At 35.9% G+C, this 72,089-nt stretch overlaps 3 protein-coding genes and 1 pseudogene across 20 annotated transcripts; all 4 read right to left on the bottom strand.

Annotated features, from left to right (window-relative positions):
* Nucleotides 1-8,491: 8,491 nt before the first annotated feature.
* LOC147493327 (P-loop containing nucleoside triphosphate hydrolases superfamily protein) lies at nucleotides 8,492-19,144 on the bottom strand. 2 transcript variants are annotated; one of them, XR_015199401.1, is made up of 13 exons: nucleotides 18,766-19,144; nucleotides 18,551-18,686; nucleotides 15,908-16,375; nucleotides 14,677-14,915; nucleotides 14,298-14,425; nucleotides 14,097-14,215; nucleotides 13,928-14,020; nucleotides 12,860-12,961; nucleotides 11,337-11,439; nucleotides 10,197-10,287; nucleotides 10,027-10,122; nucleotides 9,786-9,913; nucleotides 8,492-9,130 (listed from the first exon to the last, which is right to left on the bottom strand). XR_015199401.1 is itself a non-coding variant. In XM_086567100.1 (13 exons), exons 1-13 carry the CDS (start codon nucleotides 19,020-19,022, stop codon nucleotides 9,008-9,010), a joined length of 2,076 nt encoding a protein of 691 aa, XP_086423226.1. In that variant the 5' UTR covers nucleotides 19,023-19,137; the 3' UTR covers nucleotides 8,492-9,007. The 2 variants fall into 2 exon arrangements, 1 of the variants encoding a protein (XP_086423226.1); XM_086567100.1 differs by having other exon boundaries at nucleotides 10,197-10,280; nucleotides 18,766-19,137.
* A 940-nt stretch (nucleotides 19,145-20,084) lies between these two features.
* Nucleotides 20,085-21,635, bottom strand: LOC147493326 (uncharacterized). Its single transcript, XM_086567826.1, has one exon. It carries the CDS (start codon nucleotides 21,633-21,635, stop codon nucleotides 20,085-20,087), a length of 1,551 nt encoding a protein of 516 aa, XP_086423952.1.
* A 12,935-nt stretch (nucleotides 21,636-34,570) lies between these two features.
* On the bottom strand, nucleotides 34,571-53,876 carry LOC147493325 (uncharacterized; annotated as a pseudogene).
* A 426-nt stretch (nucleotides 53,877-54,302) lies between these two features.
* Nucleotides 54,303-64,435, bottom strand: LOC147493324 (pleiotropic drug resistance protein 1-like). 17 transcript variants are annotated; one of them, XM_086565232.1, is made up of 16 exons: nucleotides 62,915-64,434; nucleotides 61,234-61,330; nucleotides 60,160-60,293; nucleotides 59,998-60,035; nucleotides 59,815-59,882; nucleotides 59,172-59,454; nucleotides 58,947-59,067; nucleotides 58,763-58,831; nucleotides 58,584-58,668; nucleotides 58,196-58,474; nucleotides 57,776-57,827; nucleotides 57,337-57,496; nucleotides 56,847-56,934; nucleotides 55,983-56,009; nucleotides 55,798-55,912; nucleotides 54,303-54,732 (listed from the first exon to the last, which is right to left on the bottom strand). In XM_086565232.1, the coding sequence occupies exon 1, from the start codon at nucleotides 64,402-64,404 to the stop codon at nucleotides 62,998-63,000; it is 1,407 nt and encodes a 468-aa protein (XP_086421358.1). In that variant the 5' UTR covers nucleotides 64,405-64,434; the 3' UTR covers nucleotides 54,303-54,732; nucleotides 55,798-55,912; nucleotides 55,983-56,009; nucleotides 56,847-56,934; nucleotides 57,337-57,496; nucleotides 57,776-57,827; nucleotides 58,196-58,474; nucleotides 58,584-58,668; nucleotides 58,763-58,831; nucleotides 58,947-59,067; nucleotides 59,172-59,454; nucleotides 59,815-59,882; nucleotides 59,998-60,035; nucleotides 60,160-60,293; nucleotides 61,234-61,330; nucleotides 62,915-62,997. The 17 variants fall into 17 exon arrangements, 15 of the variants coding, with proteins under 15 accessions (XP_086421358.1, XP_086421356.1, XP_086421354.1 ...); XM_086565230.1 differs by lacking the exon at nucleotides 55,983-56,009; XR_015198210.1 differs by lacking the exons at nucleotides 55,798-55,912; nucleotides 55,983-56,009; nucleotides 62,915-64,434 and adding an exon at nucleotides 61,421-61,560.
* Nucleotides 64,436-72,089: the final 7,654 nt, after the last annotated feature.

Raw genomic sequence — 72,089 nt, 5'->3', positions numbered from 1 at the left:
CCTTTAATTAAAATTTTTGTTATCTTTGTATCTTCTTTTGTAAGAAATGCCTACTAGAATTGTCATATTTCAAGTTGTGATAATAACAATTTTAACGTGTTCTTTTAAACTTGATTGTAGGAGGTTTTATCTTCTTGCATACTCATTCCTCCATCCAATCAAATTTTCTTGGACATATTTGTTCTCATATCTTTCCCCATCACTCCACTCCATCAAACATGGCATATTCATCGAACATAGCATCTTCATCAAACAGGACACCTCCGAAACTCATCCCTGAGCAATCATTTCAGGCCATGATGGATTCCAATACTTATAGACTTCATTTCCGTGATTGCATTACTAACAACGGGTGGTCTTCCCTTGTTATTCGCCTTGACCAAACTTATTCTCCAAGTTTGGCGGCCTACTTTTATGCTAATATGGAAGATACATCAGCATTCAACGCTTCTCATGGCTTTTTCTTAAACGGAATCACAATCAAAGTTGGTGGCACAAACCATGTCTTTTCAGAGGCAACACTTGCCCTGACTTTAGATCTTCCATATCACGAGCCGGCAACAACATGGCCATACATTTATCACAACTCTACTTGTTCCTTTTCATGGCCTGCTTTTCGCGCAGCATACGGTGACGGTCTTGAAATTAAAGATGAAGGAACTAAACTTGGCAGATGGCCAAACATCACCATTCCCTTAGCCAGCATGACCATGAACATGGGAAATGCAATGTTGTTTGTCCTTCTTAACATCATGGGAGATTGGCATTTTTCTACCGCTAATGATGCTGCATGTGTAGTCTTCAATGCGCTTGCTCAAGGTCATACATTCTTTGATATCTTAAACTGTGTTATCTCCAATTTGAAACGAGCTCGTACTTTTTGAGATCAAGATATACTTTTACCCAGAATCGCTTGCGAATTATGAAGACACATTTCCCATAGTTTTCAGCTACTTTTCATGACTGGGTCAAAGTAGATTCTATGTGCCCAGCAAACAAGATAATTCGTTCATTAAGGTTTAGGCAATGGAAACGTCCTGCACGATACTTGAGACATGTTTGTTGTTATCCAAACGATGATAAGATGATGAAGCATTTGAACGAATCTAGTGAACAAGAATGGGCCACCATTTGGGAATACGTTATCTTTTGGCGCGATACTAAGGAAATGCATTTCACTGAAGAATATGTCAGACTTTCACCACATCCTGATTGGTAAACTTGAGTAGGGAATTGTACATATATCTAACTGTATATAGTTGTATATATAGTGTGCTACTGTTTTTCTTTGTTTTTTTTTTCTGTATAATATATTATGTTACCACAACTTTATGTTCCAGCAATCCAGCTCTAATTTTGTTCACGGTTATTAGGTAATTCCTTTCTTTATCTATTTCTATTTCGAAGACTAATCATCACTCTGTTTGGGAGTGATTTAAAAAAAAATGATTAGGCAACTTGTAGTCTGTATATAGTTTCTATTTTCTTGTTAGTAAATGTAATTAGTGACAAGGTCTTGTTTCTTTTTCAATGATGAAAATTATCTAGAAGTCTCACATTAGCATTCAAATTATGATTCGTTTTTAAGAAACTTAAGCTAATACGTACGCAATAGTTTTTACATTTTTCATGAGTATTCATGCACTGAGTATCATTGATTGTACATGACAGTAAGTTTCTGGAACCCACGGTTAGTCTACTTAAAGTATCAATCCTGTGAGAATCTAACCAAAAGCCTCGATATGAGTGATTTGTGAGTAATGACACAGAGGAGTAGTTTTTTCGAATAGAGAAAATCACGCATCGACTTACTTGATCACCATCCGAACCCTAGGCGAGAATTTAGGCATTCTTTGGATCGACATAGCTATAAATTATTACCTGTTACAAATTTTATTGCTAGTCACTCCACTGAACCTTTCATCAAACCTTTCACTTTCACCAAAAATTCCTTACCCATATATTAACCCCAAATAAAAGAACCTACCTAAGTGATGAGTATGAGAAATAGGACGAAATGTAGAAAAATAAAAGAAGACTTGTTCCAAATAAAAGTTAGTTACCTCTTTCAAAAAAATAAATAAATAAAAATATATATATATAAATAAATAAATAAATAGAATCATGTTTCTTAAGCCTTTAAAAAAAATGAAATAAGTACAAAGGCTTAAGAGCAAGGTAGGAAAACTCAGGTAGGAGCAGGAAAAGAAAACAATGATTTCTCGAGTGTAAATATCTTGAAGACCCTATTCTCTCATACTTATCATTTTGTATCTTCCACTTCCATTTCTTTCTACACTATCACCTAAGCCCCATAATACCTAATAAAGATCTCTAGCTCAATTAGGAGTAGGATGATGTGATAATAAGTAGTAGATGCGATGGATCGACCTCAGCTCCTCTGACTGTCATCGAGTATGTGAGGATCGAGTATGTGAGGAAAAGTGTGCACATTGCACACTGGAGTTAACGAAACCTGAGTGAGAAAATTATGAGTGAATTTCTATTTCGACACATACATATGAGAACCCATTTAAGTACGCTCTCCAAAGGATCCAGAAACAGCCATGCTTGTGCAATTCAATGTAAATTCACTGTATGCATGCTCATATGTAGATGTTTTAATTATTGTATGCATATTAACTTGAGTTTCGAAAGAATTAATCCTCGTTCCCCGCTAAGGAGATGTATAGATATCTGAGATTAATTTAGGAAACAAGCTTTTGTTACTGAGTCGTTGTAGTATAAATGAAGTTTGTGAGTATCTTTTCTGGAAAACTCTCACGAGGCTATAACTCGTCCACTAGGGAATTCCTAGTGGTTTAAGGCCTTGTTACATATGGTCAATGCAACCGCACTCTGCGAAACGAGACTTAGCTTATAATGCACAGTTTTGGCCACTTATCTGTTTTAATGTCTCTTCTTTGCTTGAGGACAAGCAAAATGCTGTTTGGGAGTGGTGTGATAAGCACCCAAAACTGTATTATAAAAACCTATAGAGACATAACATTTCGGTCAATTTTGTGCTTAATAATCATGAAATAATCGCATCTTCGTGCTTTTTTCAGGTTGGAGCAACTAATGTAAAAATTATGATAAAGCCAGCATTTAGTCACGGAATAGGGAGTATACACATGCTTTCCGATCAAGCCCATGTGAAGCCCAACAAATCCGGACTAAAGCCCAAAGACTCAAATAGTACAGAATCTAGTCAGAAACGGGATTACGTGCACAGAAGCGTCAAACTTCCGAAGCTCATATCTCTTGAACCAGGACTCCGAATGTGACAAGTGAGCTGCTCCGACGATCAATGCGATGAACTCTACGCATAGGCGGGAAGTTGTAAAAATGCCAAAAGACCAGACTGCCACTGGACACTGCACGTGGACCCACTAGGCGGGCCCATAAAATTTGATAAGTCATCATGCAAGTCAAGACAAAGGTGCAAATAATTGGTGCAAATTTGACACCTTGCATGAAGTTAATGAGTTGGTTGGATTTAGGTGATGATTATCTAAAAAAATGAAAGGTGTCAAATGGGGATTAGTTGTGGATAAGTGAAAAATAAATGAGAGGAGAGTGTTTCACGTGAGAGAAGAGAAAAATACTCTCTTATGTAAAGGGGGGCTGATTTTGGGAGTTGGCTAGCTTTTACTTCCTTGACTTTTACTTTTCAATTACTTCCATGTCTTTACTTTTAGTTTTTAGCTTTTAGTTTTAAGAAAAAAAACTTGTAACTTGTTAATGGAGGACTACACCTTCTAGTTCTTGAATAAAAACTTCTGTTTTCCTTAGGTAATTAGTTGGCTTTGTATTAATTTTTCTTTCTATCTCTTTTTACTTATCTTACTTGTAGTTTTAATCAAATCCTAGGATCATGAGCTAAAACTCTCCCAAGGGGAGGGTTAATGATGCTCATGTGAGGATCTACAAATTTAGGATTCCAAAATCACTACTTAAAAGACTTAGGTTCTATTTTTCATCCTGTCCCAAAATGACAAAGATTGACAAATATCTGATCAACTATTGTAAAGTAGAACTAGGAGTTGGAATGATATTTCAGAGATGAAATATCATTTTAATTCTACATACTAGCATGATATGTTTAGAGATAGGTATATTATGTTAGGGATTTGAGATGGTAGTGACCTGTTTCTAAAAGACTTGTAGCTAGGCCTTGCATGAGTAGGATTAATCCTTCCCTATCTTTCTCTCTCTTTCATTTAACTATAAACAAACTTACAAATTTTAGATAACTTATGTAAAAAAAAAAAAAATCTATCTATCAAATCCTTCTCACTTAGTTCTCCAAGGTGTAGATTTCAGTTGTGATCATTTAGATTCTTGTCTTAGAAGTTGGAACGAAATCCCTACTCGAACTAGATTGGCATTCTAAAAGAAAAACAGTGAGTAAGGAATTATTGAGTTTTAGTTTTAGCACGTAGTAAGTAAATTTCTAAAAACACTGAAAAGTGCTAAGATCAGTGTTTTTGATAAAAACATTGATTGTGGGGAGTATTTATCAGAAATTTCATTAACAGATTTGAAGTATATAAACCATAAAGTACAAATACAATTCCATCCCTGTGTACAACATAAAGCTTCCTTGAAAGAAAGTCACATCTGAGAATGGTCCATCACTGGCTGAGGGGGCCGTTGTAGCATCCCCCTTCAAAGAACACCATGTGATGTCCCTCCCTAGTGTATAATATGCCAAATAATCCGTTCCTGAATGGATAGCCATTGTAATTCCACTTTTTGGCTTGCTTGAAGACAAAACAACCTTAATAATACCCATATCGAGCGTGTCACTGGACTCAATAGAAAATGTGCCAGACCCATCTCTCGCGAAAACTTCATAGCAAAGGTTATGATCCGAATCAAAATAAGATCCAGAAACACCAGGGAGTTGGTAAGACCAGGGAGTGGAATTACTTTCTTTGAGAAGGGATGTTATATTTCAATTTCCCCATTTTGGTGGACGGTAGTCAACCACCCTCCAGTACACTAACCATAAATTCGACAGTTTAGAATTTCTGGCGTGTGAACTTTGTGAGTTTCGTGTTCTTGGAAGTTCAAGAACCCAAGGTTCTTCTCACAAACAGTGATATCTTTGTTTTTAATGTGGCTTTCACAAGGAACAACAAGTCACAATACAGTTCTTGGTACTAATGGGATCACAACAGATTGCCAATCATGAGAAACATAGCTAAAACGTATCACATCTGCAACGTCATTAATCTACCCACAATTTCCTTAAGGATGTCGTGTGGAAGATCCAACCAGAAGTCCGCCATTAAAGATTTTTTGACGTTGTCTTAAAACACGGAGGAAGAAAACAAACAGAACAACACAAAGAAAGAAGTACTTCAATGTGCGTAGATGAACAAGAAACAAGAAAATGCTAGAAAAGAGTGAACGTGGTTCGGGTAGCATTCTTAAAACAAGAAAAAGTGAAACAATGTGGGCAAAATAGAGCCACGATTCTAAGCCAGGGGGTGCAAGATTATGTGCCCACCCCACCCCACCCCGAAAAAAAAAAAGTATGCAATTTTTTTCATTTTTGTTTTGTTAGAAGGTCTAAACAATAAAAATCAACAAAATTATGCATTTATTTCAATTCACAAAACTCAAGTGCGTTGACTTCTAAAAATTTAATATGGACTGATGAAGTTAACTACTTAAGCACCTAAGCCATTAATTGATACTACTATATATATATATATAATCTAGTCCAAGTCTACAACAATTCAACAAATTGCTAACTTCCTATAATGTTATAAGTCTATATATCCATACTATCATGTGAAGAAAACTATAGAAAGATTAACATTGAAAATAAAAAATTACCTTGTTTTGTTTTTTGTTTTTTTTTTAAGTAGAAATTTTAGTGATAATGATAACGAGTTTTACAAATAATTAGGACAAACGTCCAACAAGCTACGCCACAAGTCCTTTCCGAATTTGTTTTTTGTTTTTTGGTTTTTTCTTGGGTTGAGGCCTGATGCTTGTTTAAGAATTGAGAGTAAAAGAGAGGAATTGAAAGAGAGCTTACGGGTTTGTTAGGGGTGATTAGAATTATACAAATTGACCGGTTGGGCTTTGGGTCTTTGGCTATTTGTTTTAGTCTCATCAACCCATCAAACATTCAAAGACATATTTGTCCCTCTTTAATGATTTTGGACTCAAAATAAATGATAAATGATAATTTTGTAAAGGCAAAAAGAGAAGTAAAAAAATAGTTGGTTTATTGGAATGTTTTTTATTAGTTTTTTTTTTTCATACTATTTTTTTTGTTGATTTTATTCTCACTATAGTTGTAAAACATTTGGGGTGCGGTAGTGGAAGTTGGCTAAAAAAATTGGGGGGTGCGAGTCTTTATAGTTCTAAGATTTTTCAACACAATTAGTTATGTGGTACTGGAGCTTTTCTTATCTCGGGGGTGTGACCGCCCCCACATGCACCCCCCTATATCCATCTATGAATGTGGGTTGAGTAACGTTCTCTGAAGGCAAAGCGGGAGAAACCATGGTTTATATAAGGATACTACACAATGGGGTGGGCAAGTGCATTTTCGGATTGAATGGGCTGTATTTCGAGTCTGATTAAAAATCTATTGAAATTGAGTTGTGTCTTAAGTTCATAACGAACTGGGTTAGTACTTAATTGGCATATACTTTAGGCATTGTTGGATGAAGACTTAAAAGTTCTACCATCATATAATACAATTTCCAATTTTTAAACACTTAATAGGCAAAATGTACAACGTACTATACACTTTTTTGCAGTTTAGGTATTATATTTTTTTTTTTGCACTGCAGTACATTTTACATTCTGTCATTTTGCACTTTGAGACTATGACTGAATTCTATTCGGTCAATGCTGATGTACAGTGGCGGAGCCAAGGGTGGACAGCTACACACCCTGAACTTTCCCAAATAAAAAAAATACAAGTTATATACTTAATTACTTATGTGCATTGGTTTGTTTTTTCCAAAGGTGTAAAACTTTGATATGGTGGTGACCCAAATGTGTTGTTTTGATGTTATTTGATTTAATTAAGAATTACTAATCAAGAAATCGGACACAAGCCCCAGTTCCGTGTGAAAATAACTCTATTGAACATTGATTTTTAGAAATCACTCACAAAACCAAAATCCAATTTTTAATAGCCCAACAGAAGCCCGGCTAAAAAAGCCCAATTGCCCACCAAAAATCCAATAGTAGCCTTTGTTGACTTCAGTAATGATCCACTACTCTGTTACCTCTTATTATCTTGTCCACACCACATAAGCCTTTAGATCCGCTACATCATAAGTAGATCCAAAGATTAGGGATTGTTTTTGGGGGGCCACCTTTCCCTAATTTGTTATATAAATTTTCGCAACTGTTTTGTCCTTGACAGACACTCTAAAAAACAAAACATAGGTGAGAATGTGGGATATGAAATGAGTACCTTAAATACGTCAGCTCATGGGTTTAAACTTGGGTCGTGGTATTGACACCCCACTTTATGGAATTAGCACCCCTTTGACCAATTTAAAGGTACTGGCACCCCTCCATTAATCACATAATAAAACACTTACGACAAGAAATTACTGCGAGATCGCACAATTTACGGCATCGGGTTGCCACGAGATCCCATATCCCACAGAAGGTGGTTGCCGTGGGTCCTTTTTTTTTTTTTTTTTTTAATAGCCACCGTAAAAAAAAGTTAGTTGACGCAAGATGGTTATGTTCACTAAAATGGAGGCTTTGCTTGTGTTAATTATCAAAACTCTTCTTCATTAATTTGATCACAAGTTTTTCTTATAGCATATGAAAATATTTGCTGCGAGATAGCAAAATTATGCCTCGATTGTATATTTTTTTTTTGTCATAATTTTGGTGTTGTTCTTGGAGTGTATAAATAAGCTTTAAAAAAGAAAATGAGGTATCCATGTGTCGTGTGTGTTCAGTACGCAAAATTTGAAGTGAAAAAAAATAGAAAACACAAAAAATATTCCACGACAACTCTTTGCCGTGGGATATGGGATCTCGTGGACAACCCGATGCCATAGATTGTGCGATCTCACGACAACTGCCTGCCGGCAACCCAATGCCGTAGAACTATCTAAGATATAGGATATAAAAAGTCATATAAGAAATAACCATTGTTGTTTTACTTTTTGCCCAAAAAGTGTCAATCCCATAAAATGGAGTGCCAATACCACACCCCTTAAACTTTTTAATCCCACCCTGTCACTTAAATTTCGAAGCCAGCTCATCAAAATAACGTAACGGAAGATTTTGGAGCTTTCTTAATAAAGAGAGAGAAAGGAGGAAGGAGACGATTCGTGGCCTTATTTGTTGGTGTACCAGAAAATATTGGGCTGGAGCTGGAGAACAGCAACCAATATGTGGATCAGAGGTGGCACTTACAGATATCCAATACTCAATCACTAGTTCAGAATTCATAATAACAGAAATACAGAATACCAAGTCGAAACACTTTGCAACAGGCAGTACTGTAATCTATCTCATTCAAGTTCTGGAAGGACTTAGTAATTGCTACAGCCTACAAAACCTATTTAGTTACAAGACGTTGATACTTTCACTGGAAGGATTTCCTGATGTTAACCTACTCAGACAGACATATTCAACTCGTTCCCATGCCATTTCAACTATACCATCAATATGTTTACTCACATTGAAAATAATAATACTGGATCATATACAGATTAAAGTGACCATTTCAACTGTAGAAGAATTATGTGCAATTCCTTGGAAGATATCAACCAAGTACTGACAAGGGAATTAAAATGGTGACGCATGAGATCCTTATCTTCCTCTTGACAAGTTCTGCGGTAACCATTTTAGTTGGTTGACAAATATTGGTACTGACAAACCGAAATGATTTCCGTTGGAAGGAGCTGTAATTGTGAAAATTATCAGATTCTAATCCCAACGGCATTTGGTCTTCCACATGCTGTCCATTGGCTTCATACAAGCTCTATAATCCATCCCTCTACACATGTATCTGATTGGAGGCTACAGCAATACTTCCAAATTGCTTGTTCCATTCCTCGTATGTACCAAGTTCGTTCAAAGAAACAGAGGGCCTCACCTCTTGTAATGCAGACTCAAAATCCTGAGTAACAAGTTAAAGTAAGAAGCTTAGCTAGCTCAATAAAAACTGTGCTGCACTACTATGTGGTGTGTTTGTGTCTGCTTTTGTTTGTATGATAATCGTGTCTAAGAAACATGGACCATGAATTTCGAATGTTTGAAAATATGGACCTATCAGTGTAAACAAAAGTTTCTGAAAAAAAATATTTACAGTTATTGATAGTTAACTCAACTGTTTACATGTCCCTGCGAAATCAAAGGATTCTTAGAACAACTTCACTACTATGTTCTACCAGATTTTGTTATACCAACATACCAAATAGCTCGGTATCCTAAGAGGTAATGTTGATAGTACAACAAACTAAGAATGTATTCTGGTATTTGTGATACTAGAAAACTCGGCAGCTGGTCTAAGGACCAGAAGATACAAACTTTAGTTCAAGGCAGAACAGACGGGGCTTCGGTATTATCACAACAGAATACCCAAAAGGACACACATAACAGCTGTGTAACCAATATGACAATCACCTAATGATCTTTCTGAACGTTCTAACCGATCGTTCTACATGCTTAAACCAAGTCCCTTACGGAATTTTCCCTCCGTTTTTGCTTCACTGCTTATCAGGTATACAAATATATGTGCATGTGTATCAAAGAGCTTTAGCCAAAAATATTACCTGAACAGTAACAGTTCTCATATCCTCCTTTTTCAAACTTGTGATCTCTATACCTTGTCCCAAAGCTTCTCTCAGTGGTCCCATTGATGCATCCTTCACTAGGTTCTTCATGTCTGAGCCCGAATATCCTGAAAGAATAATTAACCAATAATTGTAATAGAAACTCCATCAAGGATTCTTCAGCAAAGAACCAACACACTAAAGATTAAAAAGAGGCTCTCAAGTCTTTAGGAGTGATTACCGTCAGTTAACTTGCAGATGGCATCAATCTCTTCCTTCGAAAGCTTAAATAACGCATCCTTCTCCAAGAGATTCCGAATAATCCACGCTCTAGCTTCTTTATCAGCAAAGACATAACAATGTAAGGCATCTAGAAATTTAACATGGCATACAAATAAAGATAGAATCTACCTGAAGAAGGGAGAGGAATATAGAGTCGTTTTGTAAGTCGCCTTCGTGCTGCTTCATCGAGCTCCTGGGGCCTATTGGTGGCACCTGCGTTCTTTACAAAGTAAAACATTGCTATATAGTTTTCTTTGATATCCCTTCATAACAATGAAATGTAGTAACAGACCCATACAGGTCAGCTTATTGATCAAGAAAAAGTTTACCTGGTGACCTTTAGTTAGCTTTCTTTCTAGTATAAATCTAGTTTTCATAGAGATTGCTCAATGTCAAGGCAATGGGACAGCTTAGGTGGCAACGAGCCAATGACAGGTCGTGTTTCATTCTTTAAGACCTAGTTGCTTAGGTTGTAAGCAATAACCCAATATATAAAGAGAATTTTGCTTTAAAAGAAAAGTTAATAATAATAATAATATAGACTGAAAGGTGAAAAAGGATGACTTCCAAGAAAGGCAAGGTAATAAGACTAAAAATTCAAAAGTTCTTTTTGCCCAATTTTTCAGAATGTAATTTTTGAAGCAAGGTATTTGAGAACAGGGCTTCTGTCTCCGAAAAAATCTGCAAATTCTCTATTCTTTTCTTTCTTCCTGTTTATATTGGATTTCTCAGTTCTCACTTCAACTCAGAGTGATACAAAAGGGAGAACTATAATCATTAGCAAAACAGATTACTGGTGCTTTTTTTTTTGGCCAAGTGAGCTGAAATTAAATTAAAAAGAAATGTTGGGATTTCAGAGGAGAATATATAAAGGAAAAATGAAAAAAATGATTGGCAGTCTCTTGCCAAAAGAAGAGTGGACATGCCAAACTTCTACAATACAAATCTAATTTCAAAAACATATTATACACCTGAAAATTGTCTATGCTATTGAATATTTTTTCTAAAGAAGAAAGATTTTTTAGGGTGAACTTTACTTAATGGGAAAAGAGGATTCACACACATTCTAAGTTCATATGATAAATTTTACTATAATGTAAAGTAAGCATTCTTACGCAACAGGTACAGTTTAGCACCACACAAGAAACAAGGAATACATGTGAGTACTCCAGCTCAAAAAACTCAGGGATCTTTTTTCTATCATCTAGAGCTCACATTCTGCAGTTAAATTTTTGGCATTTCATTGATGTAACTGGGTTCAACAAATACCTATAAGCAGAATTTGCTCACTCCCACTGTCAAATCCTTCCATTTCAATCAGAAACTGAGTTTTCAGTCTTCTGCTTGATTCATGTTCCCCTTCTGATTTGCGCTGCAATGACATATGGTAATCTTATCACATTAAATTTAGAGAATATATTGGAGAATAATTGGAAAGGATATGGGGTGCCCATTAAAATCAACACATAAAACATTCAACTGTAGGTAAATTCAATGGATGACATGTATGAAAGTGAGACCCACTTTTCTACAATCCCACATCTATGACCTTCTAAATTTTGCCAAAGAATATCAAAGATGACAATTTTGTGTCCCTAATTCTGTCAACTTAATTAGCATTGAAAAGCTTCATATGCCTGGCACCAACACCAAATTGAGTTTATGATAAGCATCTAGAACTTTTACGAGACCTTCTAGCATAAATTTTCGTCAAAGAGAACAATGGGTATCAGCTTTACTTCATCCCTATCGCGGTCAGAACTTCAACAAGAATATCCAAGTATGGAAACATTAAATGGCGCTTCCACTACGTGATTGTGTTTAAACAAGTCAAATTGGATACAGAAGTATACCAGAAAAGAAAAGGGATCCTATTCTGTTATGAATCCATGGTAGCATAAGCAGCTCTATGAAAGATCCTTCAAGTAACAGCAGCCTTGACGACATTAGGTCAAACATGTTGTTAGAGTTCTAAGAGGACATATCCCGAGGAGACCTTCTAGAGTTCTAAGAGGGCATCTCCTGAATTTTTAGGAAGTTTCTATTATTGTAAACTCTTATTTTCATATATATACCGAAGTGATATAAGACCGAAACTAATAAGGCGTATCCACTTTTTCTCTTTTCTCTCCAAACTTCCTCTCCATGAATACAATTTTTACTCATGTTTTCAGATAACTAAAACAAGCTGCAGCCTACCTAATAAAACTGTGCAATAATGTTAACTTAAAGATCTCCTTGATTCCCTTGTAAACCCAATGTGAAGGATACTTGAGGTCAAACATGTTTTCAGAGAATTAAAACAAGCCGCAGACTAGCTAATAAAACTATGCAATAATGCTAACTTCAGGAGATTTATCCTCTCCCTTGATTCATGACCTTGCAATCCCAATGTGGAAGACACTAGAGATCAAACACGTTTTCAGAGAATTAAAACAAGCTGCAGACTACCTAATAAAACTGTGTAATAATGCTAACTTCAGGTGATTTATTCTCTACCTTGATTCATGACCTTCCAACCTCAGTGTGAAGGATGCTAGAGGGCAGGAGTACCTAAGAAACCCATTAGAGAGATGATCCTGATTCCTGAGTGTAAATTGTATAATTGACTATATGAATCTTTCTTATGGGGATCTGGGATGGTAGGTAAGTTTTACACATGAAGGGTAATAGCTAGGTTCCAACCTAGTCCGGATATTAGCTTTCATATTTAAGCTGAGTCTTGACCTCACATCTTATTATACTCTTAAACTGGCTTTGAGCATATGTTGAACAATTTGGCATAAGCATACCTGAGATAGAAGAGAATCAATTTCGTCGACAAATATTACAGCAGGCTGACGACAGGCAGCAACCCCAAAAAGTGCCCTCACTAACTTTTCACCCTCGCCAATCTACAGACAACAATAAAAGGCTATTGGACATGGAAGACAGTATAACAAGCCGTGCTTGTCAATGTTTCAGTTATATGATGCATCGCACAATGACGCACTAGTATACTTATTATCAATAATGAATTATCACAACATGCAAGGGGTACAAGTTCACTCGGGAATTTTCAAAGGTGTCGACTGGGTACAGTGGGCAATTACGTAGCTCATCATCAAGGTAAGCACCTGTAGAATGAATGATGATAGTCCATGTACTTGATGGTAACACTTTGACTTCTTATCAAAATAATAATGAAATAGGTCATAATAGAACTAATGACAATAAGCTAATGTTGTATACTAGTACTAAACCTATATGGAAAAACATGTGATAGAAAGATGCTAAACGCCCTTTAACCCAATCTAAACCTAAGTAACATGGACACTTCATATTCTTATAAAAGTCCGTGTTGGGCACACAGACACACAGACAGTCGTGTCGCACAGACACGATGCGCATACAATTTCAAACTAGGGTTTCTTCTATACCCTAAAAGACTAAGATAATAAGCAATTAGAAAATTACAACTCCATAATATGCCATTCTCATAATAATTTATTTGTAAGGAGGCGCTTCGTAAGGTCTTGAGCCCTAGAATTAGTCGTGTAACTAAAGAATAGTTTTCCTTTTTTATTAGTTTTGTCTCCGTGTCCTACTTCATATAGGTCTCCGTGTCAATGTGACTTTGGTCTAAACCGGATTACAATATATAATTTTTGACCAGTAGAACAATAATTATATTATAAAGAGTGTGATAAAGGGAGTCACCCCACAACCTCTCATACAGCCCCTAAACTAGATGAGATATTACAAACTGACAAAAGAGTTTCTTTATGCATTTCACCCATAGAATACATTACGATTGAAATTTGGGCTATGAGACTCTAGCCCAATCTTCTCTAGGAAGCAGCAGGAATAAATAAACGTACCCACTTGCTTGTCAATGAACTGGCCGATATGTAGAAGAAGGTTGCTTTAGCCTCTCCAGCAATAGCTTTTCCAATCATAGTTTTACCTGTCCCCTAGACATGAGATCTTAAACTAAGAGTCGAATCAGTCAGGAATGAAGCACCTTATTCTTAAGCATTCTTAACTTACTGGAGGACCGAAGAGAAGGAGACCTCTTCCCGGAGAACGACAGCCCTTAAATATGTCAGGACGTAAGAGAGGCCATATAACCATCTCAGTTACACATTTTTTGGCATGATCCAAGCCAGCTACATCATTGAAAAGTGATGACAACAGATCAGAACCAGCTCTAAATACCACAGAAGATATCAAAGTAGCAAAGAAGATTACCAATATCTTCCCAATGTACACTTGGATCTCGATCCATTATCTCATTACTAACGTGTTCGAGAAGACGAGGTTCCAAATTTCGTAACTTCTCAGGAAGCTCACCATCAGGCCCACATAAGATATCAAGGCTAAACACATTTATAAATTATAACAAGTCAAAAACAATAAAACATGCATACCTCTCAGAACTCACAACATTTATGTGAACAATCCAATGAGTAATATACAAATGACGATGTAACAATCTAGAGGTGACATCTTTCAATCAATTATGAGAAGAACAGAACCTAAAGATGTCCTCAGTACCTCTTCTACTAAAATTTTGTTACAGTTTCTATCAAAATGTTGAAAAGAACTTACACTGGACGAAGTGACTCACCATCTCTTCGTTGAGTCATCTAGAGCATCATCACCCTTCCCTGATATTCGTGATGTTGTGTGACCTGTGTTGGATCCACTGGATCTAATAGGAGGAACAAAATTATTACGAATACCACGACGTGGAAAACCACCTGACCTGATACCGTAACTTCTACTGTTTATGTTGTTTTCATTTTGTGGAGATCCAGAAGCATTTGGTGATCCTGCTAAACCACGCCTTTGTCTTGCATCCATTTCCTGCAACAATAAATTGTCAGAAGATAATGTTGTGTGTTACCACCCTGTGTGTGTAAATGAACAAGTGTAATAACACAGATGGATGCAACTCAAGATATTTCTGATATAAACAGCTTAACCATATAGCCACCTATTCTCTTTGGTATAGCTTTTTGCGATTTCATTACCATCTCTCAGATCTGCTGTTCCTTCTCATTTACTGATTTACCCTCCAAAAAGCAAATGAGACTACAACATAGTTTTTGCATCTGTAGGTTACATTTTCAACCATTCCAAATATTTGGTTTGAATTAGTAAAAAGATTAAAACATACTGCAGATTACAATCAAAGGAATAAAGCTACCAATCTGCGTGTTCTGGTTCTGTTTTTTTATTAGGAGAGTTAGCCTTCGTTCTTCTTGACATACAGACCTTTGGAAATGCTGTCAAGATCAAGATCGTGTTGTCGACTTGTCCCAACGGAAAATTTTAAATTTTTCTGTAATAGGTAAGATCGATTATGGTGCTAGATGCTGTTGAACCAAGGTCTGTGGCAACGACTCCCGAGTTTTACCACTAAGCCAGCTAAAACTTGAAAGGCTAATTTGATGAAGATTTTAGTCATTCCAAATTTATCATTAGAAAACTTGAAAGGCTAATTTGTTCACAAGCTCACACTTTACTCTTTTCATTGTTGCTGATTTTCAAAATAAAATCAATAATAATCATGAATTTATTCAACAAATTAGAACTTTTCACGTTTACCATGAATGAATATATGTGCATGTATACTAGTGGTGTGTTTGAATGGAGTTAACACTTCTAAAGTGAAATAGGCATATATGTCTTCCCCAAAAGTAAAGGTAGAAAGAAAAACAAATGCTACTTTCTACATGTGCACGGTGTGCTAATAAACCTGTATGAGTGCTAACCAATTCCACGGTTTTCATCAGATATTTTAAGAGAAACGCATACACTCACCAAAAAGCTACTGCAATAAGTCAAAGAATTACCAGTTTTGTTCTTGCAGTGACAAATCCATTGCCAGAAGCATCATTTTCTTCGATGCAAGATGGTGACTTCATATTTTCATTTTTAGGGCTACTAATAACAAGATGTGCACGTTTTGTTGCCAAACTATTTTCTTGATGTCTTTCTTCATCTTCAATTTGCACAGATGCAGGAATACCATGATTCTTGTGAAGGTTCTGGTTATCAGTATGTGTGTTTCCAATAGCACCGTCCTCTGAGCTGTTACTTTTGAAGTTTGCCGCGTTCTTAAACAAGCTATTGTTTGGCTTGGAGAGCTTGCTTGCATACATCATGGAAGTCAACTTTGCCTGTGTCATAACTTTTGATGTCTTGTAACTAAGCCTTTCACTTTGCCTATCAAATTGGCCTGCATGAGACAGATGTTGCCCTTCTCCAGTGCAAGTACCTTGAACGCCATGAGAATCGACATCTATTGATGAATGGTGAATCTGAAAATATATAACAATTCATTTATAGTTAGACATTTACTTGTCAAATAACTAAATAAGTAAATATGAATATCAGTTTCTCAGTTCCCACCCAATTTAATTGGTGTAAACTTATGCATGCCAAACAGACAATGTATACATGAAGTAAGAAGATAGCACTCCAAGAATTTAACAAAAAAATATTATCATGTTTTGTTTTTCTTACTTTAGTTTTTCATTTGCAGGATAAATACCAGAGAGAAAAGTAGCTTCTCTAGTCACCATTGTTAGAAGTATGGGATACTCACGTGTTCAAAATTTAGTCATGAAATGACCAAATGTGAGATGTGTATATCAGTATCAGTATACAGAGTCATTTGTTTTTTACAACATGGTAGCAGAGCAATTCTGATCTTGGGTGTGTTTATTCTCTTCTTCTTGCTTAGTCTTATCTTCTCACCCAAAAAGTGCATTTCTGAAATTCCTATTAGCTCTCAGAGGCAAGTACGCTAGCATACATAGAGTGAAACAGAATTGACCTGAGATCTGAACCAACCCAAGTCCATTTTTGCAGGGTTTAGGCCCTTTAAGCATATCCAGAGGTCGGATATTGTTTTAAAATCTTTGACCTGGTCCAATAAGGTCTGATCTGGTCCAACTAAGACTACAATGATGTGACTATTTTTTTTTTATCTGATTATCCGAATGAATTTGATAAATATGGGCATCCAACTGAAAACCAATTGGCAACTATTGGACCGTCCCCAAGATTCATATATCATTGTGTGAAGCTTTAGATACCTGATTTGGGGCAAGTCTTTAATACACCATTTTTAGTATTAGGCTATAAACTAATATGATCTGAATCCAAATCTGGATTAGTAAAGGAAGATCTGGATGTAGGAGGTACTCCAGGCCCAAAAATATTGGATTTCTGCATTTGAGCAATGAAAATCTTCTAAGCATCTTCCTACTTTGAAAAGATTCTAGCTGAACAAAGATGGTGTTGCAGAAATCCTTTAGACATAATTGAACTGGGCCTGGGTATACTAAGTGGAGGGATTATTTGGTGGTTTCTTTGCTCTAAGGAGATTTCCTTATCCTTATCCATGAGAGAGAGAGAGAGAGTCTTACCCCTAGTCAAGGAAGTTCCACAGAAACAAAAGGCATATATGAGATTTCGCGAAAGGATTTCTGCTAAATTTGTGAACGAGGAAGAACGACAGATGGTCTTGGTTTCTTGGATAGTGGACCAATACTTAAAGCTGGTAGTACCTATGTGCTCCAGCATTGGTCAGAGGAGATTAAACAACAAAAGAAGAGGAGAAAAAGAACACCAATATGGGTGAAATTGGATACCCCTAAACATCTCAGCTATGTTGCAAGCTTGCTGTGGAATCCATTTGCCTAGAGTCTAGATGAAGCAACAACACAAAAGGAAAGGCTCAACGTTTGCTAAAGTTTGTGCAGAAGTGGAGGTCTGTCTCAAGCTACCTACTCCATTAAAAGTGGATCTGGACAATGGAATTATGGTTTAAGGTTAAGTTAAACCTTTGTTAGCATACAAGCTAAAACCCTTGCAAAGGTGAAGAATCAGAGACATAAGATGATCTAAAATAGAGAGAAGGTGGTTTGGAGAGATATAGCTAAGTCTTGGTCCAATGTAGGCTGAAAAGCTGCAAGCTCAGGCGCAAGTGACAGCATCAAACTCTCCAATCACACAAAGCTTCTTTAATCGGAGCTCAAAGATCCTCCAATTTCTTGCATGTCAAATAACTCAGATAATGGCTTTTGGAAAGTGGTCTGAAATCCTTTTAGCCATTGGTGAAAGATAAGGTGGGATTATATCTTTACTAAGTGCATCCTTTATGCTGTCCGGTGATTCCCATTGCTTGTAGAAAAATGCATCAGAATAGTTCCCAAACCCTTTAATTTAAGCTTATCTATGGTTTGAATACGCCTAAGATCTACTATGGGTGATGCTTCATACTAGAAGACACTCCTAAAAAGTGCCGCCCTAGTCAAGCCTCTAAACCCTGCAAAGGTTCTTAATAAAAGGGAAGCCTATTCAATATTACGAGAAGAGTAAGATCCCAGACTCCAAACATCACACCCAACAGCTCGAAAACTCACTAAATACTTGCGGCGTTACAATGCTATCCTACATCAATATATAAACAAAACAAAAATCCATACCAATGTATCAAGAGTCTTTACTTTGGTCTTCTTCTGAAAGAAGAGTTTAAAGTGAGTAGACTCAATATCAATACCCCCTCTCTTCACAAACACACTACTACTACCTTGCTCTCTTCTCGCTTGTCGAAATGCCAACCTGAAATATTTGAAATATAAAAAAATGAGATTAATAAAGAAGAAATAAATTTCGAGCAATCAAGAAAAAAAGAGTTTACCGGTCAGATTCTGGGATAAGAGATTTTCTAGCAATGTCTAGTTTGGAAATGACCTCGTGTCGAATTGGGTCAATGAAAGCTTGGTCAGTTTCGTTATAACTGCGGGAATTAAGGAACCCGAGAAGTCGGAGTGAGAGAATTTGAGCACACGAGAAATTGGATTTCTCGAGAGCGAGTTCGATTCCGAAGAGTAATGAGTGTAGCCTTTTTAGGTTTTCATCCAACTCTTTTCTCCAGCTCCGGTTTTCCTCCATCATTTTTCCTCTTTTTTTTTTTATTAAATGTTTGTCGGGCTTTATTTACTTTGGCTTATATTTTTCCCGCCATTTCTCTCTTCACCTACTAGTCACGCCGGTCAAGCCAGTCTTTTACTGTTTTACATGCATGACTCAATTACCCACTACTTTTGATGTAAATAGGTTGAATCATGATGTACGAATATAAAGTGCATCGACCATAAGACCATTGTTGTGTGTCCTATTTTTATTGGGGAAAAAAATATAATTTAAATTTGATTGGATTAGTATGAGTGGGAATGAAAATTAATCTCCAAGATCTTGCCTAGCTACCTAATGGCCTTTTAGATCTATTATATTTGCATACTCTACATAATTATTATCCATAATTAACATAAAATTGTTGCACTCAACTTGTAGCATCACTCATCGTCGCAACCTCACGGTGTTTAGGGAGTGTTTTGCTCATTTTACAATGAGTTATAGACCTATAACACGTGTTGCCATGTTGTCACGTCGCTCCTGAGAGTTGCTAATTTTTGTATTCTTCGCATAGTAAATTTCGATGTCAATTAAAGTTAGACATTGCAAAATTAATGATGCTAAGTCATCTCAAACTCAAAAAAGAACAATTTTTATTTTTTTTGCATCTAACAATGATTTGAGGTAGAAAAAAAATTAGAGAGAAAGAGATAGTTTATTTTCATTAACATCATATGAAGATTTTGAATTGATTTTTCCAATTAAGCTTCAAATAGGCCAGCACTACAAAGAATTGTTCTTGTATTTGTAACTCTAAAGAGTTGATTTTGAATGCTCTTAATTATAAAAGTTGAGGATGTGAAACTGAGATACATGTATTGCAATGGGGAGTGGTGGCAAAGTTGAATGCAGGAAAATTAGTAAATTAGTTTGGATTTGATGAGAAAATGTTGGAATAAGATATCTATATGCATATAATAATTTCACAGACTATCGGATATATTTCAAAAGAAATATACTTTTTTATTTACATAAACGATGTTCTATCTTTTTTTTTTTTTTTTTTTTTTTTTTAATACCATATATATTACTAATAAAACATTACACCAAAACAGGAATAATCTTGTCTGTCATGATACAGTATGGCAGATGCTCCATCTGCTGCTGATGGAACACCCATTGTGCTAGCAAATGTGCCTCTCCATTAGATCTCCTGTTAATCCACTTAAACTTACAGAAAGCAAAATTTGAGCTTAACTTAACTACATAGTCTCTCAAACTCTCAGACATCCAAGAACTAGACTGGCCATTAAGAGCCTTTGTAACCTCTAGACAATCCCTTTCTATGTACACAGCAGTCCACCCATGATAGATCACAAGTCCTAGTGCCACCTCAGCAGCCACCACCTCTGCCTCCTCTGCAGACCTAGCGTGGAACCTTCTAGAGCCTGCCCCTACTACTTTGCCTTCCGAATCCCAAGATATTGTGCTAGCTGCTGCCTCCCTTGAAGTAACCTGAAACGCAGCATCATATCTAATATTAATACAATCATTTGGAATAACAGGGAACAGAAAGTCTAAATCATAGTTATTTTGATCAAAAGTATTTTCAGAGGAGTTAGAATTCTCATTCTGAAAGTTGGTTGTTGCAAATCCATTGTAGCATTTGCTAGCCTCCACCTCACTGCTTTTGAGAATTCTTTCTCTGTTTGGTAGCCTCTGTTCAAACTTTGCTTCATTTCTTGTTTTCCAAATGTTGTGTAAGAGATAACAAGCCTGAACTCCCGCCAGAGCTATGTGTTGGCTCTTGCTGTTACTCCAACTAATGAATTTGGTAATCCATTCCTTAGCATTATTCCTACCCTGAGGCTCCATTCTTAGCCCCAAGCTAGAAGTGAACCACAAATTTCTGGTCCAGTCACATTCAAAAAACAGATGGCTATTTGTTTCTAAACTGTTGTAACACAAGGGACAAGAAAAGTCCCCCACCATCTTCCGAGAAGCCAGCCTATCCCCCATAGGTAAGGCATACATGTAGGCTTTCCATATGAACATCTGGATATTGGCTGGTATTATAGCTTTCCAAAGAAGCTTAACTGTATGAGTATTGAAGCTAGAACACTGTCCTTCACCCCTATCCTTAGATAGATATTTGTGGGCAGATTTCACTGTAAATCTCCCAGACTTCTCTCCACTCCAAACCATCCTGTCCTTTCCAAGTCCCAGAGGTCTGATCACAACCTCCTTGATTCTTGCAACAAGGAAAGGAGGGAAGAAACCTTGCAGCTTGGCCTCATCCCATCCAGTCCTATCCTCCAGAAACAGGTCAGCCACATGAAGGTCTTCTAGTCTGGGATCCTCCACCCCTAACTCTCTCAGAGTCTGAGGTTTCCCATTACAGATCACCCAAGGGTCATCTAGAACAGAGGTGGAATTTCCACTATGGATCCCCCAGACTAGACCTCCACTAATGAGATTGAAAGTGCTATGGATGCCTTTCCAAAAAAAAGAGGCATGCCCAGGTGGTTTCCAAACATCCCCTATCCAGTTTTTTCCATATATACTAGCAAGGGTCTTTGTCCAAATAGATTCAGTGTCAGTAGCAGCTTTCCAAGGGAGCTTGGCTAGCATGGCTACATTTATGTCTCTCATCTTTCTAAACCCCAACCCACCTTCGGATTTAGTTTTACATAAGTTGTCCCACCCAATGGTGTGGACACTTCTTGAGTTTTCAGTACCCTGCCAAAAAAACTCTCTACATGCTTTGTCTATTTTGTTACAAGTAGACATGGGGAGCATATAGGTAGACATGGCATAAAGAGGTGTGGCTTGTACCACAGACTGGATCAGGGTAGCCCTTCCAGCCTGTGAGAGTACCTTAGCCTTCCAACCTTTTATTTTATTATAGATTTTGTAAACTAAATAGTCAAAATCCTCAGCCTTTTTTTTTAGAGCATTATAGGGATGCCCAAATATTTATCTTTTGGATAAAAAAGCTTCATCTTCCAGAACCTCTTTAATTTGATTTAACTACGTAGCTTGATGTTTCTGCTGAAAAACATGCTTGATTTATCAAAATTGATCATCTGACCAGAAGCAGCACAGTAGTCTTGGAGGAAACCTTTAAGATGCCCCCCATCCTCAAGATTTCCTCTGGTGAACAAGATCAGGTCATCAGCATAGAGGAGATGGGAGATGGGGGGAGAAGCCCTCCGGATCTTAATCCCATGGATCTTCTCCTCAGCCTCAGCCTTAGCAATCATCCTAGATAAGGCCTCAGACATGATGATAAAGAGATATGGTGATAGGGGATCACCCTGTATGAGGCCTCTTTCAGGGATGATCTTATTTAGGGGACTCCCATTCAATAAAACTTGAAACGAAACAGTGGATATACATTGCTTGATCAAATTCCTCCAATTCTGACTAAACCCCAGCCTTTCAAAGATGTTATCCACCAGGGACCATTCAACTCTATCGTAGGCTTTTGCCATATCCATCTTCAAGGCTACCCAGCCATGATGCTTATCTTTCATGTTTTTCATGTGATGAAACAGCTCACAAGCTAACCCAGTATTATCTCCTATGTTTCTTCCTTTGATGAAAGCCCCTTGAAAGGGTGAGACAATTTTATTCAAGTGCTTCTTAAGCCTATTGGCTAAGATCTTTGAGATGACTTTATAACAAAAGTTGCAGAGACTAATAGGCCTAAATTGTGCCACAGTCTCAGGATTATTTGTCTTAGGAATAAGAGCAATATAGGTTTCATTAAAGGAAGGATTCAGCTCCCCCTTGAGAAAAAAGTCCTTCACAAAAGCAACAATGCTGCTTCCCACTATCTCCCAAGTGTTTTGGTAGAAGCACCCTTGGAATCCATCAGGCCTAGGAGCCTTCAGGCTTCCCATCTTTTTTACAACTCTCCAAATATCCTCAGAAGATGGAATTCCTGTAAGCTGCTCATTTTCCTTCTCCGTGATACAGGGTGTGAACAAATTAAGGATGCTATCATTTCTTTGGGGTTGATCAGAGTTGAAAAGAACTTGAAAATAAGAGTTAATGTTATCCTCCCCCAATTCAACTCTCCCCTTACTCCAGCCTCCCCCCGGCTTCTGCAGCTTCTCAATGCTATTCTTCCTTCTTCTAAAAATGGTGGAGAGATGGAAAAACCTAGTATTTTTGCCCCCATCCTTCAACCAGTGAATAGTGGATTTCTGTTTCCAGAAACTTTCCTCCTTAACCAACCACTCCAGCAACTCATATTTTAATCTCTTTGCTCTCTCATAGTTGGTTAGGGAGAAAGGTTTACTCAGGACAGCTTCCAAGTCTTTATTGACTTTTTTCAGATTAGTAAAGATGTTACCAAACACCTTCTTATTCCATATAGTAAGATGTTGTTGAGTCATCTTATATTTTAGGACCACATTAATATCAGGCAAATCATGATAAATAGAATTCCAAGTTGTATCTATAACAGGCATGCAAGCATTGTCAGAAAACCACATATTGTAAAAATGAAAAGGTTTATCATGCTTGGCTCTATTATCATCCTTCGCATTGAGATTGATCATAATAGACAGGTGGTCAGAACTAGCATTAACAACATTATCCACATGCATGTTAGGAAAAAGGACAACCCAGGCATCAGTGGTCATAGCTCTATCTAATCTCTCGATGATATGATTATAGGGGGCTCTGTTATTACTCCAAGTATACATAGGGCCCTTAAACCCAAGGTCATTAATCAGCCCATTAAACTCAACCATACTTTTATCAAAAATGCTCCTGCCCCCTATTTTTTTCATTAAGAGAGGTGATGGCATTGAAATCCCCAAACAGACACCAAGGGCCAGGAATCAGGGTAGCAACATCCCTAAGCTCAGCCCAGACTCGATGTCTGTTACAAGCAACAGGTTCACCATACACAAAGGAAAAAAACCAAGATTCAGTGCAAAAATAATTATTCAGTTTACCTGTCACTTGGTTCCTAGTAACCCCCAAGATTTCCAGGTCCACCCCTTCTTTCCAGAGAACAGCTAGCCCCCCACTCCGGCCCACAGCTGGAACATAGAAACAGCCCCTGTACTTAACCATTCTACTGATCCCTTGCATCCTATCCACACCTACCTTAGTTTCAGACAGACATATAATATCAGGGTCGAACTTCCCTATTAAGTCCTTTAGATTTTGAACTGCCGTGGAGGAGCTTATTCCACGGCAATTCCAGGCTTGTATCATGGTTGACGAGGCAGCTGTTGTGGGACAACTGCCGCGAACCCTGGAGGAGAAACCATACCCCCACTGTTTCCAGACTCATCACTACCACCTCTATGTCCATCACCAACTTTACATCCCCCCTCCTTTCCATTTGACTGCCTTGAACATTCCCCCTTATACTTTTGCTTAGCTATGCATGCTTTCTTATAAACCACTGAAGAATCATCAACTGCTATAGGCTTAGGCTGTGGGAACATCACCTAAGAGATGCTCTCCTCTGATTCATACCCTTCCCCTTCCAAGCTTCCCTGAGCAAGATCCCCAGGCACATTTCCAATAGACACTTCTTCTGGCCTCTCACCATTTTGAGCCCCCATCTCATTTCCAGCCTCTAGAGAATGATCCTCTTCCCCCCATTCTGTAAACGCATCTGATGGGATCTGGTCTTCTGGAAAGGAGTGTTCCGAGAATTCAGATGGGTTGTTAGAATCCAGAGATCTATTCGAGATAGATGGTTCAGTTGAGACCATAGAATCACTTGAGATACTAATTACTAGAGCTTCTTCAGGGATGAGCAAGTGTCCTAGTCCTCTAGCCCTCAGATCATCAGCCTCTCTTTTGGCTCGTTTTGATTCTCTTGTTACCTTTCTTAGACAATATCTTGTCCATTCTTCATCATCCATGTTTTCAGACTTTCCTCCAGCTCTAGTGATAACTTTTCATTTTTTTCCCACTCCAACCCCTCGTTCTAACCCAGATCTTCTTTTATTAGGTACTTAACGTTTATCTCGAGACACCATCGTCTTAAATCCCCTTCCACGTGGCGGTAACCCAGAAAATCTAAAAATTGGTGGTTCTGCTCCAGTTGTTGGATAGGTTTGAGCGATCCCATCGCAGTTGGTCTTCTCAAGAAAAGGTATGATGTTTTTTGAGACTGGTGAGAGAAAATTCGGCGAGGCCTGCTCCTCTCCAGATCTGTTCTCTGTTTCCAAAGATCCCTCCATCAGAGCTAGAGGCTCTAGATCCCCTTCAGTACTTTCCATAGATTCCGAGCTTGCCCCTTAGGCCTTATCTGATCCATCCACCATAGGCCCCTTCAACGTATCTCGATCCATCTCTGAAGCAGCCAGGCCCCAGACTATTAAGGCTTGTTCCTTATAAGCCAGTCCATGATCCAAACCAGGACTGGTCCCTTGGACGTCTATCATGCCTATCTCATGGGCTTGGGTCAGGTTTACCCTATGCTGATCCCCTTCAGCCCCATGCTGGCCTCCCATGTCTGCATCCCCAACGGCTACTGACTTAGTAGACCTCATAGCTAATCTATCCATTCTAACTTCTGTCAGTCCTGACCGTTGTTCCTCTGCAGCTTGTGTCCAATTCACCACCTCAGCTACCACCTTGGATGCCTTAGTCGGTGTAGTAAGGAGCCCCGCCCCTAGCCATAGACGTCTTCCCAAGGAGCCTCTGTCCCTAGCTGGTCTCTGATCAGATCTAGGTTTTTGAGGGGTTCCCAAAATGGTAATAGTTGCCGGGGAGGAGACGGCCAAACCATTAAAGAACACGTTGGCCCTTAGCAAGAAAGAAAAATTATTTTTGATATCCTTGGGGGATCCGCCCAAACTCCTCATCTCTACACAAAGTTTCTCTCTTATACTGCAGTAATGCAAATCATGCCCAATACATCTGCAGAAATAGCAAAAAATGTCCAATTTTTCATATTTGAATGTCACTGGAAGAACTTCCCCCCATCTCCGTGCATAAATCTATTCCTTTAAGTAACCTTTCCTTGGTATCCATACGCACTCTAACCCTAGCCACTGGATTTTTAAACTCAGATGAGCAACTGATATCAACTCCCTTAACTTTACCTAGATTCAGCCCGATGATGTTGATGTTCTCCTCATTTATCCGATCTCTTGGAAGTCCATAGATTTGGATCCATAAATCCACTTTGTCAAACTTTCGATCATCTTCCGAAAGATCTACATATTTCCCTTTTTTGATGGACAGAATAAAACCTTGTATCAACCAAGGACCATTCTGTCTGACATGATTGTATTCATCCACATTGTCAAAAACCATCTTGTACAAACCTTTTGCAATCATTTCTATGCTCGTCTCACCTTTTGTTTGCCAATTTCTATGGACCTCCTCTGCAAAAACTTGCAAAGGGATATGTTTGCCCCCAAACAGCTTCCCTACCAGGGTTGTGTGCTCTTTTGGGTCAACCACCAAGTTTTTACGGCCAATCGCAACCAGCTTTTTTTCTTTTAAGCAAAATAGATTTCGCATATCAGCTTGGAGTTTTTCTATTTTTTTCTTGGTTTTTTCTTTTTGTTCTTCTTCCTTTTCCCCCAGTCCACCCCCATGTGGCACTTCCATATCCAATCAGCTCAGAACCACAGACAACCCAGGGGTAAAAGAGTGACAGAGGGCGGAACGAAGCCAAGAAAAAGAGGAAAAAAAATCAGATAGAAAGATAGAGGAAGAGGTGAGAGAAGGTGGTATAGAGAGTAACTAAGATGCAATTGGTTAGGATGCCCAACCTAAACTATGGTGCACCGTTCAAAATTTGAAAATCTAAGAGGGGGAAAGAGAGCAAAACAAAGGATAGACTCTGCTTTCAGCCGCAGGAGAGCTTTCAGTGTTGCATACTTAGAAGAGCATGAATTTTTTTTTTTGAATCAGTTAACGATGTTCTATCTATCATTTAATTTTGTTGTTTATGGGCAACTATCCTTTGATATCCTGCCAAAAGAATTGTTTATAATTGAGATTTTTCATAAATAATCAAAATTAAACAAGTTAATGAGATACTTACAAATCTAAAAAAAAAAGTGATGGAACAGAAGTTCAATTTCTTCCCAGCCTTATAAATCAAAAGAAAGTCTCTTTCATTACAGTAGTTCCTTCTTCATCGTTATAATCTCTTTTCATTTCATTGCTTATATGTTCAAAATTGTCGCAAATGAAGTCGACAAGCCCAACCAAGGCAGTGCTATATGTCTTACCCAACACCTTCAATCCGTAGTTATACCTTATTTTCAAACTAGGTATAGCCCGTGCTGAAGGCACGGATGTAATTAGTGTGTGTTTTATAATAATACTTTTGCATTGAGTTTGAAAATTTGCATGATGACATTCATTTGCTATCATTTTTTTTTTTCTTTTGATATGTTCAAATTCCATTAAAACTTTAGAATTTCTGTAGGATAGTCACAGTAAGTTCTTTAGTGAAAAAAAAAAGTTACAATAAGTTGGAGCTCCCTTGGCTTATAACTAGTACACAATGGTGGGCAATGGGCCAGGTCGGGCTAGTTCGGTCCTAAACATTTAAAGCCTTTCAGTTATTAGGGTCGGGCCAGCCCGGCCCTAAAGTCCCCATAGGGCCGGGTCATAAGTCTAAATTTCAAGCCTTGACCCTATCCTAAGCCCTCTTTAACAGTTTAGGGCCGGGTCGGGCCGGGCCTATATATTTTCTTCTTTTTACGGCATTAGTTTTAAAACTCATTTATATTACAAAAAAAATTCAAAGATTTGCAAACTCAAAGTCCCACCACTTTGAAATTTGAATAACAACCAATCTAGTAATAATTCTTGATAAGTCCAACAATTTAAAATGCATATCCACAATCTAATAAACTGAAATACATAGAGACTCATATTTATATTTCAAAATTACAGTTAAAATGCACAAGACACATTTTGGAATGAGCTTTCACTGACATAAATCCGTTATTTCTTGTACTCAAATCTCACCAAATTTACATTTAACATTGAAGAACACAAAGACAAATAAGAGTATGGAATGAGTTTTTACTGACGTCAACCTATTTTTCATTAGGCTAGTGCCCAATGCTCATTATTGTTCTTGGCTAATTAGGTTAGACGGGGAGTTGTGAGGTGTATGTGAGTTGTGAGATAGAAACAATTAGGTTTACAAGTTTTTATGATATAAGACAAGTTATTAGAAGTACCCATACGGTAAGTGATAAATTACAAATGACAGTGTTATTTTAATTGAAAATATGTAATAAGGAGTTGGATAGTTTTAGTTGTGTATTTTATAGTGAAATTATAACTAGGGCTTGGTTAGGGTCGGACCTATGTTTTAGAACCTTAGCCCTAACCCTGCCTTAGAAGGCATTAGGGCCGGGTCGGCCCTGCCCTAAACTCTGTGAGGGTTTTAGTTGTGAGGGCTTTATAGGGCTTAGGGTCGGGTCGGTTAGGGCCAAATTCCCACCCCTACACATATATAGACTGTTGGCCTTACTTTCTCCAGAAGCTGTGTTGTTACTAAAATTACGCCCAACCATGTTGAGGCTGCTACACTCAACTTGAGGTGGTAACAGTAACTACGAATTAAGTTAAGCTTGATCCCAAATAGCAAATCCTTGAATCAGCTCTCTAATCGTCAGACAAATTGAACACATTGAACACATGATTTTGCATAACGTTGTGTACACATAAATGCATGGAAGCAACCTAAAAATTATAAAAGGATAATCCTACCATAATAAATCAAACTAATCACTTCATTCAATTGAAAAAAAAGGCAAACAATGAAAGGGAGTACACTCTAAAGTTTGGAAAATGAAGAAAGAAAATGATATAGCTTAGATGGAGTTGTTTAGATAATAACTTTAGCCATTTACAGATTCCAATGATATAGACCTAATAGAAAAAATTACATTTGCACTTCACCCCAAAATTCATAATTGTTCGCGCTCAAACATTCTATGGAGCTGATGAATTTTGAAAAATCAGATCAGATCCCCATGAAGGCACATACGCTTTCAACAACCTGTATGAGGTTCATGACTCACCAGCCACCCTATACAATGGTTGCAAAACAAAAATTAAGAAGAGTTAACGTTATAAAAGTTCCAATTCCCAACTATTCAATCTACATTATACAATGGCAGATTGGCAGCAAACTCTATAGTGTCGGGGAAAAGTATATAATAGCAACATAGCACTGAAATTCCCGACCAATAGCAACATTACCATTGCCTATGCACTCTCTCCTACGTCCGATCTATGATTGTATATTTCAACCTCATCGATATTATATGCAGAAGCCGATTATATATATTTATTCTCATGGATAAAAAAGTAGCTCTATTGCCGTGTAGGAATAGGTTTGGAAGAATGAACGGTCGAACACAAATTATTTTGTAGTTACATTTAACTTAACAATCAACCCATAAATCTATAAATGTAAATGCAAGCAATTGGCTTGTCCAAATCTACAATAAAAATAATGGTTCAACTATATTACTTGTGTTCGCATATATGTCAAGTAAGACCAAGATAAACATATATTAGGAGCATATGTGTGTTTTGTTCATGATACGCTTCTATTAGAAGTAGGAAATGTTTCCAAAAGTAACTGATAGTTGCACTTTTGTATGTATAGGATTTTATTCACACACACACTCAATACAACTTGTTCAACATACCTCGCTCACGTGCACGTTGAAATATAATTTGAGCAAAGGAATCGTCCCAAACCCAATGGACCAGAACACTTGGTTTTAGTTCACTGGAACCTACTCTCTAAAGAACTTGTGAGAAGGATTTTGATTGGTGGTGATTAAACTACTTTACTACATTACTTGGATATCAAGTTACTAAAAGATTTACTTATACTAATTTACTTAATACAAGAGAGATAGAGAGAAAGATAGGTGGAGAGTTAATCTACTTATGTAAAGTTAGCTTCATAGTTAAGAAGACTGTTAGGAATATACAACTTAATTGTACTTACTCTTTACCAATTACCAAACTATACAAACTTTTTGTCTTGTACATGTCTTGTACTTCTTAGTTAAATCCGAGCTTAGTGTAGATACACTATGTCCTTAAGACAGATTTTCCCCCTCACGGTGCTTGAAGGTTGATGGAAAACTGTCTCCCAAGATAGAACGGATTTTCTTCTATATATAGAAAGCTAGTACTTCAATTCTATAGAATCAATGAACACAATATAGTATTTGACTAAGAACAGGGGGAGAAGAGAAAGATCAAAACTTTGTGTGATCTGGTGTGTCTTTCTCTCCAAATTCATCCACTATTTATAGGTGAGTGGTGCTTCTTCGAAACGACACAGTGACTCTTAGGAAAAAGTAAGCAACTCTTTGAAAAGTCACATGTTTTGAAAGGACACACCATTTCGGCATAAAACACTGTTCCGAACCAGTGCCTATTTCGAAAGGTCACACCTTTTCGACATAATGTACTGTTTCGAACCAATGCACCCTTTCAAAAAGGTTTTTCTCACTTTACGTACTATTTCAAGAGAAACCTATTTCATCTCAAGTGGGGTAACTTGGAATACAAATTACTCATTCATATCTCAATAGATTTGTGCAGATCCATTTTTCTAACAAAGACTTCATCACTGCTGTCTCTAACCGGTTTTGGGTTCATAGACAAACCCGAAACGGATTAGAGCATCGATCCCTAACAAAATGTACCTATCTCTAAGTTCATTCTGCTAGCATGAAGAATTGAACTGATATTTCATCTCTGAAATACCATTTCAATTCCTAGTTTTATTCTACACCAGTCATTCAATTTTCAAAGTTAAGTCTGATTTTACCAACGGGTCGCCCGCGCAACTAGACCCAGTGTCACCGGGGTCGCGTACTCGACATTGTCTAGAGTTCCATACTCCAAACTTGGTCGATCCTATGTACCTAAGCAATGATTCAGGCCTCCTAAAACGGAGCCTGTTATTCACATGAGCATCATTAACCCTCCGCCAAGGAGGATTTTAGTTCATAATCTTAAATGAGAAATCAAATGTATGATTTTTATGAAGTAGAAGAAGAGAAAGGGAGTTCTAATTTACACTTAGAAATGATTTTTATTAGTAATTTAGAGTGGAAGATATTACAAAGCTAAAACTTACAAAACTAGAAAACTAAAAATGGAAACTTGGAACTTGGAACTTGGAAGAAAAAGTGAAAAACTAAGTTGGAGTAAAGTGCAAAGCTAGATATGAAGACTCCCACACTCTCCTCAAGCATATCAAGAGAGTGCTTCCATTTCCACCCACGTGAATCAACCTCCCACATTTCATTTCCATCCTCCCTAATTAATTATATCTCATCCATTTCCATAATCAAACAAAATATGAAATAAAATGAAGTGCACAAAAGTCTTTAATAATTAATTATCAAGCTTGACTTGGGCACAAATTATGAGAGCTTGACTTGATCAATAATGGAGAACCAAATTGTGTGGGCCCGCATAGTGGGCCCCACGTGCTTTGGCTAGTGGCAGGTCTGAAAGTTTACTTTTTTTTTTACAAAATCCCATCTTTGCATAGAGCTCGTCGTACTGATCATTCTGATGGTTCACTTGCCGAAATTGGAGTCCAGGTTCAGAAGTTATGATCATAAGAAGTTTGATGATTTTATGCACGTTAATCTTGTTCTAACCTGGAAATGTTTGAGTTCTCGGGCTTAAGTCAGGCTTCGTTGAGCTTCACATGGGCAAAATCGGAATTTTTCATGTATACACACTATTCTGTGCTTAAATATTGGTTTTGTCATAATTTTTTACGTTGACTGCGAAAACCTGTAAAAACACGAAAATATAATTATTTCATGATTATTAAACACATAATTAACCAAAATGATATGTCTCTATGGGGTTTTATATTACAGTTTTGGGTGCTTATTAATAACCACACAAAATATGTGATTTTAATTCCACACTCATAATTATAAAAGCAGTTAGAAAAGAAAAGGCTACAACCCATCCAACAAGTACATAAACTATGAGAGATGAAAGTTATATAAGTTATCACTCATACCATTCGGTGTTCAACTACAAAGGTTGGTCTTAGACACTTCGATCACATGGATAATAGTTTATAAGATATATTCAGATAAATTAATTAACAATGCATTTTGCCAGTGTAAGGGGCCCAAATAATCTAAAACCAAAAATATGCTAGTACTAAACATTTAATATAACACTCAATAGCGCATACGCAGTGAGCGACTTACTACAATGGAACTGACACAACTGGCTAGAGTAGAAGTCCTCACAATTTTGTATAAACATTGACCTCCTTGGCAAGACTTGTGTTTAATTGCTCTCAAGTTTGTGCTTTGAAATGAACCACTTTGATCTCTAGCTTGTTCCATGAAAGTGGTTCGTTCCTTCAAAATCCCAATAAGCAAAGATAAGTAATGAAACGACCAACAAACATAAGTGTCATGAAGGTGGTTTGAGTCCATGTGCTATGGTCATGAAAGAGCACATGCCAAATAGATATGAACTAACTTAAAGTCTGAAAGTAAAACTTAAAGAACTCCATGGTACCTGTAGATTGCAAGTTACTATGAATAAATTTGGTATTCCAATTATTTGCTTCAATTTGAAGCACTTCTTTAAATTACGAGCAATCCTCTTTTGACCAAGTGAGTACTATAAAGACAATTGACACTATGATTAAAGAAAAAAAAATGATTTGGATACACAAGAAATGGGATTGGCTTAGCTAAAGGAGATACTTCTTCCAAAAAGTAAGCATCAACACATCCTACATGTGCTACTACTTTGTGTGTCCTGTTCCGACTTAAAATAATCCTGTCTTGACCATGGCACCATGCCAACATTCAAAAAATACACTACCTAAAACCTATATTGCAGACACACTTACCTATAAGTCTAGAGGAGGAGAACCAAATAAAGCTTTTATTAATTCCATAGTTTATTTTAATCTCAGATACTTTGTGTCCTTACTCATCTACCTCCCATGACATCATCTTCTAATAGAATATTTTCAAGCTTTGCTGGTATTTCGTATTTTCATTATAACAATTTCCCAACTGCATTGTAAGAAATAACCCCTTCTACAAATTGAATCAATCCATAGAGAAGCCATATTGACACCATTTTATTAAAACCGATTAAAACTGATTTACACCATTTAATCTTGCAGTTAATATTTTCAAGTTTAAACAAAGGACAGCTCATCACCCCATTAAAATATTGATATGTACACAAGTTGGTGCATATGCCTACAACCATCAAGTTTACCAAAAACCTTAAGACAATGCCATATTTGTTTCTCACACATAAGGTACACCCATCTATTGTTACAAAACCTAAAAAGAATTTTCATATTTGATTCCACACACACAAAAGCCCAAACCTTTTTAATTACATTAGGTGTGTTCATGACTAAACATAAAACAATACATTACATATACTAATTCGGACGTCACATTAATTTGCATCTTTTGTAATGCTCTTTCCAGGTAAAAATCTCGAGATACTATGTTTGATATACGATGAATTGCTGCGAAATAGTTGTCATTTGAGACCCCTTCTCGAGAATGTTGATGGGCAGTTGGTGGAATTTGATAGGATTGTGTTGTTAGGGTTTTTAGGAATTTGAAATTAGGGTTAGAGTTTAGGGTTTTAGGTTTGTTTTGCTAAACCTGAGTTTGTATTAGATTAGACTGTAAACGAATGTTACGAGTACTAAAAAATAGAGGGGAGGTAATACAAAGAGTTAATGGGGTTGCTTATTCATCATACCCATTGTAGACAAAAAATGAACATATAGTGGGTGAGGACGGGTTTCCAAGCATGCTGAGAAAGGGTGGTTTTATGTTCCACCATAGTTTGCATTCTATATAAATCAAAGATACTCCTTTGTTGGCACATTGATTTGCTGCGAAATTAATTTCTTTCTAGGTGCAAGTGAATATATATCCTCTTGTGCTTAATCTTGTCCCATAAAGGGGTACATCTTCCACAAAAACTTCATCCTTGAGTGTGTTGCTGTATTGCCACATTAACACCTTTTGTCATAGCAATACATTCTGCTTCCATGTGAGTTGCCACACCCAGACGGTCGATCTCTTAGCTACTCCCCGACCTTCTCTACCAGGATTGGCCGTTAATGTGCCAAAAGAACAGGAAGCAAGCATTTTCTGAAGAAAGATGATCAATGTTGTTTACATTTCATTTATCCAAGAATACATGGAGACACATATTTAAGGGTGGGCCTTAGCTGATGCTGAAGTTATCCACTGGTGACCCGCAGGTCAAGGGTCCAAATCGCAGTAACATCCCTCTGCATGCCGGGACTCGAGATAATGCTCCGTACATCTTACCGTACCCTCCCAGACCTGGCATTGGCGAGAGCCTCGTGCACTTGTCTAGTGCTTTTACAAGAAGTCAAGGAATTCACAAAACACACTTCCAAGTTCACCTCGATAAAATTATAGTGGCACAGTACTAAATGAGTGGAGATACCTGCCACGTGACAACCAACTTAAACTATGAAGATGATGAAAATAGAAGCAGATAGTCATCCCTTAACTCTTTTGGTGCTAGTGTCAAGAACCCCGAAAGGATATTTCCAATTGCTTAATCCTTTTTGCCAAATCATGTTTTCCACAGTGCTTCAGTCCATCAGTAATCTGATCGAAGCTTTGTGGTTTCGGTGACAATTTCATCTCAGTCATCTTCATCAGATAATTTGCAGCCTCGACAAATCTCCATCCTCGTGCACACATCTTAATCATCATAATATACACAGGCCTATTTGGATGATGCCCTTAAACTTTCATATCGCTAAAAAAGCTGAATGCATCGTCGAATTGCCCTACTTTACATAGTCCTTTGAGAATAGTGGCACACAAACTCGAAAACGGCTTGTGCCCATCCTCAATCGAGCAATATAAAAGCCTAAATGCCTCATCCATTCTACCAAACTTTGACACAGCAGGAATCATAACCTTATAAGTAGAAATATTTGGATGAAGTCCCAACTTACTGATTAGACCTCAAATATGCATTTCTATCCCCTTACAACGCTTCAATTTAGTCAATATTATGATCAATAATGTAGAATAACCTCTTTCTTATTGCTTTTTAGGATACAAGCCTATTCTAGGACAAGATATCTCAAAGTATGCATTCTAGAGACAAAAGGAGACTAAAAGAGATCTATTGGGAAGTCTAGGAAAAAAGTGCCAAAAAGTCAACTATCAAAGTCAATAGTCATAGTCAACTATCAAAGTCAACAAAAGGCCAAAAGACTCAAGGACTCAACACAAACTTCAGAGGACTCAAAGACTCAAAACTAAACTCTAAGGACTCAAGGACTCAAAGCCAATCCAAAGATTCAAAGATATAGGGTTAAAGACAAAAGCCCACAAGGCTTATCCAAATCACTTGATCTTATCCTTATCTCTAGAAAGCTCAAGAAGCTTCTAGATTAGGTTACTTGTGAGCTAAGAAAGTAGAGGGGCTAGGATGTAAAATCTGTTCACACTATATAAGTGAAGAGATTGCCCACTATTATACATCTCTTAGATTCACAACCTAAGTAGCATTTACTTGTTTTAATATAATTAGTTTTTATTATTGTTTTCATTGTTTTTAATATTTGTTTTAAATTTTCAATGTTTTAAAGCTTCAACCTTTATTCAAAGTTCAACTTTTAATCAATCAATCTTTAGTTTTCCACCATAGAATCTTATTTTCATGTTCTTCCTTCAATTTAAATCAACTAGTTCAGAACCAACTTCTTTTCATTCATTCACACCCTAAAACACTAGTCATACTCATTTGACATGTCAAATAAGTATAACTTGGTGAGCAAGCTATCCCAACTAAACTATTTCCATACATGTTTTCTACACTAAATCAAATCATTCAAGATAAGAACTAGTGTTTTCACATACATAAACATCAAGAACAAGAGAAAGATTATAAAAGTTTATAAAGGGTTTTTTAAACCATCAAAACCATTTCTCCTAACAAATGATCTAAGATGAACAACTTCAAAACCCCTGTACTAACACTTGTACTACTTCACTTACAACCATCACGAAAAAGACTAACACAAAACTCCACCTCCCCACCTTCACAAATCGCCTCCAAAAGCAAATTAAAAGTTGTAAGATCAGGAAAAAACCTTTCTTTCGTCATCTTTCTCACCAGCCCTTTAGTCGCCTCAAGATAACTTGCACTCAACAACCCATCAATCAAAAGATCACGACCTCTAACAAGTGGATTAAACCCTTTCCAACTTTGACACAACATGAATCATAGCCTTATAAGTAGAAATATCCAGATGAAGTCCCAATTTACAAACATCACGAAAAAGACCAACACAAAACTCCACCTCTCCACTGATAAGCACCCAAAATTGCAGTTTAAACCCCTTAATAGTATTCTACTTAGGCCAATTATGTTATTAATAAAGTGAGTTTATCACTATGTACTTTCTTTTATGTATTTAAGGCTTTAGAGAAAAATAAGTGTTAAAATGATGTCAATTGTGTGTAAAAAGAAGCTAAATTGATTGCTAGGAGAAAAGCATGGATAAAGGTCAAGATTTATGAAGGAAAAGCCCTAAAAAAGCCCAAGTCAAAGGAGTCGAGTGAAAGCCAACCCGTAATAGAAAACTACAGAAACGTTATTAGAACTTCAAACGGGAGTATCTTTGGACTCAGAGCTCTTATTGAGGCCCATTTTATATCAAAACGACCAAATCAGAAATAACTTTCTAATGGTCTAGACCTCAACCCATTTGGAATAGTATAATTCATTAAAATGGCATAATAGTAAAATGTTGTAGATTTGGCTTAACTAAAATTCTATGTGTTGGACCCTAATGTGATTTTGAAGCCCATGATCCTATAGAGAAATAGAATTCTGGCCACAACATGTAAAACCCGACTTGTTCTCTATAAAAATAGACGTTAACTCCAAGTCTAAGTATTCATTGTATTATCCATTCATTAGTTTAGTTTTAGGGTTAAAATTAGAGTTTGTAGCCTCCATTATCATCTTCTTCCTTTACCATCAATAAAAATGTCACCTTTCTTCTTTCTTTAGTTCTATGCTTTAATTTTATTATTACTAGCGTATTAATCCAATGAAGCTAGGCTAATCTTCCCATTAGGAAGATTTATAATGAAGCCAAAAGGGAGGATTTGATGTATTTAGTGTAGACGTATATTGCTTGTTTTTAAAATTCGATTCCTGCATATTTCTAGATATAGAAAATGTTTGAATTTGAACTAAGAATTGTGAATTCATACTAGAGATACGTGAATAAGCTTTTCCACATGCTAGTTAATCAATGACTATAGAGATGTAGGTTGTTAATTAGGGATAATAAAGTTTAAATATTTGTGTCAGAACATTAAACATATCAATTATTTATTAAAGGTGGATTTAAAATCTTCCTTAACTTTCCCTCCATCAAAACCCTAATTCTATTAGTTTAACATAATTAGTTGTTTTCAATTTTTAGCATTAAAAGTACTTTAAATAAAAATTAAAAATCATTTTCTCTTTCTCATTGATTTGTTTCTAACTTGATTTCTTTTCGACATGTTTAGAGGTGGGTATGAAATCCTTACTTAAGCTATAACACAACGTTTATATTAGAGAGTAAGGTATTGACTATAATCTAGTTTGTTTCTGTGTGTTTTCTCATATGCATAAATTTAGGTTATATCAAATGGTGCCGCTACCGCTTTGAACAAGCCGTGGAAGACTCAAGAGATCAAGAAGGAGTCAAGTTGTTGGGGAAATCCCCCTTTTCTTAACCCTCCCACCCTTTTACTTGTATTTTCGTTGTATATTTGCTTGCTGACTTTTGTAGGTTAACCTGATTAGTATAATTTCGGTTTGTTTGGGTTGATAATATTTTTAGATTCTCCTATTTATTAGCTTTTTAAAACATATTTTTATGTTTAATTTGGTTGAGAAACGAATCGGCAATTAAAGATTTAGTTAACCTACGTAAAACTGTAATTTTCTGCTTACTGTTATCTCCTGTTTGAACTGATTTTGCACCTGTTTATCGGTGCTGTTTTGACTGTTACAAAACTTCTGGGTATTCTTCAACGTCTTAGCTTTGTAAATCATCTTACAGATTCTGATTTGGCTAAGAAACGAATTTAATAGAATTTTTACCGTAAGAGGTGTGCTGTCAGGGAATTTTGTTGCACCAGACGTTTGAATAGGGAATTTGATCTAGTTACTGTTACTGTCATATTTTTTATGATATTTTTTTTGGGAAGCACCTTTTCCTGAGATTTATAAATTGGGGTATACTTCGATTTTTCATTTAGATTTGAAGCGGGAATGAATTTTCGATTGAAGGGGTGCAAACCAGAAAAATTCTCTGCTAGTAACTAGTTTGTGTGTTTTGTACATTTGAAGTGTTTTTGTGCTCCTATCGAAACTATTGATAACCAAACTTCATACAAGCTTCAAATTCAGGTCACATAAGAGTCTTACAGTAGTAGAACACTAATTTTAGGGAATTAATTTAGTCTACCATTTAATTTCATCTATTTTTTGTGTTTTTCGTGCAACGTTACTGGAATCTCACTGTACATTTTCTTTCTGCATACATGTTCTTGTATACGAGTTGAAAAATCACCTCCTGGCAACACTGTGATTGTCCTGACAAAAATTCGTGCGACTGTAGATTTTTCAGAGGGTGCACACCCCCTAAATTGCCTGCCACAGAGTGTGCACCCCCTTTTCTTAGACAATTCACAGGGCGCACACCCCCAATTTAGCCTACCATAGAAGGCGCACACCCCCTCTTCTTAGACAGTTCATAGGGCGCACGCCCCCAATTTAGCCTACCACAGAGGGCGCATGCCCCCTACATGCAGTATCTAGAGTTAAGTCTTTTCATGATTCCTTACTATTGCATCACGAGTACAACTCAGTACTCATGTGAGCCCAGCCCAGTCTAGAAAGCCCAATTCACAAAGCCCACAGTATTTTCGATTAAAGCCCAGTGCAGCATAGAAGTCCGATCCCTCATACGACCTAAGGCCCAGTCCATAGGAACCATCCGAAGCCCACTAGAGAGAACATGTCTCTCCAGTCCACATTCGAGGGGCGCACACCCCCTAATTGGCCTTGATCTAAGGGCGCACACCCTCTATTTGTTTATGATAGTTTCGTTGTTTTCCAAGTCACGCACAATCCACTTCCAGGATCCAAAACAGTGCTCGTACAATGCTCTAGTCATCTACACGATGCTGTAAATTGTGCTTGAAGGCGCTAGTAAGCGTAGCTTGGAGGCAATACCGGTTCCATCTTTCTACCTCTCCTCGAATCCCCTGCTAGAAGAGTATTTGGGTGTTGTTTTTCTCCTAAATTTTATAGTTAGAGCTTTTTGTATATTAATTAACATAGAATCTATCTTTAAAGCCAATATGGCCTATCAATATGTAGACCAACAATCATGTGATTATTATGCAAATCCTTCACCATGTTCATGATATGGTAGTCCTTACCATTGGGTTTCTCATTGCCTATCATTTTAAGAGTTTGAGCGTACTATAGGAAATAATTCTAATTATGAGCCTCAATTTTCAAACTTTCATAGTAACACATATAATCAAGTATTTTCTAGTCATCTAAACTATTCATGGAGTTCCACCACAAACAATTACCCAACCATTCAGCCTCAACCTAGTCCATCACAATATGATATCAGCCAGAGTCCATCACAATCCATATCCCAAGTTCCAGTCACCAAGGGACTCATATCAAGTCCATTTGCCAATAACAATGACTATCAATCATCATACCAACCGGAACCACTAACACACAATACGCCTACTCAGTGACAAAAACCATACAACCAATCCTCCACTCCGCCACCAACATTTATGGAACTACTGGCCAAAAATACCAAAATACTTCAAAACATAGCACATACCCTTTCTTCTTTGACATTCCCCTCACTTGTGCAAGACCTTTCCACCATGACAGAAATTGACCACTAAGCAGATCACATCATACCCAAACCATTTGACCAAGTTGAGACTTACCCTGAATTTCATGAACCATTATCTTCCCATGACCCTCCCATTAACCATTGTGTTGACTCCATGAGAAAATTCTTGAAGACGACTCCTTAGGACTTGTTTTGGATGACCACTCAAATTTGAACGATGCCTCTAAGGAACTTCCCATTGATCCATCTGTCGAGGAATATAATGATGACACATTAGAAGATATTTATAAAGATGTGATGGAGGAAGAATTTTTTAACTACTGACATTCTCTTAATGTGGACCCTCCTGTTGAGCATGTCCAGGCCTTTGTGAATGCTAACTGCACTTGGATGGAAGATCCCTCGACACATTTGAATGATGCCATTGAGGAAACTTATACTGTTTTAGAGGAAGAGGGTGAGGAAATAGAGATAAACAATTCTAAACTAAGGCATGAATAAGTTAATGTGCAGGAAAATGATGACATAACATCTTTTGAGCGTTGTGAATCTCAATTTAGTTTGGCAGCTGAAAACGTAATGATGGAAAATATATATATAGATGACTTTCGTAAGGATGAAGTTAAGGACAACACCCTTGTGGATTCAGCCAAGCTAGATGTAGAGTTCTTAAGAGTGTGTGAGGATCCACCAACTCAACCACCAACCGACCACCATCCACCAGCGTTAACACCTCCTGCAATCCAACCATCTATCACAACTAAGCCATCCATTCCTCCACCATTTCAAAGGAACCTCAAATTTGAATTTGAGCCTTTTGCCTCAGAGATACTCTATAATTTTTTCAACCCTCACGGTGAAGAGATTTTGCCTAGCACACAAACCCATGAGTCCACCATTCCTGTAGTTGGGAGCCAACCTTGACTGAGTGTTGTGAGAAACCTAATTTGTCTTATTATTCATCATCTGAGCCTCATAAAAGACATCAAGATCCATACTTCATTCCTTTCTCACCTAAAGTATCACTAGTTCATCTTTTGGGACATTCTAACTCTCTAAACTAGCTACAACATAATGGTTTGCATATGTTATTTGATAGGTTGCATAAGTTTTCATTTGTTATTTTGCTTCTTATAATTAAAATCCATCATTTCATTTTGTTTGGGGATGCATTTAGTATCATATTTTTATTGCTAGACCCCCAACTCTTTCGACTATTAGCTTATAGTTGACCGAGCATCGTCCATCTCGTGCCACCCCTGTTTCTTTTATGTTTGGGGGTGTGCACAGTCTTGGAGAATCTTACTTAAAAAGACCCCATATTAAGTCTATAGAATCTGACTTAAAAAGACCCAACTTTAAGTATAGGGAATCTGACTTTAAAAGACTCATATAATTTTTTATAACATACCACCTTTCTGTGGTATAGGCCACAAAAAATTTCAAACTTACAAAGAGTCCATTTGTTTGGGGGTGGAGGATTTTGTTCTTTATTTCAAACTTTTTTGCCACCATTTGCCTATCATGTTTACTCCAGTAGAGTTCATGTCAGTTTAGTACATAACAGTTTGCTTGTGCTTCATGCTATCATAGCATCTTTATAATATTGCTGTTACAGGTATTGCCAATTTTTGCCACGTTTCTATGGTAAACTATTTCTTTCTCTTTACACTTTGAGGACAAAGCGTTCTTTTGTTTGGGGGTGGGATAAAAACATTTGCAAAAATTAGGCACATTTAGGATGTAAATTATGCACTTTTCTTTATAAAAAGTTAAAAAATCATAAAAAACTATTTATATTATACGCTTAGTGATAATGGTATTGTTTCCTTTTCAATGACGATATTAGTCTAGAAGTCTCACTTTAGCATTAAAATTAAGATTAGTTTTTAGAAACTTAGGTTAATATGTAGGTAATAGTCATTGCATCTTTTCATGAATATCTTACATGAGCATCTATAATTGTATTTGGCAGTATTTTTCTGAGACCTAGGTTAGAATACTTAATTTACAAATCTTGTTAGAATCTAGCTAAAAACCTCATATGAGTAATATATGAGTGATGACACAAGGGAGAAGTCAAATCCGAGTAGAGAAATCACACATCCACTTGTTTGATCACCATACCATATCCTAAGCAAAAATTTAGGCCCTCTTCGGATCGATATAGCTAAAAATTCACACCTATATGAAATTTATCTGATAGTCGCCCACTGAGCCTTTCTTTATCCTTTTCATTAACCATAAATCCTTTACCAATCTATAAAACCAATAAAAAATAAAAATAGCCTACCCATATGAATGAATTTAAGAAATAAGATGAAGTGAAAGTAAATAGAAAGATCTGTTAAAAACAAAAATTAGTTAGTTGCTTTAAAAAGAAAATAAAATAAAGTTTACAAAACAAAGAAAAATCAAAGTTAGATTTCCAAAACCAAAATTAAAAGGAGTCAAAAGCCAATAAAGGGCTAAGTATGGAAATAAGTTTAGAAGCAAATAAAGAACAAAGGTCGTCTCTAGTAATGTGATTTAAAGATCCTATTTTCTCAGACTTACTTATTTGAACATCCATTTTCTTCCTTCTTAAACTATTACCTTAGCCCACATCACCTAATAAAGACATCTAGCTCAATTAGGAATAGGTTGGTGTAATATATAGTAAGTGGTAGTTGTGTTTAATCGACCTCGGCTATGTTGGAACTCATTGAGATTATGAGAAAACGTGTGCCCACTGCACATTGGAGTGAGAAAAACTTGAGTGCAAAAATCAAAGTGATGTGTGTCTTGACACATTCCTTGTGATAACCTACTTAAAGATGTCATCCAAAAGTTTCAGAGTATTTTATAGCATAGTTCATTGCATGTATGTTTATATTTAGATGATTTGACTAGATTTTGGACCCGGGCATACGCCCGAGATCTATTAAATATTTTGTGTGCTGAAAAGGCTAACCAAAATGTCTCACACAAATTTTCAAATTAGAATATATTTTTATTCAAAATAAACCGAAATACGTTAGTGAGCAGCGATTATGGTACATAACTACTTGGGAACTAAGGGATCAAATTGAGATAGCCTCTTCGTTTTGTGGTTTAGGATATTAATCCATAATTTTCAAATATAATTATCTTAAACTCGATCTAGCTTGTATAATAGTTTTCTTAGATTTATGGTGATTTAGCGACAAATTTTTGAATCAGAATATATTTTTAGTGAAAATAAACTGAAATACGTTAATGAGCAGCGATTATGGTGCATAAGTACTTTGAAACTAAGGGATCAAATTGAGATAGCATCTTCACTTTGTGGTTTAGGATATTAATCTATAATTTTTAAATAGAATTATTTTAAACTCGATCTAGCTTGTATAATAGTTTTTTTTAGATTTATGGTGATTTATCGGCAAATTTTCGAATCAGAATATATTTTTATTGAAAATAAACCGAAATACGTTAATGAACAGCGATTATGATGCATAAATACTTGAAAACTAAGGGATCAAATTGAGATAGCCTCTTCACTTTGTGGTTTAGGATATTAATCTATAATTTTCAAATGGAATTATCTTAAACTCGATCTAGCTTGTATAATAGCTTTATTAGATTTATGGTGATTTAGCGGTAAATCATCACCGCTCGGCTTACGTACTGATGTGTACAAATCACTAAAACAGATTGATTGTTTCCATATCCTCAAGGAATACAATACTCCCACTTGAAAAGATTTATCACATGAACGTGTCCTACGAACGGGTGTCGTTATATTAAATTATTCTCAAAAATATTAGCAACTATGCATAGCTATATGAGTTATGAAAATTATATTAATTACTCATTTAAATTTCTTGCACCACTTTCTATAAAAAGGAAGCATCAAACATTGATAAAACTCATCGACTTCTTTTTATTGTTAGGTTTAACAATAGAATTTGTTTGAAGTTTTGTGAGAATATCCAATATGGCGAAGATAATATTGAAGCTACTTGAATAGCAAGACATTCCTAATCACAATAAAAGAATTATGATAGACACTACTTAAAATGCAAAATTATATTTGTCGAGACATTTATGTCCTCTACATATAATACAAATATGTTTTAGGGTTATTAGTTCAATGCATTTGCATCAAGTTTTTTATTTCCTATTAATTATTCTTTGAGGTTAGCTTAATGTAGTACGTTGCATCCAGTTTCCAATTTCTCATTAATTATTCTTTAAGGTTAGTTCAATACAGTTGCATCAAGTTTCTAATTTCCCGTTAATTATTATTTGAGATTAGTTCAGTGCAATTGCATCCACTTAATGATTTCCCGTTAGTTATTCATTAAAGTTAATTAAGTACAGTTGCATCCAGTTTTCAATGTTTCCTTAATTAGTATTTGAGATTAGTTCATTGCATTTGCATCCAGGTTCCAATCTCCCATTAATTACTCTTTAAGGTTAGTTTAATACATCTGCATCCAGTTTCTGATTTCCCGTCAATTGTTTTTCTAGTTTAGTTCGATAGTTTACAATTTCTATACAGTTTGTATACATGAAAGAGTCTGTTTTTATAAACTCACTTTCATTTTGGGTTCCTAATTACTCGTAATTACTCATGTGAGAAGGCTAAAAAAGCGGACATTTATGCTTTGAGGTCAGTGCGATGCAGTTACATCCGACTTTTGATTTCCAGTTAACTATTTTTTAAGGTTATTTCAATGCATTTGCATCCAATTTCTGATTTCCCGTTAGTTAATCTCTGATTTTAGTTTAATGCAGTTGCATCCAGTTTTTGGTTTTCCGTTAAATATTTTTTGAGGTTAGTTCAATGCAATTTCATCCAATTTCTGATTTTATGTTAATTGTTCTTTGAGGTTAGTTCAATGCATTTGCATTAAGTTTCCAATTTTCCGTTAATTATTTTTTGAGGTTAGTTCAATGCAGTTACATCAAATTTATAATTTCCCGTTAATTATTCATTTAGGTTAGTTCAATGCAATTTCATCCATTTTTCAATGTTTCGTTAATTAGTCTTTGAGATTAGTTAATTGCATTTTGATCCAGTTTCCGATTTCCCGTTAATAACTCTTTAAGGTTAGTTTAATACATTTGCATCTAGTTTCTGATTATTTATGCTTTGAGGTTAGTTCAATGCAATTATATTCAGTTTCTAATTTCCCGTTAATTATTCTTTGAGATTATTTCAATGTATTTACATTTAGTTTCCGATTTCCCACAAATTATTCTATGAGGTTAGTTCAATACAGTTGCATTCGGTTTTTGATTTTCTGTTAATTATTTTTTGAGTTTAGTTCAATGCATTTGCATCTAGTTTCTGGTTTCCCATTAATTATTATATGAGGTTTGTTTGATGTATTTGTATACCATTTCCGATTTCCCGTTAAATATTTTTCAAGGATTTGCATCCAATTTTTAATTTCCCATTAGTTATTATCTGAAGTTAATATAATGCAATTGCATCCAGTTTTTGATTTCTAGTTAATTACTTTTTTAGTTTAGTTTATTGCATTTGCATAAAGTTTCCGATTTCCCGTTAATTACTCTTTGAGCTCAGTTATGTATTTGAATCCAGTTTCCGATTTCATTTTAATTATCCAATGTGGTGTGTAATACCAACGTCTACTGATCCATTAGTAGTGTCCTTGCAAATATGATATAAAAAATAAATTATGCTTGATTTACTATGTGGGATTATCGAAGATTATCCAATTCCCGATTGCCCATTAATTATTCTTTAAATTATGCATGACTCACTATATGGAATCTTCAAAGATTATCTACGAACGGGTGTTGTTATATTAATTATTCTTAAAAATATTTACAAATATGCAGAACTATTATATATTAATATTATATTGATCACTCAACCAAATTTCTTATAACGTGAAAACCTCACTCTCCATTAAAAAAAAAAAAATCACCTTTGATAAAACCCTTCAACTTCATTTTGTTGTTTAATAAAAGAAGTTTGATTGAAGTTTTGTGAGATTGCCTAATAAAATGAAGTTCATATATATAATATATTGAAGCTACTTGAATAGCAAGGAGTTCCCAATCATACGGAAAGAGATAAGATAAACACTATTTTAAATGCAAAACTATACTTATCGAGACATTCCCACAACATATAACCCAACTATATTTTGAGGTTAGTTCAATGCATTTGCATCCAGTTTCTGATTTTCCATTATTTATATTTTGAGGTTAGTTCAATGCAGTTGCATCCAATTTCCAATTCCCGTTGTTTATTTTTTGAGATCAGTTCAATACAGTTGCATCCAGTTTCTGATTTCTCGTTAATTATTATTTTCGGTTAGTTCAATACATTTGCATCCAATTTCCAATTTCCTGTGAGATTAGTTTAATGCATTTGCATCCAGTTTCCGATTTCTCGTTTATTATTTGATAAAGTTGCATTTGCATCTACTTTCCGATTTCCTGTTAATTATTGTTTGAGGTTAGTTCAATGAATTTGCATCCAGTTTCCGATTTCTCGTTAATTATTTCTTGAGGTTAGTTCAATGCATTTGCATCTAGTTTATTTTTTGAGATTAGTTTAGTGCAGTTGCATTCGGTTTCCGATTTCCCGTTAATTATTTTTTAAGATTAGCTCAACGCATTTGCATCATGTTTCCAATTTATAATTAATTTTTCTTTGAGGCTAGTTCAATGCAGTTGTATCTAGTTTCCGATTTTTCGTTAATTTAATCTTTGAGGGTTAGCTCAATGCATTTATATTCAGTTTCCAATTTTATGACAATTATTTTTTTATATTAGTTTGATATATTTGCATCCAAGTTTTGATTTTCTGTTAATTATTCTTTGAGGTTAGTTTAATGTAGTTGTATCTATATTCTAATTTTCTATTAATTACTTTTTAAGATTAGTTTAATGCTTACATTTGCATCCAGTTTCCAATTTTCCATTAAATATTATTTGAGGTTAGTTTGATGCATTTGTTCCCCATTAATTGTTTTTTGACGTTAGTTTCATTCAGTATTATATATTTTTTAAAATATTTGTCATTATTGCTTTGCCGTTATTTTTTTTTTCATTTTCTATTATATATTTTGTGATGTTATTTTTTGTATAATTGTTTTTAACTATGTTTTGAGGCCATGTTAAAAATATATTTGAAATAAGTCAGTGTTTTATCATAGACACTAAAATTGTATGATTTGTAATAGGGAATTAGTTTCTACAAATCACATATTTTTTAGCAATTTTTTTTATTTGATCAAATATATAAGAATTAGAACACTAAAAGTGTTTAATTCGTAATAGGAAATTACCTTTTACAAGTCAACTATTTTTTAGCAATTTTTTTTATTTGATCAATTATATAAGAATTGGAAATATACTCAAACTCTCCAAATATAAGAATTAGAAATACACTCAAACTCTTTAAAGAGGTTCCATGTACGTGGGATTGTAGGCTATTAAAAAAAAGACTATTTTTTATATTAGAGTACCACATAGGAGAGAAAAAAAAACTAACTCTCATATTAGAGTGCCACATAGGAGAGAAAATCCTCCATTATAGGTTTATGCTTTAGTATATAGATAGTAGATTATTATGCATGTATTAACTTAGGTTTCAAAGGAATTATTCTTTATTCATTGCTAGTAAGATGTATAGATATATAAGATTAATTAAGGAAATATTACTTTTATTTCTTAGTCGTTGTAGTGTAAATGAAGTTTGTAAGTATCTTCTCTAGAGAACTCTTACGATACTAACTTTTCCACTAAGAAATTCCTAGTGGTTTAAGGCCTTATTGCATATATTTAATGCAATTGCACTCCGCGAAATGAGAATAGTAGGTTAGGATTACATTTTTGGCCACTTATCTGTTTTAATTTCTCATCTTTGCTTGAGGACAAACAAAATGCTATTTGGGGGTGGTGCGATAAACACCCAAAACTGAAGTTTAAACCCCTTATTCTACTTATGTCAATTATGTTATTAATAAATTGAGTTTATCACTATTTACTTGTTTTTATGTATTTCAGGCTTTGGAGTGGAATAAGTGTTAAAATGATGGCAATTGTGCGTAAAATGAAACTAAATTGATTGCTAGGTGAAATGCATGGATAAAGACCAAGATTTATGAAGAAAAAACCCTAAAAAAGCCCAAGTCAAAGGAGTTGAGCGAAAGTCAACCTGGAATAGAAAACTGCGGAAAAGTCAATAGAACTTCAAACGAGCATATCTTTGGATTTAGAGCTCTAATTGAGGCCCATTTTATATCAAAACGACTGGCTCGGAAATAGATTTATAATAGTCTAGATATCGACCCATTTGAAATAGTATAAGTCAACAAAATTGGCATAATAGTAAAACGCAGTAGATTTGGCTTAAGTAAAATTCTATGTATTGGACCCTATTGGGATTTTGAAGCCCGTGAGCCTATCCTACCTATATTAATCTCTTTCTCCCATGATGCTCATAAAGAGCCACATCAGCAAAAAATTTAAAAGAACCCATGTTTTGAAAATATTTACTTTCTTTTTTACTTAAATACCCCTGAAATTGGCCTGTTTTGTAATTTTATAGAAATCTATTCGGTCTTTTCAGTTCTTATGAAAAACAAAAACCAAACATACGCCTTTATTTGAATGTATGTCAGGGGTAAGTAAGTAATTAACAACTAAAAAAAATAGAATGATATGAAAAATTCTTCCTCAAACCTAACGAGAAAAAAAAAACAAAAGCAAAACAAGAAAAAAAAAACCCCTCACCTCGCCGGTACACTTTTTAAAAAAAAATGAAGTAGCCACATCCATCTTATAAAACAAAAGCTTCAAATGAAATCCACGATTCTCCATAAAAAAAAGGAGGCACACAAAGAAGAAGAAATCTAGAATCCTTTACCATACAGATACAAAGGGCAAGACCCCAGACATGAAGAACACCCAATTTCCACCAAAAGTTTACAATGCGATCCACGATTCAGCTCTAATGTTTACAATGCGATCCATAATCAGGCTCTTTACTGTGATCCAAGTATGACTAGACCATCCAAAGATTTAGAAAAGAGAGGAGGAACTTTAGTTTTTTGGCTGTTATATATTCAACATCTCATCTTCATCAGCACGCTTTTTGGGAACCAGAAACTTGCCATTCAAGGATAAATTCTTCAGGCGACATGTGAAACCCATGGGCTTGCCATTTTGATTTTTGTATTAGGATTTTTGTTGTACCTGTAGGTCACTCCAGAAATGGTTCTACCATTTGGTCCTGGACCTGTCGTACAAACCCATGGTAGATCTGGGTACGAACCACTTCCCCCCGAATTTCAAACCCAGTGCAATTCCTGGCCTTATGACCGAACTTGACAGAGGGCCTTCCACTGCCTGATTGTAGTATGCTTCCTTGGTCCTGCTTCCTTTTGTCTCCTCTTCAGTCGGTGATGAAGAAGACGAACCACCTTTTGTCCCTGCTTTCTGATCGGAGCAATGGAGAGGAGCTTGAGAAGCTGGACCTGGCTTGAAAAAATTGGGGATTGTTTCAAGAAACTGAATCTCTACTACTAAACATTACTAACCTGCATTTCCCCTAATTCAATTCCTACTATAACACAACAGTCAAAGAATCACAATCAGCTAAACAACATGCCTAACCAAATACCTTAAATCCAATTATAACTCAAATTCCATAAAAGGTAATTCACATTACTTCCAAAGTAAAATCTCATTTGATGTATGTTCACATGATTACTATTTTATGATTGAATGTGTATGAAAATAGTTGACTTGAATTATGATGTGTTTTTAGTTGTCAATTTAATACTGATGCAGTTAATATTACCATTTTGGAACAAAAATTTTATATGGTAGGAAGAGATAAGAGTACGGCGTTATGGAGAGTGTTAAAGATTGTTGCAAAGTATTGTTTTGATTTTTGGTGTTGGAAATTGTGTTTAGATATGAGCTGACACCTCCAACCAATTGGAGTATTCGAATCGTCCTTGAAAAGAACGACGTTCGTCATTGAAAGATTCGGGAAGTATGTCAGCACTCTTGATTCTTGCTGTCGACCGAATCACATATGTTCATTCACTCAAGGAAGAGGGAATCCCTATTCCAAATCAATCTGCTATTACTAAGGATAATGTCAACATCTTGATTGATGGAGTGCGCTATGTTAAGGTATAATAACGTTCTCATCTCTTTTTTGTTCTTTGGGGAAAAATAGAAAGCTATAATGTGTATTTGTTAATGTTGAGAGTTCCTCTTTTCTAATAATGGTGTCTCTGTTGTAGGTTGTGGATCCACATACAAGGCATCCTATGGTGTTGATTGTTAAGAATCCGATATTTGCTATTATTCTACTCGCTCAGAGACCAATGGCATAGCCAACTGGGAAAGATTACTTTGGGTAAAACATTCGAGGAGAGAGATACACTGAATGAGAGAATTGTGGTAAGTTGACATGTACTGCAGAGTGCTTCTTCAAATATATTATTCACTTCAGTAACAAATATATATAGGAAACGCTAAGAGTTTTAACCCGTCGAATAGAAGCTCACGTGCTCCTCTTTAAAGAGTTGTGGTTTTAAATTTGTTGACAGGTGACACTAGGACAAATGACACCTAATTTTAGCTTTTTAGCACATATCAGCTATCCAGCCAGGTCTATGAAAATTACCAGATATACTGGACCTTGACACACTGCGTATGTGTAAACTGTGTTCAAAACATTCCGTTAACAGTTCCACACAAAACATTTGGTTCACACAAACAAAAGGCATTGGAGAAATCAAGAATGGTTGAATCACTAACTACTAAGCTTGAGATTGTCAAAGTGGAGATGGTGCAAGCTTTGAACAATGAAATACTTGCAGCTTCAACAAGCTCCTGAATGAACTGGAATCATTTAGAAATGATGAAGAGAAAAGTAAGAAGGCAATGGAGAGTTTCGCGTCAGCTTTACATGAAGTTTCCTCAGAAGCTATAAAAGTTAAGGAATAACTTAACTTCTGTCCACTCATAACTTGAAAATCACATATTGATGATTAAGAAGTATACCCAAATTGGTTTGAAAACCAAGGAGATTTGCAAGAAAATCGAGGTGCTATTCTTCTATTCTTTTTCCTTCCTACATTAAGCACATAAAAAATGGCCCTTGTCTAATGAAAAGATGCATTTGGCTCCACTTTCTGTCTAAAATTCTGAATAACTCAAACTCTCGAAGTGGCTGACGAAATTGTTACCATGTGTTCATTGTACAAATGCGCTTTTGCATGAAGTACATCAACCAAAATACTTTAGCTTGAAAATTAACAGCCTAGACATAGTAAGTTTAAAAAAATAGCGGACCGACCATAGGTCGTGCAGCATGGCTAGTAAAGAAATAGAATTTCGACCACAACATGTAAAACCCTACTTGTTCTCTATAAAAGTAGAGGTTAACTCCAAGTCTAAGTATCCATTATATTATTCATTCATTAGTTTAGTTTAAGGGTTAGAATTAGGGTTTGTAGCCTTTATTATCATCTTCTTCATTCACCATCAATAAAAATAACCACTTTTCTTCTTCCTTTAGTTCTATGCTTTAATTTTATTATTACTATCGTATTAATCCAATGAAGCTAGGCTAATCCTCATATTGGGAAGAGTTATAATGAAGCCAAAAGTGAGGATTTGATGTAGTTAGTGTAGACTTATATTGCTTGTTCTTAAAGTTCGATTCCTGTATATTTCTAGAGATAAGAAGTGTTTTAATTTGAACTTGGAATTGTGAATTCATGCTAGAAATAGGTGAATAAACTTTTCCTCATGCTAGTTAATCAATGACTGTAGAGATATATATAGGTTGTTAACTAGAGATAATAAAGTTTAAATATTTGTGTTAGAACATTAAACATATCAATTATTTGCTAAAGGTAGATTTAAAATCTTCCCTAACTTTTCCTCCATCAAAACCCAATTTCTATTAGTTTAGCATAATTAGTTGTTTTCAATTCTTAGCATTAAAAAAAAGTAGTTTAAATATCAAAAGTAAAAATCCTTATCTCTTCCCCATTGATTTCTTTTCGACATGTTTAGAGGTGGGTACGAAACTCTTACTTAAGCTATAACACAACGTTTATATTAGAGAGTAAAGTATTTACTATAATCTAGTTTGTTTGTGTGTGTTTTCTCATATGCATCAATTTAGGTTATATCATCCACCTTCACAAATCGCCTCCAAAAGCAAATTAAAAGTTGTAATATCAAGCAAAAACTCTTCTTTCGTCATCTTTCTCACCAGCCCTTTAGTTGCCTCAAGATAACCCGCACTCAACAACCCATCAATCAAAATATCACGACCTCTAACAGGCGGATTAAACCCTTTCCGACTCATCTCCTCCAAAAAAACATGCGCCTCTTTTAAGCTTCCCGCCAAGCACCACCTGCTAACTAGAATCAAATAAGTCCGTTTATCTGGAATCCCACCTTTCCTAATCAATCTTCTAATCAAAGCATAAGCACCTTGAAAATTATTAACTTCACAAAGTGCAAATAATAATGAATTATAAACACCTATAGTTTGTTCACAATTAAAATTCTTCATCCTATTAAAAACTTTGACCTCTTTATCTACTAGTCCATTTTTCCCATAACTTTCAATAATCATACTAAATGTATCAGGTGTTAAAACAAATCCCATTTTCTTCATTTGCTCAGCTACTTTCCACATTGTTTCCCAATTCTTATTTTTCCCTAATATTTTTATTAACTCTTCAAATTCTAATGTGGTCGGTTCGTAACGAGGTTGGTTTCTAGCCCAGTTAAAAAATCTAAGGGTGTGTTTGTTATGATGGAAAGGAAAAGAAACACTATGGAAAGGAAAGGTTTTCCATAGTTTTTAGCCCACCCATTAAAAATTTTCCATATGGAAACAAATGGAAAAGTTTTGTGCCTTTAGCTAACCCCTTTGTGAAAAGGAAAGAAAGGAAATAGATAAATAAGAACTTACTACTAATACACTCCACTCAACAATACAATTATTCCTTTCCATAGCTTTTGCAAAACAAACATGATTATTCATTTCCCTAGTTTTTACTTTCCTTTCCCCAGTTTACCAAACACATACCATTTAAAATTATTTCCTTTCCATTCCATTCCATTCCATTCCATAGTGGACCACTCATTTTATTTCCTTTCCTTTCCATGAGTTAAAATTTAACAAACACACACTAAATGAGTCTATACATGACTTATTACAACTACGTAGAACACGGTATACTAATTCTGACATCACATTAATTTGCATCTTTTGTAATGTTCTTTCCATGTAAAAATCTCGACGTACTATATTTGATATGTGATGAATTGCTGCGAAATAGTCGTCATTTGAGACCCCTTCTCGAGAATGTTGCCGGGCAGTTGGTGCAATTTGATGGGATTGTGTTGTTACGGTTTTTAGAATTTTAACATTAGGGTTTAGGGTTTTAGGTTTGTTTTGCTAAACCTGATTTTGTATTAGATTAGATCGTAAACAAATGTTACGAGTACTAAAAAAAATAGAGGGGAGGAAATACAAAGAGTTAATGGGGTTGTTTATTCACCATACCCATTGTAGACAAGAAATGAACATATAGTGGGTGAGGACAGGTTTCCAAGCATGCTAAGAAAGGGTGGTTTTATGTTCCAGGAGTTTGTATTCTATACAAATCAAAGATACTCCTTAAAGGGTGGTTTTATGTTCCACCATAGTTTGTATTCTATACAAATCAAAGATACTCCTTTGTTGGCACATTGATTTGCTGCGAAATTAATTTCTTTCTAGGAGCAAGTGAAGATATAACCTCTTGTGCTTAATCTTGACCCATAAAGGGTACACCTTCCACAAAACTTCGTCCCAGAGTGTGTTGTCCACTGGTGACCTGCAAGTCAAGGGTCCAAATCGCAGTAACATCCATCTGCTTGCCGAGACTCAGGGTAGTGTTTCGTACATTTGACCCTCCCAGACTTGGCACTAGCGAGAGCCTCGTGCACTTGTCCTGCCCTTTTACATGAAGACAAGGAATTCACAAAAGACACTTCCAAAGTTCACCCCGATAGAACTACAGTGGCATAGTACTAAATGAGTGGACACTACACCGTAACAGTTTTTTTGTGAAATATTTTTTGTGACGGCATTTTGGCATCATGCGACGTTTTGGCATCACAAGTTTTGTGACGTCGTTTTGGCGTCACTATTTTTGTGACGGCATTTTGACATCACTAATATTTGTGACGTCACTAATATGTATTAATATTTCAAAAAAATATATTGTCGGCCACATATTCTGACTAGTGCTCCAATCACTATAAAATTCTTTCTATTCATCCACAACTCATTACCATTTCACAAGTAAAAAAGGAATCTCGTATTAAAAAAAAATCATATTACATTGTATTCTCAATTCTCATAAAACAATAAAACGATAAACATGCTACACGCGTAGTCGTAACTCATAAATTTCACTCAACAATTGTATTAACAACACCTACATTATATAAGATCCTACACTTACAAGGAACTAATGGACAACGACTTATAAAACGACAAGAAAGACCTCTCAAAGACAGGCCACCATGTTTCGTCTTTCTCGACCTTATAGCCTTCTTTCGAACTTCTCTCCATCTTTGGAGTTATGTACCAGATGCGATAGAATCAATGTTTGGACAACGACGATGGCACAACCGGTTACCCATATTGACAACATCCATCGTAGGCGAATGGATAATCATCAACTGTCAACTCTACATCATGTTCAGCTCTTGGATCCTCAACTGCCATACCATTGACAATAAGATTAAAACTCATATTAGGAATTATAAAGTCAATTAGAAATAAGGATGCATACACTAAACAACATCTACATTCATATTTTTCCTATACATTTATGCTACATATAAAAGTCGTCACATGTTCTTTTTTCAGAAGCACTAAAAGCAATATCGACAAGTTTGTTCAAATCAAAAAGTTTGACAAGAAACAGACTTTTTGCCGCGGCTGGGTCCCGTGGCTAAAAGTGCCAAATTCGCACCAGTTCATGACTCTAGGATCTAACTAGTATTCCCAATAGGTGAAAAAGACATCTACTTAAAAGTGAACTGTGTGTTTTGGACGTCCCTTTCTCCCCTCCTTAATTATCTAAAAATCTCTAAGTGTATATTACCCTTGCTTCTTTACCAAGTTGGTGTTGGGTCCTCCCTCCTCTTATTCATAGTGCTTCCAATTGTAAGATTGCACTCTCTCCATGAGCCGAATACCTTTCCTGATCTCCCTTTTTCCTATCCCCACAGATAACATTAAAAGATTACCAATAATCCCTTTTTGAATGCACAAGCAGGAGGTGTATGCTCTCCCCAGGTGACACTTAGCACCCCCTTAAGAACATATCCTGATCTAAACCAAAGTCACATAATATAATGTAAATTAAACTAAGTAGGTGGTGGTGCACAAGCTAAGCTAAGCTAATCTCAAGCAAATAAATCTACTAAGGTGGTGGACCACACTAAATCTTGCTTAATATATTTAGGTGGTTCATATATATTTATTAAAAGAAATTAAAGAAAATAATTACATATATTTTATTGCCAAATAACTTGCCTTAGATTGCCATGCACAAAATATTCTGAAATATGCCGAAATAAAAAATACTTATCAATCAATAGGCGCGTTAACGAAATTTTCTTAAACTAACTTACAATATTTTAAATTCCAAGCTAGTAGTCATCCAAACTAAATATTATAAATCCACACAAAATATTGAGATGAAATTATTTATTTTATTTACCTAAACAAATAAAATGTTGGTCGTGGTACAATAAATAAAAGTAACGGTAACTTACCAGCAGGTGCTACGTCTTACCAAACCCAGTCTCGTTATTATAGAGCTAAAAAAATCAAAATCAAATAGCATTGCTAGCACTTGGAGTCAAAGTTGCACATAGGTTAACATTAGACCTGTTATAAAATTACCAAATTACCCTTACGAAATTACGGATCATTACAAATAAGAAGAAAGCTAAAGCACCTGATCCATGCTTATGAAAATGCCAAGCTGAACAAGAGTCAGAAGACTTTGTACAATCAGTAATTGGAAACATTGCTGCTAAATTAACATAATTCATTTGTCTAAATTAACAAATAGTTGAACCAACCATAAACGACAAGTTATAACTCACATGTAGTAGCAAATTATAAATAATCAAAAACAGTTGCAATCGGTTCAAACATTGCATTCGCAGCTCTCAATTTTAGAGCTAAAATACCGACTAAAAACCCTCGTTTCAACAAAACTCAAGTCATTCAGTATAGCCATACTTAACTCTAAAACTAGTGCAGAATCATCTAAAGTGTGGGTACTTAATGTAATGAAAGGTCAAACATGCCTTACAAGCTATCTAGTTTAGTGTCCAATGGGTTTTAGTTCAGCCCTAGGGACTGGTTCATGGAGTCATGACCTCATTGGTCATGTTCAATTTGATTTTACAAAAAGCAAACAAAGGCCTGCAGCATGTATGTAACTAGCATGCATCAATTGAGACACTTGTCAATCAGAATATTAGCTGACTGCAAAATGATTTCAACGTTTGTCAAATCACATATCATCTGACAAGAGAACCATCTAAATAATAATACATGAAATACTAACTACAGATCAACCTAATGATTAACCATCAAACAAAGTATCAAGTATCCATATCCATATCCATTTCAGTATGCATGACCTGCTGCAAACTTGCATAGTATTGCTTCATAGTAGCAGCACACAAGAATATCTAGGATAGCCTTTATCAATCATCTTCGGACACCATCTATCACACATCATAGCATCTCATTTATCAATACTATGAACAAGAGCTGACACATTCTCTAGTCTAAGATTAAATTTTACCTTTAGTTTACATGTTGCGAAAAGCATTTGGTGATCATCCATGGCCCGCTCAATCATCATCCCAGTTTTCAGAGAAATTAAGCATCCCCTGTATGAATTTGACACGTGATTCAAACACAGACACAATAAAAATAATTTGTATGCTCATAAAAGAAATTAACCAAAAAGGCAGATCGATTATCCTCTTCTGAGTCAAGATACACATTGTGATAACCATAGCAGTTTCATGTAAATACGTCAACTGTATCCACTACTAGACATTACTGACTGTTCTTCTTTGGTCAACATAATGCTTAAATTAATTTCATTGGATAAAATGCATCTCAACCATTTCTAACCAAATGGATAAAATGCCATTTCACTACCCAATCTCCACTATCTACTTGACATTTATGCATCCCACCAAAAGAACAAATGTATTGCATTTCACATGCAGGCCAACACACAGACAGATGGGCACGTCCATTATCAATAGCTATTTGTACCATACCTATTATCAACCAGCCAATGTAACATCCCTGCAGTGACCCCTTTTGTTACCGAAAAGACTGGATATAGGCTGTCATGCTGGACAGGGCGAGGGTCATCTTTTCCAAGCATACCAGCACAGCAGTATCTATAACCACCTCTCCATCTTTGTAAGTGCAGACCTAAAGGAAACACAATCGAACATATTAAGATCAACACAAAACAGCAGATTATCTAGCTTTTTTTAGTCATGTGGGATGTAGACTTTCATTTCATTTTGTACGCCCTTTAGAGCACTCCTTACAGGTCAGCGTAGATGAGGATGCTGCTAGTAAAACCTACGTAACAAATTGTCGACTACTATCTTACACAAATAATCGTCCAAATAATAAAGAAGAACTATATATGATAAGCACTACGACATGAAAGAAACTAAAGTGTCTCTAAATCATAACACTCACCTGTGTAAATTGGACTGTGAAGCTAGTTCCTTGTGTAGATGAAGCTGAAAGACTGTAAACCAGAAGCAATGCATGATGAATAAAAATGTGGTACCTGAAATTACTATATGGTACTAAATGGCTACAAATCAGTGCCATTTTCCTGAAAGTACCATTTTCCTGCATCACTAGCGAAGTGATCTAAAACTTGTGTGAATTTACCATAAAAGATATTTAACCATTTAGCTAATGTATGAATATATTCAACATAGAAATTTATTTATTTTGGATCCATACACTTGGAATTCTATAAACTCTTAAAAGTCAATTTATTTTCCACTGTTAGGGCCTTGAACAAATCAATAAAAGAGATGAAACAATATGCAATTTAAAATCCAATTAGCTATAAAATAGAGACATCCAAGAGGGCAGAACCCTTACTTTGGAAGATCAGGATCGTCGAGTTCATCACTATGAGAGCTACCGCCACCATCCCCTCCTTGATAATTAAGATTTTTAGCTCATTCTTCTGTTTCTTCCATTTCTCGATTCTCTCTTTCCATGCAACACTCCCATAACCATATACAGCCAAGTCTGTTTTAGGATCTAATGGTCTGGGGTGGTTCACATATGAAGATCGTGCTGACTTATGTTAGCAGAAGCCCTACTCTGAACAAATTCATTCATTTCATGTCCATTGTAAGTTATGTTTCCCGAAACCTACAGTTTATATGAAAAAGTGAATTAAATTTCATAGTTGCAGATAGTACTTATCACTCAATCAACCATCGAAATTCCACAAAAGGAATTACACATTTATAAAGTTTACCTCTAGTTTTGGATCAAGCTTGCCTGCTAAAGCTAACAACAAACTGGTCTTACCAGACCCTGGAGGACCAAATAACAAAGTCATTCTGAAATTCATGCAGAAAAGTTAGTCTTAGATGAAACTCTATATAACCCAAGAGTGTTTCAAACTCCATCTGCAAATTATTTGCATTAACTTACCTGCTTGGTTTGATAATTCCACTAACGTCATGAAGTATCGACAAGCTTTTGGACGGTGTTCAAGAACCGCTATGAAACAAAAGTAGATGAATAATCACCAAATCAGTATATACTGCTTTATCCAACTAGTGAAAGTGCAACCATTCCCAGTTCTCTCCTTATAGATTTTTGTTTTGTAACTTACCTCCGCCATGTTAACAGGAACATTGATCACTGTAGGTAAAGCTCTGCTTCCTATATATGCCTCTGCACTTACACTTAGATGCTCAAACCGAACTTCAATTGTTGGATTTTCAATTCCAACCCTGAACAAAACAATTAATAAAGAACACATCAACAACTAATCAAGAGTGCGTGACTGTTAAAGCTGATAGAAGTACATAAACTTAGACATTGATGCGCTGCTTACCGGTCCATTCTTTCCTTGAGTTTAAGCAGAAACTTTTCATTGTCATCTTCAGCAACTCTGACCAATCTCTCTATCAAATTCTTTCTTTCTCAAGTATCAGTGTTCACTATCAACTTCCCTGTGTTTCCCATCAGGTCCACTCAATATACTTTTTCTAATCCTACTATACGTTGGAAGTATCTCAATAGCAGCCCATTTCAAGGCTTCTTTATCATCTTCATCACGAGAAGATCGTGTGAAGACATCATCATTTGTGTTCCTCCATATCCCAGAAGCATTTCGACTACAACAAAGACTAGCAATTCTATAAATATCGCTATTGTCCATTTTCTACTTTACTCTCAAAAACTCAAAATCATGAAAAGAAAGAAAATTTGCAAAATGATTTTCTCTGTTTCTTTTTTAAAACAAAATTCCACTAACACTTTTCAAATAAGTCTATAAAGTTGGAGGTAAGGAAACTTTAACTCAAAACACATGACCTGGCTAAAGTCATTAACCTTAGAAGAACTTTGTATCAGCTAAAACATCAACAAGGGCCTTTTAGACGTTACCAGCAATGTTATAGATCCAGTCAAGAAATTGTCAACATACACTGTAACAACCCTTCGTCGACACAGAGAAAGCAAATTGGAAACCTTACCAGAAATCGTAGCGAAATAATTGGAAAACACAGACAAGTCTTCCAGCTTTAAATGAACTGCAGTTGAACTACAAAAAAACCCAAATGCAAAAAGATAAATTCAAATTTTTAACTAAACCCCAATTTCTTAAATAATCAAACTTTATTAGAAAATAATTAAATTAACCCACACCAATTACTTACCTTGATGGCTTCAACCTGATGAAATGTTACAAAACAACCTACAAAATCACCAAAACAAAAGATTAGTACATATGAAATTAAAACTTGAATTTAGAAAAGAAGTGATTTTGTGTTTGGTTGAGTGTGAGAGTGAGAGATTTGAGAGTGAGATAGTGAGTGTACCTTCTTGGATTGGGAACGAGAGAGGGAGTGAAGCGGCTACAGCAAGCCTGAGTTAGAGAGGGATAACAGTCAACCGTCGGATATTCTTTATGCCGTCTGTCGGGTATGCTCGTTTTTTTGGTAGTGGATGTTGACTAAATGCATATGCGAATTTGAATTCAAAATCATAAAATGGTTGCAAGAAATTGTTAAAATACTTGAGTACTCAACGAAGATGTATAACTGAATAACAAAACCAGGGGAAACACAAGTCATAGATCTCATAGGAGCAATGTGGGATTCAATGAAGCATCAGTTTTTTTAGCAATAGGTAGATACTTGATACAAATTATATGTTAATGCCTATGCAACAATACTAAGTAACACAAGTTAAATTCCCAGACACAGATAGCTAAACCCAAAACTACACCACCCCAGTTGCAACTACATAAGGCCCAACTACACCTTATACTAAGAACATCATACTTTGTGCCCATTGTCTGGACCCATTGCTGGACAGATGGACCCATTGTCTGGATGAATTTCTTACACTGGGGAGTTAAAGCAAAATAAATAAGTATTTCAAGTAAAACCTCATCCAAGATTACTAACTGCTTGCTGAACTTCTATAACACAAAGCTAGCAATGGTCGGCAAAGATATATCCAACAACCCAAACCTTGTTCACTGAACTGGTTTAATTACCCAATGCTCAATTGGTGGATCCAATAATTATAACATTCTCTCATTCTATTTACGGCCAACATCTCATTATCTTGGACATCATCTCACATAAAAATTATTAAAGCAATGTGATTACAACGAAGGAAAGCCTGATCTAGTCTGAACACCGAAACTCAACAACTAAAACGCAAACAAAATAAATTTAGAAATTAGAATAGACTTGACAGACAAATGAAGAGATTACAAGAAAAATAAAAACTTCCAGATTAGAGGAAACTCTTTGCAGAATCCAGATCTGAATTTGTGAACTAAATGCATGGGTTCTTGAAAAAATAAAACTCCGTCGAAATGGTAAGAGCGATAGAAATGGGGTTTGAAGATATGAGGAGATCAAGAGAGTAGAGATAGTTACGGTTCGTGCACAGATGGTTCTCGTTTCTGAATCTGGTGCGAATTGGGTGGAGAAACTACGAAATGGTGGAAACTCCATAGGAACAAAATTATAAACCCTACAAAACAAAATCATGATGTTAGAAACTCCAAAACCCAAAATCAAGACAAACAAAACTTATCTTCATCGACTGTAGCAGTATAAAAACCTTAGAAGATCGAAAAGAAAGCATCTTTGTTTAAGACGGAGATGTTGGGATAAACAAGCTGCCTCCTACAATTCACCGTCTTTGAAATTAGGGGAAGGAGGTGGAATATGAAGAGGTGGGGAGGAACGAACAGATTTAGGTGTTGAGAGAAAAGGGTTTCTCCCTTTGAGAAATCAGGGAATTTACCAAAGACGCTTCCAAAACCCCGATAGAACTACAGTGGCGCAGTACTAAATGAGTGGAGATACCTATTATCTCCACTGCTTACAATAGTACTTCGTGCTTTCCATACTTTATCAGAAGTTTCAGTCACTCAGTTGCTTCAACTTCAACAGATGAAAGCCTCCCATCTTTCTACACTTAGCAAAGTAGGCACAAATTTACTAAGGCTATGATTGGTTTAACAAAGGCTCAACTCTCCACATCCTCTCTATAATTTCGGCACAGGCTATCTCCACAAACTTTTTGAATTATATTTTATAAATTGTTTCTGCATCTTCAATTGAACCTCTCTCCTTCCCCACAATCTCAATAGTTTCCGCAGGAGATAATCTACAAGAGTTCTCTGAATATTATTTTGCATACTTGAAGAAATTGCTAGCAGGTGAACCTAATGCTAGATATCAATAGTTTCATCTTTCCCTGTTCAATTGGAAAAACTATACAAATTTAGCAAAGACATCAGTCGCAAAACATAAAAAAAAAAGTAACTGCTATCAACATTAATCAATGTGCATAGCCATTCACTAGAAGATGCATTCGAGAAAAGATCAAATCTTCAAGTATATACACAAGAACTCTTCAACACATTTAGTCAAACCTTTAGGTGACTGAAATATAATTCCCCTAGCAGTCTAACTAAAAAAATAAGAAAATATACTTCTATCAAATGTAGGCCATATAACAAACTCTGAATATTCACAAATACATAATTTTCATACTTCAAAATGAGGTAGAAGAACCAGAAACACTGATTGACTCCAACTATCTTGCAATATGTGGAGGAAGGCGGAACAAAAAATTACTACAACCATTAGGAACATGGCGAGGCCCTCCATATTAGCAAGTTTGAACTAGTCATATATGAAGGGGAAGCTGTAAACTAATGGGTGTAAGGAAACAATTGGGTGGGTAGGGGTGGGGAGAGGGAGTCCATATCAGATTTTTATTCCGAACTAAGGGAGGATGTCTAGCTGCACCTAGATGACTAGTGATTCAGTGAATGGTAAGCTTCAGGCATTCACTGTAGTGCAACTGGAGCAATCTCTTAGCATTTGATTTAACAGTCATGTTTCTCAAAATTACGCCGTGCAAGTTTTATATGAAAACCTTTTCCCATGGAAAAAATTAACCAAACTAAGAAAACAACATTACAGATAAAAGTAACGTGATCTAGCAATCCTGTGAAGAAGAAAATTTATCAATAAAGATCTAAAACATCAAACAATACTAAAATGCCTCCTTGAAATGGATCAGATCTGAGAACGGGCCTACCTGCCACGCGACAACCAGCTTAAACTATGAAGATGATGAAAACAGAAGCAGATAGTCATCCCTTAACTCTTTTGGTGCCAGTGTCAAGAACCCCGAAGGGATATTTCCACTTGCTCAATCCTTTTTGCCAAATCATGTTTTCCAAAGTGCTTCAGTCCATCAGTAATCAGATCGAAGCTTTGTGGTTTCGGTGACAATTTCATCTCAATCATCTCCATCAGATAATTAGCAGCCTCGACAAATCTCCCTCCTCGTGCACACATCTTAATCAACATAATATACACAGGCCTATTTGGAGGATGCCCTTGAGCTTTCATATTGCTAAAAAAGTTGAATGCATCGTCGAATTGCCCAACTCTACAAAGTCCTTTGAGAATAGGAGCATACAAACTCGGAAACGGCTTGTGCCCATCCTCAATCGAGCAATATAAAAACCTAAAAGCCTCATCCATTCTACCCAACTTTGACACAGCAGGAATCATAACCTTATAAGTAGAAATATCCGGATGAAGTCCCAACTTACAAACATCACGAAAAAGCCCAACACAAAACTCCACCTCCCCACCTTCACAAATCGCCTCCAAAAGCGAATTAAAAGTTGTAATATCAGGCAAAAACCCTTCTTTCGTCATCTTTCTCACCAGCCCTTTAGCCGCCTCAAGATAACCCGCACTCAACAACCCATCAATCAAAAGATCACGACCTCTAACAGGCGGATTAAACCCTTTCCGACTCATCTCCTCCAAAAAATCCTGCGCCTCTTTAAGCTTCCCCGCCGAACACCACCCGTTAACTAGAATCGAATAAGTCCGTTTATCTGGAACCCCACCTTTCCTAATCAATCTTCTAATCAAAGCATAAGCACCTTGAAAATTCTTAACTTCACAAAGTGCAAATAACAATGAATTATAAACACCTATAGTTTGTTCACAATTAAAATTCTTCATTCTATTAAAAACTTCCACCGCTTTATCTACTAGTCCATTTTTCCCATAACTTTCAATAATCATACTAAATGTATCAGGTGTTAAAACAAATCCCATTTTCTTCATTTGCTCAGCTACTTTCCACATTGTTTCCCAATTCTTATTTTTCCCTAATATTTTTATTAACTCTTCAAATTCTAATGTGGTCGGTTCGTAACGAGGTTGGTTTCTAGCCCAGTTAAAAAATCTAAATGAGTTTATACCTGACTTATTACAACTACGTAGAACACGGTATACTAATTCTGACGTCATATTAATTTGCATCTTTTGTAATGTTCTTTCCATGTAAAAATCTCGACGTACTATGTTTGAAATGTGATGAATTGCTGCGAAATAATCGTCATTTGAGACTCCTTCTCGTGAATGTTTCTGGGCAGTTGGTGGAATTTGATGGGATTGTGTAGTTAGGGTTTTTAGGAATTTGAAATTAGGGTTAGGGTTTAGGGTTTTAGGTGAGAAATGAGGAAGAAGAAAAAATGTTGCAGACAAAATTTTGTTCCTCATTTTTTTGGGTAGCGTCAAAGTTTTGGGTCGTGGCTATTTTTAAGTTTCAAAAATAAAAGGCCCATGTTTGGCCCAATCACATCCTTCGTAACCCAAATCCACCTACAAGGGCACACGTCATGCTCGCTCTCACTCTCTCATATAGCGTAATAGTTTTTGACGTGAGAGTTAATTAGTTTGTTATAGAATTGTTTTTTGAATAAAATTTTTGATCAACGAAATTTTTTAAAGTTCTAATACACAGGTCAAATTTGTGTTAATTGCATCTGCCCATCTTGGGTTTTGACTTGAGCCTTTGATACTTCTTCCAGTGTCTGGGGGCCGGGAATATGCAGTTTAGAAGTCTGGTATACAAGTCCAAGGAATGTAAGATCCAGTCTTACATTGCCTATCTATGAATGACATCAAAATAAATAACTGTATTATTTGCATTTCTCAAATATATACTATTTACCCTTTTACATATTATTATTGAACGATTATTGTCGTCTAAACATTACGCCCAAGCAAAATAAAATCCTTACATAAATAATGATCTCGTGATCCCCTCATCATCACGGTGTTTACTAATTATCGACTCTCTTGTTACACAAACAACGACCTTTTATAATTTCTATATGAATGAGTCTTGCAATGACTTTGCGTTATACACGACCATACTAAAGAATCTAAGGCTATGTTTGATAAGAGTTGTGGCAATTGCAAATTTTGTCACTATTTGCCAATGACAAATTTGTCATGTGACGATTACAAATAATTTGTGGCAAATTTAAATTGCCACTGTTTGATAATACTGTGGCAAATATCATTTGTCATAATTTGCAACCATTTGCTGCTGTTTGATTATCAAAATTTGTCGCAGCAAAAATTTCATTTTTTCATTTTTTTGTGCTTTTAAAATAATTAAGATTGAAACGTTATAGCTACTCTTATTTGTAAATTTATTTATTTGTAAATGGTTTAACCTATATCACACTAAAAAGTGGTATAAAAGACTTGTCACAATTAAAAAAAATGTACCAAAATCTGGTGCAATTTGGTTGAATGCTACATTTGAAGATTTGGTCCCTCCATACGTTCAATACATAAATGGTAGTAACCCTCTTTTAGAAAAGTTGAAGCGGTACTATGGGAAGTTGTCTGTAGTAGTTGAGATGTTTGCATAAGCTAGATGGGGCACAAATTGGTAAGCATTAAGTAATGTAATGAGGGATGTTGCAGTGCCTGTGTTGCATGAAGAGACAGTATCAATATTTTGACTAACAATGGAGGTAATAGAATAATTTTATGTAATGAATATAGATATATACAGTTAGGATACAAGGGACTACTAAACTTACATGAATATCACGACTTCTATTTGACAACATGCGGAATAAGATGTTTTTCATTTATTGCTCGATCTCATCATCAAGAGGACTCAACAAAAACCCACTTACAATCCGTCTCACAACAGCATTGAGAATGCAACAACATAGTCGGCCATCAAGATATGCAACTAGCTACACCTGAAAAGATGAACTTACGAAGTCCCCACTTTATGTTAACTTTTAATATCTGTTTTCCACTTGTGGATGTCGGGACAATCCCCTTATCAGAATCACCTCCTGAATTCTTCTTCCATTTAGCATTAGCCATAAGCTTTGTCGCTTGCTTTCTCAACATCCGGATAGAAAAACTCACAAATAGGTGTTCCTATAAAGTCAGCATTGTTGGACCAATCTTCCATTCCTATAAGAACTCTCGGGTAAACAAGTATTTCTTCCCTGGATACTTGGCTAAATTCACACTTGATCATGATTTGAGATTTCACACGTCATAAAATCATCGCATTTAAACTTATTTGTTCATTGGCAAGTATCCAAAGATTTGAAGTGGTGCTACCATTGTCGTTGCATAAAAATGGATTCACCCTGATAGACCTCCAGTAACTTCTCGATATTCTTTCGAGTTCCACTTTAAGGAAGTCTAGCTTCACTAGGAATCATAAAAAACATATGCAAGTGAAAAAATAAAGAACTGTTTATCGTTTATCTTGTGAAAAAAATAAAATATGCTAATTTGAGAATTGAAAATCTTATTACTAATTATCTTTTATACACAAGGGATAACTCAAAGCCCAACCAATATCTCAAATATTTATGTACATCAACAAACTGACATACAAGTAACAAACATGTGTAAGAAAAAAAAAACCAAAGGGAAGCAGGTTCAGGGCAACAACAAGCAGTAGGTAGGCACCCAGCAGTAGCACCCAACATACACTCCACCCAACAGCAACAACACCACACTCACACACTAGCACCTACACACACACTCACCACACTACCACCGACACACACTCCACCCAGCAGCAACAACACCACACCACACATCACCACACTCACACACTAGCACCTACACACACACTTACCACACTACCACCCTATTATGCATATAATTCTAACATTATCAACAGATCATTAAAAGAAACTAAACTATAAACAATTCAAGGTTAAGGAAATTACCTTCAAAACACATGTATGAATGATAGCCTGATACTATACTTAATGGTACAAAGACAATAATTTAATGGTACAAAGATAATAATTTAAGTTTTAATAAATTTATTTGCAACTATTCCCCTGCAGCGCCGCCAATTGATAATCACACTTTTGCATGTGTAAAAATCTATGACTTTCACACACATTCGAGTACACTTAATCAAATACCTAACTCACGTGTATGTTGTAATATACTTCGAGTAAGGGAATCGTTCCACCTAAAGCCTAAAAACATTTGTTTGTAAATACTTCACTAGAATTTCTACCTACGGAATTCATGAGAAGGATTTGTGGTTAATTAATCGATCTACTCTACAGTGTTTAGAATTCAAATGATTAAAACTTACAAAACTAAAAACAGATTTTCTTATGATCCTTAGATTCTACAAATTACAACAACTGTAAAGAAAATACAATAACAAAAGAAAATTTTACTTATTATTTAATATGCAAGACTCAAATTATAAAAGAGTTTAATTAACAACTTAGAATTTAAAACATATTACAAGCTTACCTAAAACTAATAATACATAGAAACTTTTAAACTCCATAACAAAACTAAATTACGAAGCAAAAGTTGTGTCTTGCTACTGAAGACATCTTTTTATAGCAAATGAGAGTGTTTTTTTTTTTTTTTTTTTTTTTTCCACATGAACTTCAACACCCAACTACATCTTTAATTACCACTAAAGACATTTATTATTTGATTACTTAATTTCTACCTAATGAAGACTTTATACACCTAATTATTCTTGCCCACCAAATAAGACTTTGTGCACCTAATTATTCTTGCCCACCAAATAAGACTTTGTGCTAAAGTTATGCACAAAAGTCTTTCATACAAATTTACGTGTGCTGAAGCTTGACGTGTGAGCTTGGTCATCAATTTTTGTGAGTCCGCACAGTGGGTCCCTCATGCTTCGACCAGTGGTGGGTCTAAAAATTGACTTTTTACAAAGTCTCGCTTATGTGTAGAGCTCGTCGCACTGATTGTTCTGATGGTTCATTTTCCACCATTGGAGTCCAGATTCAAAAGATATGAGCTTCTAAAGTTTGATGCTTTTCGACACGTTCATCTTGTTCTGACTTAGAATTGTCCTTTTTGCTTCCCTAGGCTTTAGTTGGGCTTCACATTTGCTAAGTTGGAAACTTTATGTAGACACCGTGTTCCGTGCTTAAATACTGGTTTTTATCCTCATTTTCACGTTGATTGCTCCAATCTGCAAAAGCACAAAAATACGATTATTTCATGATTATTAAACACATAATTAACCAAAATGTTATGTCTCTATGGGGTTTTATATTGCAAATTTGGGTGCTTATCAGGTTTCTTTGACATTAGCCAAGGGGATCGCTTCCTCCCATTTGGTGAAGTAATAAGTTGCAGTAAGGACGAACCGAAAGCCTATGCTTTTTTGTGGGAGGAACGGACTCATGATGTCCATGCCTCACATATGAAATGACCATGGGCTGGCAATGTTGATCAGTTCGGGGGACTGGCTGGATGATGTTGTGGCCAAATGTTTGGCATTTGACATATTTCAGTACATACTTCTTGGCGTCGACCTACATTCTGGGCCAGAAGTATCCTTGGGAGATCGCTTTGTGAGCCAAAGAGTGACCTCCTGCGTGATTTCTACATTCTCTCTCATGGATCTCTGCAAAAATCATCTGACCCTATTCTGGGCTTATGCATCTCAGATGTTGTTCTCCAGTATACTTTTTGAAAAGTTTGTCATTTACTAAGTAGTAGCAGCCTAACTGGTATTGAACATGTCTAGCCTTGGTGCGATCTGCTAGTGTTTTGCCTAGCTAGATATAATCTATGATAGGTTACATCCATGTTTGACTTATTTGAGTGTCACAGAGTGGGCACAGATCAGTGATCTCTAGGATGTGCTCAGTTTGGTAAGCAGGTCGATCAACTACTTCGATGAGTAACTGCCTAGGTTCATAGTTTGGTGTTTGGGTAGCAAGATAAGCCAAACTATCGGCATGGTGATTCTCTTCCCGCAGGAAGTGGTGTATAGTGGCTGTCTTGAAAGAAGGAAGTAATTGATGTACAACTTGGAGGTATTTATAAAGGTTACCTTCATTGGTGGTGTACTACTTAGGGATCTGGCAAACTACCAGTTGTGAGTCGCTGAAGACCTTGATCTCTTGGACTTTTAACTGTAATGCCATTTTGAGCCCCATACTCGGCCTCATTGTTGGAGGTAGCAAAGTATATGCGAACTGACTTCTCGGGCATTGTGCCATCTGGTGACACTAAGATTACTCCGACTTTGCTTCTACCTAGATTGCTGGCTTCGTCCACGAAGAGCGACCAGACAAACGCATCCTGTGGTTTAGTGGAAGGAATGTCAATCTCCGGTTCCCAGTTCAGGTCGTCAATGGGAAAGTCCGCTAGGAAATCTGTAACGACCTGGCCTTTCTGAGAAGTTCTCGAGACGAACTCAATGTGATGTTCCCCGAGTTCTTCTGCCCACATCGCCATGCTAGTTGTCTTGTTGGATTTGAGGAGGAGCTTCTTCAGTGGGAGTTTGGTGAGCACTTTGATTGAGTGAAATTGGAAGTAATGTCTGAACTTTCTGGCTGAATATAGCAATGCCAGAACGGCTTTTTCCAGGTGGTAGTAGTTCTTTTCAGCTGGCAACAATGTTTTGCTTGTGAAGTAGACTGACTTTTTGAAATTTGTTGTTTAGTGGTGAGTAACTTCAAAGGGTTTGTTTAGAAGTGAGGTTGATCCTAAATTGTTTAGAGTTTGAGTGTGGGAGTTGTGAAGAAGAAAGGTAGACTCTTGTATAGATTAGATTGGTTTTAAGCTAATGAAAACATGAAAACTTTAGTTGTTGGTATTGAAATGACATAAAAACATTGAAAGGAAGATTGATTGAAGATGGAAATAAAAACAACAAGATAAGATTGAAGATTGAAATAAGAACAAGTAAAATAACAAGTTTTAATTAAAAGGAAATGGAGAACAATAAAGTAAAGGACTTGGATTGAAAAACTAGACAAAAAATTAAACAAACCAATGGTTTGGACTCTTAAACAATGGATGCTTTCTCTCTGCCTAACTTTTGGATTATATACCCCTACTTTTGCCTTTTACAGATTTGCCTTTCTCAATTACAAATGAGACACCTCACACTTCACTTTTGCTTTTGCTTTTTCTTTTGCTTTTTGATTTCTTCTTGACCAAGGTAGGTTTTGGGAGAATGTCATATTTTGAGATAAGGGCCTCCATCTCTGGTTTTCTGAGTTGAGGGCTTTGACCATTGACTTTGCCTTTTTTAGCACTTTTCCATAGCAACTTATGGTCTTCATAATAAGCGTGATTAAGGCTCTTTTTGGTGCTAAGACGCAATTTTTATGATAAGTGGTCTGGAATACTCTATAACTTGAAAAAAACAATAAAAACTATGAGTTGTCTTTTTGTTAAGCATAAGAAAGACTGTAATGCGGCAATATACGGGTAATAAAACGCACATTTGGGAGCTGATCACCACCCCAAATAGCATCTTGCTTATCCTCAAGCAAGGATGAGAGAAAAAACTAAGATCACAAATGAGTGATTTATTATAAGTTATACTAATCTCGTTTCGCAGAGTGCGATTGCATTAACCATATGCAACAAGGTCTTAAACCACTAGGAATTCCCTAATGGACGAGCTTTAAGCCTCGTGAGAGTTTTCCAGTGAAGATACTCATAAACTTCTTCTATTTAGTACAAAAGGTCTTGTTTCCTTATTTATTCTCAGAAGTTCATACATCTCATTAGCGGTGAATAAGGACAAGCTCCTTTGAATTCAGAATAACATATGTACAGTAATATAAGCATCTAAAGATAATTGTACAAAACATGAGCAATGAAATGAAAAAATAGAGTTGTTTCCGAGGCTTTTGGAGAGTTTCCCTAAGGTAGGTTCTCACAGGAGTGTGTTGCAATCATAACTCTCTGATAGATTCACTCAAGATTTGTTTTTTCAAGTGCAGCTAGCAGGCACTTATTTTCCTCGCATACTCAAATGACGTCGAAAGAAACCGAGGTCAATTGATCACGCTTACCACTTACTATCACACCATCCTATTCCTAATCGAGTTAGAGGCCTTTTATTAGGAGTTACGGGGCTAGGGTGATGGTTTAGAAAGAAAAAGGAAAGGAAAAACAAAATTTGATAAGTTGAGAAACTGGGTTTTCAAGATACTTGTAACCAGATAAAAACCTCATTTTGTTCTTTTGCTTCCGAATTGTGAACATTTTTTATGCCCTTTGGCTTTGTGACTCCATATGATTTTGAATTTTGGGGAGTTCTAACTTGCTTTTGTTTCTTTTTATTTCCGATATCGTCTCCTTTTGATTTTGAAATTTTGGGAGATTTGATTTTTGACTCCTTTGATTTTTTTAAAGTTTGGTTTTTGATGGGTCTTTCTTTTCTTTTCTTTTTAAAGCAAATAATTGTCATGTTTTTATACACGGTCTTCTCTTCTCTTTTTCTTATATCCATCCAGTTCTTAACTTGATAGCTGTGTAAGCTTTTTATTGTGTGTTGTAACGGATTAGGAATTTTTGGTGAAGAATAAAAAGGCTTTTAGAAAAGGGTGAAGACTCAAGAGGGGTAACTAGAGGAAAACTATATTTTTGGATTTTTAATGTTTATTTGGCTATATCGATAAAAAAAAAGGGCATAAATTCTCTCTTAGGATATGACATAGTGATCAAGCAAGTGGACATGTGGTCTTTCTATCCGGACATCCTTTGTGTCATCACTCAATAATTATTTAGATGAGGCTTTTGGCTAGATTCTCACAAGATATGGAACTTAATTGTTCTAACCTTGGCTTCAGAAACTCACTGCTATATACAAACAAATGCTAATGCATGCCATTCATGAAAAGATACAGAAACTATTGGACGTATATTAGTCTAAGTACGAAGAACAAATTCTTACTCTATTGCTATAATGAAACATCTAAACTTTTTATTCATCATAGAAAAAGGAAACAAGACTTTTTAATACTAAAGAGAAAAATATTTTTGGTCTTTTTCAAAAAAAAAAAATTAGAAAGGAAGAAATATACTATTATATATAAAATGCATAGTTTTTGCAAAATGTTACTATACCACCCCCAAATAGA

The sequence above is a fragment of the Coptis chinensis genome, chromosome 6 (assembly GCF_015680905.1).
Source record: "Coptis chinensis isolate HL-2020 chromosome 6, ASM1568090v1, whole genome shotgun sequence".
In the NCBI taxonomy this organism is placed as follows: Eukaryota; Viridiplantae; Streptophyta; class Magnoliopsida; order Ranunculales; family Ranunculaceae; genus Coptis; species Coptis chinensis.
The sequence above is the reverse complement of the archived record's forward strand: the minus strand, read 5'-3'. Positions and strand labels throughout refer to the sequence as shown.

Bases quoted from the DNA above. Each gene is read 5' to 3' on its own strand.
- LOC147493327 (XM_086567100.1), bottom strand. From the start codon at position 19,022: ATGATGGAGGAAAACCGGAGCTGGAGAAAAGAGTTGGATGAAAACCTA. The intron at 14,426-14,676 runs GTGAGTCACTTC...AAATGTGTTTAG, and splicing joins GATGACTCAACGAAGAGATG to CCTTGATATCTTATGTGGGC. The intron at 14,021-14,096 runs GTAAGTTAAGAA...TCTCATGTCTAG, and splicing joins TCCTTCTCTTCGGTCCTCCA to GGGACAGGTAAAACTATGAT.
- LOC147493326 (XM_086567826.1), bottom strand. From the start codon at position 21,635: ATGAGAGACATAAATGTAGCCATGCTAGCCAAGCTCCCTTGGAAAGCT.
- LOC147493324 (XM_086565233.1), bottom strand. From the start codon at position 64,404: ATGAGGAACAAAATTTTGTCTGCAACATTTTTTCTTCTTCCTCATTTC.